Here is a 72,089-nt window from a genome sequence, read left to right on the forward strand (position 1 = left end):
GAAACATGGAGAAGTTCACTGTAAATGAAAAGGTATGTGGCACACTGTAGATTCTATTGGAGGACTTCTCCAAAAGGATTGAAAGAGAAGTTGGGGAAACACGTGTACAACATTCGACACCAATACTCAACTGAGAGAATTAACAGAATCTGGGGAAAGAGGAGATCATTGTGCATATTGACTTTGCAGAGAACTACCTGTGTAAATACACCAGTGAAATCCAGGCAGTTCACTTTGGTGATTCTCACAGCAGGTGACCCTCCACACCTGTATTGGATATTACCACAAATGATACAGTTTCACTTTGCTCACTGAGCTCACTATGCAGCATGACCCCTCGGTTATCTGGGCCCATCTCTTAAAAACACTGGCCTACTTCCTTGAGCTCTGCACATCGGTTACTGCTGTAGACTTTGTGAGTGATGGGCCTACAACCCAGTATAGGTCTGAAATGTTTAACAATGGTTGTTGTTCAAAATGTTTGCAATAAAATATTGTTTTCATATGTTTTTTTTTACATAGATTTCATTTCCATCACACCTTGTCATTTCCATCACACCTTGTCATTTCCATCACACCTTGTCATTTCCATCACACCTTGTCATTTCCATCACACCTTGTCATTTCCATCACACCTTGTCATTTCCATCACACCTTGTCATTTCCATCACACCTTGTCATTTCCATCACACCTTGTCATTTCCATCACACCTTGTCATTTCCATCACACCTTGTCATTTCCATCACACCTTGTCATTTCCACCTCACCTTGTCATTTCCACCACACCTTGTCATTTCCACCTCACCTTGTCATTTCCATCACAACCCATATTTTGAGGTAAATTAGTATATTATGTATAATTTACCTACATTTATTTGTTTTAGATATGGAAATCATATGGTTGTTATCATAATCTCACAAAAAGGTTGGATGGAAATATATTGTTTTTCATGATAAATAAATGTTTTCAGCTGTCACCAAGGCAGGTTTATACATTCAGGCATCATGTTGAATTATTAATACTAGGAAAACCTTATAAATAATTTTAAATAATATTCAATACAAGTTCATGTACAAGTGTATAAGAAATCCGTTATAAATCAATTGTATGATATTTCATTTTCAACTAAAATTGATGTTTAATAACGTGATGGAATTTACATTTGTGTACGGCTGTCTGGGAAAATTTACAAAACATATAAATTCCTGAATAGTACGATCGCAGCCATTATCAGATAAAGTTTCTAGACAAGTACAATACTGGTAAAATGGTATTTGAATAAGTTTTAATTTCTGAAAGTTTGCACGGCCAAAGTGCCCGAAGTTGCATAATCACCCAGATATTACAGTTGCTGTCCTATCAGAATCACCAACCTGTCACACACTGAAGGCCTATAAGTTTGACACTGCGCAAACATGTCTATAAAATATATAAAGGCTGTTAAGATATTGTTTCAAGAAATGAGTGTATATATTTGGCCTGGCGAAGAGGTTTTAGGCGCTGACTGAATGTAAGCTGATAATTATGAGGTTTAATTATGAGGTTTTTACTCTGCTGGTCTCAGGAAGAAATTAAGAGTCTCACTGTACGATACTGATTCAAGACAGAGTACAAATGTATCCGACACCAAGACACTCAATATGTGGTCTCGGTCTCGACTACTACAACACTGGGGCCAGGGCCCCTAGGCACATACCCTGTGTAGCCGGTCGGTAATTTGGTGATGATTAGGCCTTCTACACGTTTTAGATAGCTGGCTAGAATACCTTACCTAGCAAAGCAAAAAAATGTTAGCTGACTTGGGCTAATTGAGTCTGTCAGTGACTGGCATAACAAGTGGATACACTACACTATTTTTCGCTACATATTCGTCGCCAGACCCACTGGCTCCAAGTCATCTATAAGTCTTTGCTAGGTAAAGCTCCGCCTTACCTCACCGGTCACCATAACAACACCCACCCGTAGCACGCGCTCCAGCAGGTATATTTCACTGGTCATCCCCAAAGCCAACACCTCCTTTGGCTGCCTTTCCTTCCAGTTCTCTGCTGCCAGTGACTGGAACGAATTGCAAAAATCGCTGAAGTTGGAGACTTATATCTCCCTCACTAACTTTAAGCATCAGCTGTCAGAGCACCTTCTGATCGCTGCAACTGTACACAGCCCATCTGTAAATAGCCCATCCAACTACCTACCTCATCCCCATATTGTTTTTATTTTGTTTTTTGCTCTTTTGCACACCAGTATTTCTACTTGCACATCATCATCTGCACATCTATCACTCCAGTGTTAATTTGCTCAATTGTAATTACTTCGCTACTATGGCCTATTTATTGCCTTACCTCCTTACTCCATTTGCACACATTGTATATAGACGTTTTCTATTGTGTTATTGACTGTACTTTTGTTTATTCCATGTGTAACTCTGTGTTGTTGTTTGTGTCACACTGCTTTACTTTATCTTGGCCAGGTCACAGTTGTAAATGAGAACTTGTTCTTAACTGGCCTACCTGGTGAAATAAAGAATGTAATAAAAATGAAATAAAAAAATGTATAAATAAAAAACTAACACCTCACCATCAAAGCTCACACAAGCTGAGCCTCACACACTTTAACATCACAGGGAATCTTTAACATAACAGGGAATCTTTAACACCACAGGGAATCTTACTGCATATGACACATACTGGTCTACTATAGACCTAAATTGATACCTATTGGTCCACTATAGACCTTAACTGTGAGGCACCTCTTTTTTGAGGAAGAACAAGTACTGTACAACAGAAAGAAGGCAGCTAGACAGGCTGGGAGGTTTCACCACCTGCTGGCCAGCACCAGTACTGCAAGGTGGCTCAGACACTGGGAACACACAGGTAAACCTTAAACATCAAGTCACTTGGTTTCCATGACACTGGCCAATGATGTGAGAGCATTAAGATATCAAGCATAGAATAAGAATGACTACAATACTACAAGATATTCCCTTTCAATGGTCTATGATTCAGATTTTATGGGATCGCGCACGTGCTGGAAACACTTCCAGTTCAGAGGTCGGAGCAGCTGATTGGTCAGCCCTTTATTTGGCAATCAACGGTGACCTCAGACTGATCCCAATTCACACCCTATTCCCCAGCCTGCACACAACGTTAACCCCTAACCCCTATGTGGCTCTGGTAGTGCACTATATGGAGAAATAGGGTGTAATTTGAGACACAACCCTCGTAAAAGGTCATCTTCAAGCACGGTTCTAGTCAATTCCATTTCAATTCCAGTCAAATTAAAACAATCATTGATCAATGTGTAATAAACCCCTGACAATGAGGTGGAACTGGTTAAGGAGGAGCTTGAGGCTATACTGTATACTCTCACATGACATGACCTTCCGGGTCGACAAGCAGCTTGTGAATGCATGTAAGCCAAACTATCTATTCACCCTTCACTAAAACGTAAAGGTGGTCCTTAGAGGCTGTCAGGTACAGCAAGCACCTGCCTTCCTGCACACACTATCTCTCTGTCCTAACAAATCTGCCCATGCAGGCAAACACGCTTTCTCTCTCTTCACAAATCTGACAACACACACCTTCTTAAGACATACTGTACCTTTCTTAAATCTATGTTTTGGACATCAAGAATGCAGCACATAATGTGATGGACATTAAAATGTAATATTGAAAGTGCAAACGTGCCATCTTGTGCTATGACATTATTAACACCTGGTTGGAATCCCCCCATTTCACTTCAGCAATGGTTTAGTCCGGCATCCCCTCGATTGGGTCTTCTTTGTATAGTCCACCCATCCAACAATCCAAACACTCTATTAAATGATGTGTTAACAAAATAATGTTTCAACCATGTAGTCTTGGTGATATCTTCCAGATTCATACCATCAATTTGATAAATGTTGGGTGAAAAATCTGTACAAAACCATTATGTTCCAGTACCTCCCAGCTCAGATATACAGTGGGGAGAACAAGTATTTGATACACTGGCGATTTTGCAGGTTTTCCTACTTACAAAGCATGTAGAGGTCTGTAATTGTTATCATAGGTACACTTCAACTGTGAGAGACAGAATCTAAAACATAAATCCAGAAAATCACATTGTATGATTTTTAAGTAATTAATTTGCATTTTATTGCATGACATAAGTATTTGATACATCAGAAAAGCAGAACTTAATTTTTGGTACAGAAACCTTTGTTTCCAATTACAGAGATCATATGTTTCCTGTAGTTCTTGATGAGGTTTGCACACACTGCAGCAGGGATTTTGGCCCACTCCTCCATACAGACCTTCTCCAGATCCTTCAGGTTTCGGGGCTGTCGCTGGGCAATACAGACTTTCAGCTCCCTCCAAAGATTCTCTATTGGGTTCAGGTCTGGAGACTGGCTAGGCCACTCCAGGACCTTGAGATGCTTCTTACGGAGCCACTCCTTAGTTGCCCTGGCTGTGTGTTTCGGGTCGTTGTCATGCTGGAAGACCCAGCCACAACCCATCTTCAATGCTCTTACTGAGGGAAGGAGGTTGCTGGCCAAGATCTCGCGATACATGGCCCCATCCATCCTCCCCTCAATACGGTGCAGTCGTCCTGTCCCCTTTGCAGAAAAGCATCCCCAAAGAATGATGTTTCCACCTCCATGCTTCACGGTTGGGATGGTATTCTTGGGGTTGTACTCATCCTTCTTCTTCCTCCAAACACGGCGAGTGGAGTTTAGACCAAAAAGCTCTATTTTTGTCTCATCAGACCACATGACCTTCTCCCATTCCTCCTCTGGATCATCCAGATGGTCATTGGCAAACTTCAGACGGGCCTGGACATGCGCTGGCTTGAGCAGGGGGACCTTGTGTGCACTGCAGGATTTTAATCCATGACGACGTAGTGTGTTACTAATGGTTTTCTTTGAGACTGTGGTCCCAGCTCTCTTCAGGTCATTGACCAGGTCCTGCCGTGTAGTTCTGGGCTGATCCCTCACCTTCCTCATGATCATTGATGCCCCACGAGGTGAGATCTTGCATGGAGCCCCAGACCGAGGGTGATTGACCGTCATCTTGAACTTCTTCCATTTTCTAATATTTGCGCCAACAGTTGTTGCCTTCTCACCAAGCTGCTTGCCTATTGTCCTGTAGCCCATCCCAGCCTTGTGCAGGTCTACAATTTTATCCCTGATGTCCTTACACAGCTTTCTGGTCTTGGCCATTATGGAGAGGTTGGAGTCTGTTTGATTGAGTGTGTGGACAGGTGTCTTTTATACAGGTAACAAGTTCAAACAGGTGCAGTTAATACAGGTAATGAGTGGAGAACAGGAGGGCTTCTTAAAGAAAAACTAACAGGTCTGTGAGAGCCGGAATTCTTACTGGTTGGTAGGTGATCAAATACTTATGTCACGCAATAAAATGCAAATTAATTACTTAAAAATCATACAATGTGATTTTCGGGATTTTTGTTTTAGATTCCGTCTCTCACAGTTGAAGTGTACCTATGATAAAAATTACAGACCTCTACATGCTTTGTAAGTAGGAAAACCTGCAAAATCGGCAGTGTATCAAATACTTGTTCTCCCCACTGTAGTCTTCTCCCAGTTCAGGTCCTTCCTCAGGCCTGGTCCATGAAACACTCAGCTTTTGGCACAGTTAGTCTCCACTCTGTAGTGTAAAGATGGATTACTATTCCTACTATTCCATGTGATGCTGAGATATATTAACTGTCCTGGGTGAACACTCAGGGTCACAGTGTGTGTGGTTCTTCCGTGCAACTGCATGCATGGTTGTGTGTGTGCGTGTGTAACTTACTGATGATAAAAGACTATGGCAATGAGTGAAAGGAGTGCATTTCCATGGTTATGCTGTGGGGCCATTTCTATAGCTACAGGTATGCATTGGGATGCTGTTTCCATGGTGACAAACAAAAGTGTGGCGTTGCTTAAGGCATCATATTAGATGGCTGGTTTCTTCTCCTGAGACAATACATTTAGTTTATGAAATCTAGTCACATAGAAGACAGCTGTAATCAGGTGCAGAAATCTGGTTGGCTCACCTGACAGCCTTGTTCTCCAACAGAGACCAAGGGTCAGGGGTTAAAGGTGCCTGAGCAGAATGTACATTCACATTTTAGATCTTATCGAGGGCTACTTACAGTAGTGAATGGATAAAAAAAATATTTTTAACTTTTTCTCATACTGGTCCCACGTGGGAATCAAACCCACAACCCTGGCGTTGCAGGCACCATGCGCTACCCACTGAGCCACTCAGGACATACCAAATGTCATGAAGCCAAAGATTAATGTTGACCAGACCAGAAACCTACCAAACTTCAGGGTGTCATTCTCTAGGTCACGTTGGCGTGTTGTTCGTTGCCTAGGAGACAGTTCTGAGACTCACTGAGAGGACTGGGACGTCTTCAGTACTGGGAATTAAATAATAGATTTACTAACATCTGATTGATTATGCATTACTGAACATATTTAGATAATAATATTTGACGTTACACTAGATAAAACAGTTTAAATCTCTCACGTTTTAGTTTATTCATCTACATCTGATAACCGTTTGTTGGTGCTGTCACATTGATTGATCTTCTGATCGACTGATCAGTTTTGATGACCTTTTATTGGCCTCTGGCTGCAGGGGGATTGTGGGCTGTTCTGGGTCAATATTGCCCGGCCGTGCTGGGAATATCAGTCCATCTCCTTGACTGTAATACACCACACAGCACACCATTCACAACACACCACACCACACACCACCACCACACAGCACAGTACCACACCACACAGCACACCATTCACAACACATCACACACCACCACATCACACACCACACAGCACACCATTCACAACACATCACACAGTACCACACCATTCACAACACATCACATCACACCACATCCCACACCACACAGTACCACACCAGATCCAACATCACACCACAGTACCACACCACACAGTACCACACCACATCCCACACCACACAGTACCACATCCCACAGTACCACACCAGATCCAACATCATACCACATCCCACACCACACAGTACCACACCACAGTACCACACCACACAGTACCACACCCCACAGTACCACACCACAGTACCACACCACAGTACCACACCACACAGTACCACACCACAGTACCACACCACACAGTACCACATCCCACAGTACCACACCAGATCCAACATCATACCACATCCCACACCACACAGTACCATACCACACAGTACCACACCACAGTACCACACCACACAGTACCACACCACAGTACCACACCACACCACACAGTATCACATCCCACACCACACCACACAGTACCACACCACATCACACCACACCGGCAGAGAGAAGACACTGGTCTAGAGACTGGTTGTTACAAGTAGTGCACATCCATACATCTGATTCAGATTTCATCCTTCCCACCATCTCCTCCCTCCCTCCCTCCAACCTAGTGAAGATGGGTAGCTGCCAGAACTTCTTCCTGTGGAGCTTTGAATGCCTCTGAGGAAGGGGGAGAGAGAGGGAGGGGGAGAGAGAGAGAGAGGGAAGGAGGGGGAGAGAGAGGGAGGGAGTGAGAGAGGGAGGGAGGGAGAGGGGGGAGTGGAGAGGAGGGAGGGATGGAGAGAAGGAGGGTGGTAGGATAGGGGAGAGAGACGTAGGGTAGAGAGAGAGAGCGAGCGAGTGAGAGGGGGAAAGGTTGGAATTTGTTAGATTACTTGTTAGATATTACTGCACGGTCGGAATTAGAAGCACAATCATTTCGCTACACTCGCAATATCATCTGGTAACCATGTGTATGTGAGGGGGTGAAAGAGAGAAAGTGTGTTAATTAACCCTATCAGTCCCGAGACCCCTGCAAAAAATATCAGACTTTTTCTGCATGTCCAGCCCTTATATTTAGCCTCACAATTAAGTATTTTAAAGAAATTATTACCATTCGGACCCCTTAAATTGAATTGAATTAAATTGAAATTGAGAGAGAGAGAGAGAGAGAGAGAGAGAGAGGGTGTAAACGTGTTTTCCATGCCAATAAAGCCCCTTCAGAATTGAAGAGAGAGAGAGAGAGAGAGAGAGAGAGAGAGAGAGAGAGAGAGAGAGAGAGAGAGAGAGAGAGAGAGAGAGAGAGAGAGAGAGAGAGAGAGAGAGTCAAAAACGAAGTTGAGTTATGACCTTACTTCATCTGAACATTAGAAGAGTTTGGAGTACACTTACACGTCATTGTAGATGTTTCAGGGCAGTTATCTAAAGGAAAGGTACCTCTTTGGAGGGGTTGGCAGGACTGGTTAAGATGGTGTTCCAGTAGGACCACACAAACATGATGAAGGACAGGTGGAAGAACACTATGTAGATGACTGCAAGAGCCACACACAGTGACAGTCAGAGACACATTGCAGAAAACAGTCAAAACATTCAGGACAAGTCTACGAAGGGTTGCATTTTGTAGTAGTTTCAAAATGGACTCTGAACTGAGTGAGTGTGTTTATGTGTGCCACAGAGGTTCTCCGCGCTGCAAACGCTGACTCTCTCCTTTGTTCTTATCCTCCTAGATCTATCCGCTGCCTTGGACATTGTGAACCATCAGATCCTCACCTCGACCCTCTCAGGGGCATCTCAGGCTCTGCACGCTTCTAGGACCTCTCCTCTTCTCTCTATACACCAAGTCACTAAGCTCCGTCATATCCTCACACGGTCTCTAATATCATCAACATATGACTAGGACGATAAAAACCACAGATATCCAAGCTAAGCCCTGTTGACAGCATCGCAGTATGTGGGTGGGCGCCATCTTTACTCTCCCATCTGAAGGGTTTCCACTAGATAGCACCAGTGCTTAATTTGTACACCCAGGTTAACACTCAAGACGAAGAAGGAAAAAAAGATAGAAACTACAGCCAAAGTCTTCAGAACAGCCTTAGAAGGAGGTTAAACATCACAGCCACATGGCCGCTCATGGCTTTGAACAAGAAGTTCACTCTCAGGAGTTAAATGGACTTGACATGGGGAGAGTAATTGTGGTTGGTTTTGAAAACTAAGGCAGGACATTTTTCCCTTTAACTTGTAATCTTAATATGTGCTTCATATTACCACATAGGCAGGCCTATATATTCTCAAATGTGTGTTCTGCTGTAGCCCACATTGATGTGTTTCATTTGAAGTTATATTCCGATATTGCGCAAAAAGTTTTACTGCTACATCGATGTCTTGAAAATTATATGATATCCGGGTCTTGTAAACCCCACAGCGGGTGTTCTGCAGTGTTTTCTAAACATTTTGTTGTACATTGATGTCTAGAAAATTAGGCTATATGAAATTCGGACTTGTGCAAGCCCCGCTATACTCAAGTATGTAGGCATACTGCAGTGACGTCTAAAATACATTGAATTAATTAGCACCTTGGAGAGTGCTGTCCTTTCAACACCATAGATAGTAGGCTACTTAGCTGCTACGTTGTTTTGGACACTTTTTCCTCAATGTGTTCCGGTACCTCTGAGCCCCCACCCACCCCATCGCGCGCTCACTGTGTTCCGGGCCCTCCCGATTTACAAATTAAGTACTACTATATCGTAAAAATGTATGAAATATTTTTTTGGGGCGGGGTCTCAATTTATGGTTAGCAGTGATGTTAAAGTTAGGTTTAAAATCACATTTTAAAGAGATAAATAGTAGAAATGGTTGGGGATTATAACTTCGTAGCTGTGGTATCTAGTGACGACCCCACCCCATGGGGGAGTTTGCGTGACGTCCCCGACCACACTTCCCTGTGCATTTCCCTTCGTCTCCCGGTAGAGTGTGCAAGTGTCCCACACTTATATATATAGTATATCTGTAAGGTTTACACGTGTTGTATTCGGCGCTAGTATATCTGGGGTGTATTCATTACGCCGATTCTGTTGCAAAATGTTCTGTCTGTTGCGAAACCGATTACTTGCAACGGTAGGTCCCTTTCTGTTTCGCACTGTTCTCTGTTTGCTTCCTTCTGGTTGTTAACGGTAATGAATATGCCCTGGCCCGAAAAAAAAAGTAGAAGCTTTGGAGTTCCAACTGTTTTGCATGCTTTTGTTAATCTCTTGATTTCTAGTTTCGATTTTGGATGTCTTTGTAAATGTAACCTTAATCAGGTTCCTAGACATATTCTACTAATCTAGGCGTCTCTTTAATTAGGATTGTATATTATATTGGTCTTAGACCTGGACCTACAGTACCTGCGTGTTTTATTAGCCTTCAGTCGGCTCGGACTATTCTTTCCAAATCACTACTGATTGGTGTGTCCGCCAGGAGGCAGCACGTCCGTTTACTAGGGTAACATATAACCTTTGGCAGGACTGAAAGCAAACTGAAAGGAATATCCTCCACACACAGGAACTGCAGATTTCGACTAATCTATTTTCAAAATCCGAGGCATAGCATGTTTTCCCATCGACATTTTGTTCTTAAAGATAAATCATATTTTGTATAAAGTGAACAAGATTTTTTACTTAAAAAAAAAAAAATCGATTAGAAAGTTCTCGATTAGAAATGGATGTTGAGAAGTATTTTCTACGCATTGGGTATGAGGGACCAGCTTTGCCAACGCCGACCTTGGACGCGCTCCAGCGTGTACACCGCTGTCATCTGAGGACTGTCCCGTTCGAGAATCTCACCATCCACAGCGGGGGGCGCGTACGACTCGACCTCCCGCACCTCTATGACAAAATCGTTAACCACCGCCGGGGAGGGTTCTGCTTCGAGAATAACGGTCTGTTCTCCTGGCTTCTGTCGGAAATGGGATTCGAGGTCACCATCCTAGCGGGCCAAGTGAGAAACGCCATCACAGGGTGGTACGGCCCGCCGTTTGACCACTTCATCTCCATGGTGACGCTCGAGGGGCATCGGTGGCTGTGTGACGTGGCATTTGGTGGATCAGGGTTCGAGTTCCCCATGTCCTTAGAGACGGAAGAAGCTCAGAAGCAGGGCCACAGAGTGTACAGGATCAGACAAGCGGGAGAGATGCACTTTCTGGAGTGGCAAGATGAAGAGAGAGAAACTGGGCTCTGGACTGAGCTATACAAGTTCACTCTGGACACAAGACACAGAGGAGACTTCATAGAGATGTGTGACTACCATCAGAGCTCCCCAAGCTCCATCTTCTTCTGTAAGTCTCTCTGCTCCATCCTGAAGCCTACCGGGAGGCTCACCTACATGGGCCACAAACTCATCACCACCCAGTTTCCCTCAGATGAAGCTGGGACTGTGACTAAAACCACCAGAGAGCTGACTGATGAAGAGATACCTGACATACTAAAGGAGGAGTTTGGAATCATGCTGGAATCTCAACTTGTCCCAAAGGATGAAACTATCACACCACCCCTCAACATTTTTTAAAATGTTATTTTCTTCTTCTTCATGATAAACAACAAGACAGAAACAAATTGTCAGTTTGATTTAATAAATTAATATACATACACTTAAGATGTACAATGGTCATTTCATTAATCCAAATCTGTCCAATTTCAGACAAGTCCGCATCCAAAGTATTTACATATGTACAATCCTCAGGCTGCACTTAACACTTAGCAAGGCATGAACATGAAAGGGAGAGGGGGAGAGGGGGGAGAGAGAGAGAGCGAGGGAGAGAGAGAGAGCGAGGGAGAGAGAGAGAGCGAGGGAGAGAGAGAGAGCGAGGGAGAGAGAGAGAGCGAGGGGGAGAGAGAGAGCGAGGGGGAGAGAGAGAGCGAGGGGGAGAGAGAGAGCGAGGGGGAGAGAGAGCGAGGGGGAGAGAGAGAACACGAGATGGGTGGTTTCCAAAAGCAAACTTGACTACTCTGGGGTAGAGTTAGGGGGCGGGACAGAGCTGGCTCCCCTAGCCTTGCGTTCGTAGTTGACAAGCCGCTGGCCAACCAGGTACCTGCAGGAAGGCAAAGAGGGCACGGGAGTTAAAAAACAGTCACATGTCAATCACAATACTAGAGCATTTACCTGGTTTGTGTGTGAGCTGCATATCAAGACCTTGAATAGTTTAAATCAGGTGTGGAAGTGCTGGGCCGGAACAAAAGCCTGCATATCCTGAAACTCCCTGGGACCAGGGTTGTACTATCCCTATACAAGGAGCTGTGAAGGAACAGGCCAGGGATGGAGATACGGGTGGGTGTTTACTTGTCGTTCTTGATGTGTTCGTAAAGACGTTTGAACTGTCGTATCTGGAAGGAGAGGATGCCGATGATGGACACCACCATCAGGAGGAATGGGTAGATCCTCCTCTGTATCAGAATCTGCATCTCTGGAGTCACACCTGACACACCTGACAGACCTGCCACACCAGGAGGGGTACAGATCTGTTAGTAGAGTTATATCTGGAGTCACACCAAGAGGGGTACAGATCTGTTAGTAGAGTTATATCTGGAGTCACACCAGGAGGGGTACAGATCTATTAGTAGAGTTATATCTGGAGTCACACCAGGAGGGGTACAGATCTATTAGTAGAGTTATATCTGGAGTCACACCAGGAGGGGTACAGATCTGTTAGTAGAGTTATATCTGAAGTCACACCAGGAGGGGTACAGATCTATTAGTAGAGTTATATCTGGAGTCACACCAGGAGGGGTACAGATCTAGTAGTAGTTATATCTGAAGTCACACCAGGAGGGGTACAGATCTATTAGTAGAGTTATATCTGGAGTCACACCAGGAGGGGTACAGATCTATTAGTAGAGTTATATCTGGAGTCACACCAGGAGGGGTACAGATCTATTAGTAGAGTTATATCTGAAGTCACACCAGGAGGGGTACAGATCTATTAGTAGAGTTATATCTGGAGTCACACCAGGAGGGGTACAGATCTATTAGTAGGGTTATATCTGGAGTCACACCAGGAGGGGTACAGATCTAGTAGTAGTTATATCTGAAGTCACACCAGGAGGGGTACAGATCTATTAGTAGGGTTATATCTGGAGTCACACCAGGAGGGGTACAGATCTAGTAGTAGTTATATCTGAAGTCACACCAGGAGGGGTACAGATCTATTAGTAGGGTTATATCTGGAGTCACACCAGGAGGGGTACAGATCTATTAGTAGAGTTAGAGCTGAACACTTCATACTCACCCACAAGTGTGCATGCAAACACTTCCCATGAACATGCACGCAAACAAACAAACACGTGCACACACACACACACACACTGCACAGACACACTGTTGACTGACCTACGGCAGGTAGGACCCCGGCTGCTATGACGTAGGGGACACACACACACTGCACAGACACACTGTTGACTGACCTACGGCAGGTAGGACCCCGGCTGCTATGACGTAGGGGACACACACACACTGCACAGACACACTGTTGACTGACCTACGGCAGGTAGGACCCCGGCTGCTATGACGTAGGGGACACACACACACTGCACAGACACACTGTTGACTGACCTACGGCAGGTAGGACCCCGGCTGCTATGACGTAGGGGACACACAGGGACAGCAGCAGCACTGAGATGACAGGGGCAGCCAGCTTACAGATGATGAAATGGAGGTCGATGTTCCTGATGCCGTTAGCATACACCTGACAGGAGGAGAGGTGGCAATGTTACCCCTCGCCGGTCACTTTACACAGGGTCAAAATCTAATGTTCAAGTAGGGGGAAAAGTTATGTCACAAGCGCCGAATACAACAGGTGTAGACCTTACCGTGAAATGCTTACTTACAAGCCCTTAACCAACAGTGCAGTTCAAGAAAGAGTTAGGAAAATATTTACCAAATAAACTAAAGTGAAAAAAATTATAAGAAACAGAAGAAAATGACACAATAACGAGGTTATATACAGGGGGCACCGGTACCGAGTCAGTGTGCAGGGGACAGGTTAGTCAAGCTAAAGTAAAGTGACTATGCATAGATAATAAACAGCGAGTAGCAGCAGTGTAAAAACAAATGTAAATAGTCCAGTGGCCATTTGATGAATTGTTCAGCAGTCTTATGGCTTGGGGGTAGAAGCTGTTAAGCCTTTTGGACCTAGACTTGGCGCTCCTGTACCGCTTGCCGTGCGGTAACAGAGAGAACAGTCTATGACTTGGGTAACTGGAGTCTTTGACAATTGTTTGGGCCTTCCTCTGACATCGCCTGGTGTATAGGTCCTGGATGTCAGGAAGCTTGGCCCCAGTGATGTACTAGGCCCTACGCACTACCCTCTATAGTGCCTTGCGGTCGGAGGCTGAGCAGTTCAATTAGTCACAACGGAAAGAGTTGGTCAAACTTCGTGTGAGATTGAACATTGTATAAGGGATAATGACGTGGTGTAGGGTAACACACCTGCTCTATGACAGTCTTCAGCCACCACTGGGGACCCATGAGGGTGATGGCAGCGATGATTTTGGCATGGAGCACCCCCAGAGCCCAGTCCTACACACAAGATACCATATAAAACAACAGTGACCTTTACTATTACACACACGATACCATATAAAACAACAGTGACCTTTACTATTACACACAAGATACCATATAAAACAACAGTGACCTTTACTATTACACACAAGATACCATATAAAACAACAGTGACCTTTACTATTACACACAAGATACCATATAAAACAACAGTGACCTTTACTATTACACACAAGATACCATATAAAACAACAGTGACCTTTACTATTACACACAAGATACCATATAAAACAACAGTGACCTTTACTATTACACACAAGATACCATATAAAACAACAGTGACCTTTACTATTACACACAAGATACCATATAAAACAACAGTGACCTTTACTATTACACACAAGATACCATATAAAACAACAGTGACCTTTACTATTACACACAAGATATCATATAAAACAACAGTGACCTTTACTATTACACACAAGATATCATATAAAACAACAGTGACCTTTACTATTACACACAAGATACCATATAAAACAACAGTGACCTTTACTATTACACACAAGATACCATATAAAACAACAGTGACCTTTACTATTACACACAAGATACCATATAAAACAACAGTGACCTTTACTATTACACACAAGATACCATATAAAACAACAGTGACCTTTACTATTACACACACACAGTACCTGCCAGGGGTAGAAGAGAGGCGTCTGGTCCAGAGGAACGCGTAGGGGAGCAACGATGACCAGTTCAAACAGCAGGCCCAGCAGTAGAGGGATAACACCAGCCACCAGCAACGCTACTACCAGGGTCTTCAGAATCTACACACACACACAGACACACACACACGACATTAAAGGTAAGACATGATTGGATGTTGAAATATAAGTGATAATGACATGAAGATCTTGACCCTGGACATACAGCCCCCTCCATAACTAGTACAGCCCCCTCCATAACTAGTACAGCCCCCTCCATAACTAGTACAGCCACCTCCATAACTAGTACAGCCCCCTCCATAACTAGTACAGCCCCCTCCATAACTAGTACAGCCCCCTCCATAACTAGTACAGCCCCCTCCATAACTAGTACAGCCCCCTCCATAACTAGTACAGCCCCCTCCATAACTAGTACAGCCCCCTCCATAACTAGTACAGCCCCCTCCATAACTAGTACAGCCCCCTCCATAACTAGTACAGCCCCCTCCATAACTAGTACAGCCCCCTCCATAACTAGTACAGCCCCCTCCATAACTAGTACAGCCACCTCCATAACTAGTACAGCCCCCTCCATAACTAGTACAGCCCCCTCCATAACTAGTACAGCCCCCTCCATAACTAGTACAGCCCCCTCCATAACTAGTACAGCCCCCTCCATAACTAGTACAGCCCCCTCCATAACTAGTACAGCCACCTCCATAACTAGTACAGCCACCTCCATAACTAGTACAGCCCCCTCCATAACTAGTACAGCCACCTCCATAACTAGTACAGCCCCCTCCATAACTAGTACAGCCCCCTCCATAACTAGTACAGCCCCCTCCATAACTAGTACAGCCCCCTCCATAACTAGTACAGCCTACTACAGTCCATCTTCCTCTATACACACTTGCAGAAAAGTGGATTTGGTCATTATTAGGATCCCAATTAGCCGCTGCAAAAGCATCAGCGATCCACATGAAACATGACATGCTACATAGTACAGAATATAGTTAAGGACTGGAACACAAATCTAAAAACGTCTATATATCAGTATATACACACAATATCTAGCTGTAATACATACAGCACTACAGTGCAAATTACAATACAAGATACATAAAATGGCTGTGTCTCTTCACAGTCCCCTTTGTGCAATAAGGTGTTCTTTTATCTGTTTTTTGAAACTGGTTGTATTGCTAGCTTGAGTTACCCGGGGTGGCAGAGAGTTCCATGTAGTCATGGCTCTATTTAATACTGTGTGTTGCCCAGCCTCTATTCTGGACCTGGGGACTGTGAAGAAACCTCTGGTTGCATGTCTTGTGTGGTACCGATGAGGGTCCGAACTGTGTGCCAACTGCTTGAACAGACAGTCGGGTACCTTCAACACATCAACACCTCACACCAAGACCAACAGTGATGCAGTCAATCTCTCCTCCACTCTGAGCTGACACTTCCCCTCCGTGTACATCTAAGTGCTGCTTTGTTCTGGAACAACTGCAATTTACCCATGTCCTTCTTTGCCGCACATGACCCCACAGCTAGGCAGTAGTCCAGGTGTGACAAAACTTAGACCTTTTGGACATGTCTGGTCGACAGATGTCAAGGCAGAGCAACACCCTATCATGGACAGACCTCTTCCCATTTTAGTAACCATTGAGTCGATATGTTTTGACCACGACAGCTTGCTATCTAGGGTTACACCTAGCAGTCGTCTCCTCAACATGCTCAATAGCCACATTATTCAATAATAGGTGTCAACAAGGTTCAGCGTTGAGCGAGTGATTTGTCTCCAAAATTATGCTTTTAGTTGATATTTAGCCTATTGCTAGTTACCCATTCTAAAACTGACTGGCGCTCTCACATTTATGTTACTGTTGAGTCGTCAGCGTACATCGACACACAGGCTTCATTCAAGGCCGGCTGCCACACTTAACTGAATTTGCACGAGAGGCTTCCATTAAGGAAAACCCTCTGGGGCTACTCTTACCATGAGGCTCCACTCCTGGACTTTGACCATGATGATGGTGCGTCCCTGGGGCATCCAGGCCAACAGCACGGTGGCACCGCGGATGGACAGCCAGCACACGTACAGACCACACGCTGCTGTATACAGCTCATGGATCTTCGAGCTGCCTGTCCAGAATGACATCAGCCAACGGCCCGCAAACACTTCAACACACACATTAAAAACAGAACCATGGCTTTTAGTGTCCTTTCGTAACATTCAGGTTAGTCAGGTGAGGTTCCTGAAGAAGTACTCCAGTATTGAGATCAAATAAGTTCCCTTATTTCCGCGCAGTTCAATTAGATTTTAAACAATACTAAGAAGGTGTGTCGATAGATGAGAGGTCAGTGTTGGGGAAGCTACTGTGAAAATATAGTTTACCAAGCTACCAATTACTGAACACTGGAAGAAGGTAAGCTACCCTTAAGAAAAATATAGTTTACTGAACTAAATGTGAGAGTTCAGTGACCAGGAAGACGATGCAACAGCACCTTCAGGGGATAGGTACTCAGTGTAAAACCAATTAGTACACACCTGGGCCCACTAATTGCTTTGTGTCTTCCTCTATATAGGTGTGCCAGGAGAGGAGCTGGGGAGGATTGGGAGTAGAGACGGGGACCTGTGAGAACGTCAGTGTTTCCTTCCTCAGAGAGAGCTTCTGTGACTGGGCACCTGTCTCTCTGTTAACCAAGGCAGGCTATAGGTAGAGAGGAGTGTTCCTCCGGTAACTGTTCTGTGTAGACGACAGTCTAAGACAGGTAGAGAGGAGTGTTCCTCCGGTAACTGTTATGTGTAGACGACAGTCTAAGACAGGTAGAGAGGAGTGTTCCTCCGGTAACTGTTATGTGTAGACGACAGTCTAAGACAGGTAGAGAGGAGTGTTCCTCCGGTAACTGTTATGTGTAGACGACAGTCTAAGACAGGTAGAGAGGAGTGTTCCTCCGGTAACTGTTATGTGTAGACGACAGTCTAAGACAGGTAGAGAGGAGTGTTCCTCCGGTAACTGTTATGTGTAGACGACAGTCTAAGACAGGTAGAGAGGAGTGTTCCTCCGGTAACTGTTATGTGTAGACGACAGTCTAAGACAGGTAGAGAGGAGTGTTCCTCCGGTAACTGTTATGTGTAGACGACAGTCTAAGACAGGTAGAGAGGAGTGTTCCTCCGGTAACTGTTATGTGTAGACGACAGTCTAAGACAGGTAGAGAGGAGTGTTCCTCCGGTAACTGTTATGTGTAGACGACAGTCTAAGACAGGTAGAGAGGAGTGTTCCTCCGGTAACTGTTATGTGTAGACGACAGTCTAAGACAGGTAGAGAGGAGTGTTCCTCCGGTAACTGTTATGTGTAGACGACAGTCTAAGACAGGTAGAGAGGAGTGTTCCTCCGGTAACTGTTATGTGTAGACGACAGTCTAAGACAGGTAGAGAGGAGTGTTCCTCCGGTAACTGTTATGTGTAGACGACAGTCTAAGACAGGTAGAGAGGAGTGTTCCTCCGGTAACTGTTATGTGTAGACGACAGTCTAAGACAGGTAGAGAGGAGTGTTCCTCCGGTAACTGTTATGTGTAGACGACAGTCTAAGACAGGTAGAGAGGAGTGTTCCTCCGGTAACTGTTATGTGTAGACGACAGTCTAAGACAGGTAGAGAGGAGTGTTCCTCCGGTAACTGTTATGTGTAGACGACAGTCTAAGACAGGTAGAGAGGAGTGTTGTTTTGCGTTCCCTTTTTGGCCACGGCCTTTTGGTCAACGGCTTAGTTTATGTGTTTTGTTACGCTGGTGTTTCAGCGTTGGACGTTACCCTGTACTGGAGTTATTTTGTTGGGAGAAAGAAGACCCGTTTAGTAAACCATACAAAAGAAATCGATCCACAACTACTGCCTCTGGTCTGTTCATGTTATACCTCCACCGGTGTTAGGGTGCTTCGGATAAGCTGATCCGTTCACATAAAGTTCATTTGAAAACAAACTACTTTGTGATAAATTATCATATCACTACGGAGACAGATGTTAACAGAATGTGTAATTTAGCCTATTAAACAAAAAAATAAATTAAAATTCAAGTGAGAATTAGGCCAGTCAAATGCCGAAAAAGAAAAGGACATTCATTTTACCCATATTTTATTTTTGCAATTTTTTGTATTTACTTGTGTGTAGTTCCAGTAGTTAGCTAAATGTAAAAAAAAAAAGTTATTAATTACTGAAAACACTACCAAGATTTCCGTGGAGGCTGGTGGGAGGAGCTATAGGAGGACGGGGTCATTGTAAAGGCTGGAATGGAATAAATGGAACAGAGTCAAACATGTGGCTTCCATATCTTTGCTGTTTGATACCATTCCATTTATTCCATTCCAGCCTTTACAATGACCCCGTCCTCCTATAGCTCCTCCCACCAGCCTCCACTGCAAGATTTGAATGTAGTTCAACTTCCCACTGAGCTACTGCAAAATATAGTTCAATTACTCGTTCAACTACATGTTGTTCACGAATCCCCCAACAATGACTTAAGGTTGATGTCTCACCTGGTAACGTCAGACACACCAGACTGGAAACCAGCAGGGTGATACACATGAACCCTATCAGCAAGACGATCTACAGACAGGAGAGAGAGACAGTGAGTGTGTGTCAGTGAGTGTGTAGTGTAACTGACCCTGAAAGGGAAGCGTAGGGGTCGGTGGTAGTGTGTAGTGTAACTGACCCTGAAAGGGAAGCGTAGGGGTCGGTGGTAGTGTGTAGTGTAACTGACCCTGAAAGGGAAGCGTAGGGGTCGGTGGTAGTGTGTAGTGTAACTGACCCTGAAGGGGAAGCGTAGGGGTCGGTGGTAGTGTGTAGTGTAACTGACCCTGAAGGGGAAGCGTAGGGGTCGGTGGTAGTGTGTAGTGTAACTGACCCTGAAAGGGAAGCGTAGGGGTCGGTGGTAGTGTGTAGTGTAACTGACCCTGAAAGGGAAGCGTAGGGGTCGGTGGTAGTGTGTAGTGTAACTGACCCTGAAGGGGAAGCGTAGGGGTCGGTGGTAGTGTGTAGTGTAACTGACCCTGAAAGGGAAGCGTAGGGGTCGGTGGTAGTGTGTAGTGTAACTGACCCTGAAAGGGAAGCGTAGGGGCCGGTGGTAGTGTAGTGAACTGACCCTGAAGGGGAAGCGTAGGGGTCGGTGGTAGTGTGTAGTGTAACTGACCCTGAAAGGGAAGCGTAGGGGTCGGTGGTAGTGTGTAGTGTAACTGACCCTGAAAGGGAAGCGTAGGGGTCGGTGGTAGTGTGTAGTGTAACTGACCCTGAAAGGGAAGCGTAGGGGTCGGTGGTAGTGTGTAGTGTAACTGACCCTGAAAGGGAAGCGTAGGGGTCGGTGGTAGTGTGTAGTGTAACTGACCCTGAAAGGGAAGCGTAGGGGTCGGTGGTAGTGTGTAGTGTAACTGACCCTGAAAGGGAAGCGTAGGGGCCGGTGGTAGTGTGTAGTGTAACTGACCCTGAAGGGGAAGCGTAGGGGTCGGTGGTAGTGTGTAGTGTAACTGACCCTGAAAGGGAAGCGTAGGGGTCGGTGGTAGTGTGTATTGTAACTGACCCTGAAAGGGAAGCGTAGGGGTCGGTGGTAGTGTGTAGTGTAACTGACCCTGAAAGGGAAGCGTAGGGGCCGGTGGTAGTGTGTAGTGTAACTGACCCTGAAGGGGAAGCGTAGGGGGCGGTGGTAGTGTGTAGTGTAACTGACCCTGAAGGGGAAGCGTAGGGGTCGGTGGTAGGGTTGGAAACCTATAGGTCCTCCCTGCTGTAGTATGGCCTGATGGGCTGCATGAAGCCCCTCCCCCACAGCAGGGGCGGGGTTAGCGTTGTTGTTGTTATGGTGACCGGGAGCAGGGTTGTTGTTGACAGGCTGGTTACCATCATTGTCTTCCTGTTCTCCGAGCAGGTAAGAGTGGAGGTCTCTGAAAGGGGGGAGAGGAGGTGAAAAGACGAAGGTAGAGAAAGTGAGCTAACAAATATATACTTCATGTTACGGGTCTGTAGCTACAATGAAAGAACACTTTGGGAGTGTGTGTATAGGTATAGTGTATAAGTGTAGTGTTTAGTGTGTATAGGTGTAGTGTATAGTGTAGTGTGTATAGGTGTAGTGTATAGGTGTAGTGTTTAGTGTGTATAGGTGTAGTGTATAGTGTAGTGTGTATAGGTGTAGTGTATAGGTGTAGTGTTTAGTGTGTATAGGTGTAGTGTATAGGTGTAGTGTATAGTGTGTATAGGTGTAGTGTATAGGTGTAGTGTATAGGTGTAGTGTATAGTGTGTATAGGTGTAGTGTATAGTGTGTATAGGTGTAGTGTATAGGTGTAGTGTATAGGTGTAGTGTATAGGTGTAGTGTATAGGTGTAGTGTATAGTGTGTATAGGTGTAGTGTATAGGTATAGTGTATAGTGTGTATAGGTGTAGTGTATAGTGTGTATAGGTGTAGTGTATAGTGTGTATAGGTGTAGTGTATAGTGTAGTGTGTATAGGTGTAGTGTATAGGTGTAGTGTTTAGTGTGTATAGGTGTAGTGTATAGGTGTAGTGTATAGTGTGTATAGGTGTAGTGTATAGGTGTAGTGTATAGGTGTAGTGTATAGTGTGTATAGGTGTAGTGTATAGTGTGTATAGGTGTAGTGTATAGGTGTAGTGTATAGGTGTAGTGTATAGGTGTAGTGTATAGTGTGTATAGGTGTAGTGTATAGGTGTAGTGTATAGTGTGTATAGGTGTAGTGTATAGTGTGTATAGGTGTAGTGTATAGGTGTAGTGTATAGTGTGTATAGGTGTAGTGTATAGGTGTAGTGTATAGTGTGTATAGGTGTAGTGTATAGTGTGTATAGGTGTAGTGTATAGTGTGTATAGGTGTAGTGTATAGTGTGTAGTGTATAGCGTGTATAGGTGTAGTGTATAGGTGTAGTGTATAGGTGTAGTGTATAGGTGTAGTGTATAGGTGTAGTGTATAGTGTGTATAGGTGTAGTGTATAGGTATAGTGTATAGTGTGTATAGGTGTAGTGTATAGTGTGTATAGGTGTAGTGTATAGTGTGTATAGGTGTAGTGTATAGTGTAGTGTGTATAGGTGTAGTGTATAGGTGTAGTGTTTAGTGTGTATAGGTGTAGTGTATAGGTGTAGTGTATAGTGTGTATAGGTGTAGTGTATAGGTGTAGTGTATAGTGTGTATAGGTGTAGTGTATAGTGTGTATAGGTGTAGTGTATAGGTGTAGTGTATAGGTGTAGTGTATAGGTGTAGTGTATAGTGTGTATAGGTGTAGTGTATAGGTGTAGTGTATAGTGTGTATAGGTGTAGTGTATAGTGTGTATAGGTGTAGTGTATAGGTGTAGTGTATAGTGTGTATAGGTGTAGTGTATAGGTGTAGTGTATAGTGTGTATAGGTGTAGTGTATAGTGTGTATAGGTGTAGTGTATAGTGTGTATAGGTGTAGTGTATAGTGTGTAGTGTATAGCGTGTATAGTGTGTAGTGTGTATAGGTGTAGTGTGTAGTGTGTATAAGTGTAGTGTATAGTGTGTATAGGTGTAGTGTATAGTGTGTATAGGTGTAGTGTATAGTGTGTATAGGTGTAGTGTATAGTGTGTATAGGTGTAGTGTATAGTGTGTATAGTGTGTATAGGTGTAGTGTATAGTGTGTATAGGTGTAGTGTATAGTGTGTATAGGTGTAGTGTATAGTGTGTATAGGTGTAGTGTATAGGTGTAGTGTATAGTGAGTATAGGTGCAGCATATAGTGTGTATAGGTGTAGCGTATAGTGTGTATAGGTGTAGCGTATAGTGTGTATAGGTGTAGTGTGTATAGTTGTAGCGTATAGTGTGTATAGGTGCAGCGTATAGTGTGTATAGGTGTAGCGTATAGCGTGTATAGGTGTAGTGTATAGCGTGTATAGGTGTAGTGTATAGTGTGTATAGGTGTAGTGTATAGTGTGTAGTGTATAGGGGTAGTGTATAGCGTGTAGTGTGTATGGTGTAGTGTATAGTGTGTATAGGTGTAGTGTATAGGTGTAGTGTATAGGTGTAGTGTATAGGTGTAGTGTATAGTGTGTATAGGTGTAGTGTATAGTGTGTATAGGTGTAGTGTATAGTGTGTATAGGTGTAGTGTATAGGTGTAGTGTATAGGTGTAGTGTATAGGTGTAGTGTTTAGTGTAGTGTGTATAGGTGTAGTGTATAGGTATAGTGTATAAGTGTAGTGTATAGGTGTAGTGTGTATAGTTGTAGTGTGTAGTGTATAGGTGTAGTGTATAGTGTGTATAGGTGTAGTGTATAGTGTGTATAGGTGTAGTGTATAGTGTGTATAGGTGTAGTGTATAGGTGTAGTGTATAGTGTGTATAGGTGTAGGGTGTAGTGTGTATAGGTGTAGTGTATAGTGTGTATAGGTGTAGTGTATAGTGTGTATAGGTGTAGTGTATAGTGTGTATAGGTGTAGTGTATAGTGTGTATAGGTGTAGTGTATAGTGTGTATAGGTGTAGTGTATATAGGTGTAGTGTATAGGTGTAGCGTATAGTGTGTATAGGTGTAGTGTATAGTGTGTATAGGTGTAGTGTATAGGTGTAGTGTATAGTGTGTAGTGTATAGTGTGTATAGGTGTAGTGTATAGTGTGTATAGGTGTAGCGTGTATAGGTGTAGTGTATAGTGTGTATAGGTGTAGCGTATAGTGTGTATAGGTGTAGTGTTTAGTGTGTATAGGTGTAGTGTATAGTGTGTATAGGTGTAGCGTGTAGTGTGTATAGGTGTAGTGTATAGTGTGTATAGGTGTAGCGTATAGTGTGTATAGGTGTAGCGTGTAGTGTGTATAGGTGTAGTGTTTAGTGTGTATAGGTGTAGTGTATAGTGTGTATAGGTGTAGCGTATAGTGTGTAGTGTGTATAGGTGTAGCGTGTAGTGTGTATAGGTGTAGTGTATAGTGTGTATAGGTGTAGTGTATAGTGTGTATAGGTGTAGCGTATAGTGTGTAGTGTGTATAGGTGTAGCGTGTAGTGTGTATAGGTGTAGTGTATAGTGTGTATAGGTGTAGCGTATAGTGTGTAGTGTGTATAGGTGTAGCGTGTATAGGTGTAGTGTATAGTGTGTATAGGTGTAGCGTGTAGTGTGTATAGGTGTAGTGTATAGGTGTATAGGTGTAGTGTATAGTGTGTATAGGTGTAGCGTGTATAGGTGTAGTGTGGATAGACCCACAATAGGTATCCAGCGCTGACGGTCCAGGCCCTGACCAGACCTTTGAGCCACTGGCGTGTGTGACCTTGTTCCAGGAGAGCTGGCAGAACCACCTGCAGTAGCAACAGCTCCAGAGACAACTCACTGACTGGAGCATCACTGGAGGAGAGGAGAGAGGATAGAGGGGGAGGAGAGAGGAGGGGGGAGAGGATAGAGGGGGAGGATAGAGGAGGGGGGAGAGAGGTGGGTGAAGGTACATCACTTACCGGGCATTCATCTATATCTAGGTATTTTGATGCTGGGCTGGAACAAAAACCTGCACACACAGCAGCTCTCCAGGACCAGGGTTGGTGACCATTGCTGGCCACAGTTGAGCCATGTGAGTGTTCCTGTAAAGCTTGACATGGTAAGGGAGGAAGGAGTGTACCTGTCAAGCGTGACGTTGTAGGACAGAAAGGAGTGTCCCTGTAAAGCGTGACGTTGTAGGACAGGAAGGAGTGTCCCTGTAAAGCGTGACATTGTAGGACAGGAAGGAGTGTACCTGTCAAGCGTGACGTTGTAGGACAGGAAGGAGTGTACCTGTGAAGCGTGACATTGTAGGGTAGGAAGGAGTGTCCCTGTAAAGCGTGACGTTGTAGGACAGGAAGGAGTGTACCTGTAAAGCATGACATTGTAGGACAGGAAGGAGTGTACCTGTAAAGCATGACGCTATAGGACAGGAAGAAGTGTACCTGTAAAGCATGACGTTGAAGGACAGGAAGGAGTGTCCCTGTAAAGCGTGAAGTTGTAGGACAGGAAGGAGTCTACCTGTAAAGCGTGACGTTGTAGGGCAAGAAGGAGTGTACCTGTAAAGCGTGACGTGGTAGGGGAGGAAGGAGTTTCCCTGTAAAGGGAGAACAGGAAGGAGTTTCCCTGTAAAGGGAGAACAGGAAGGAGTGTACCTGTAAAGCGTGACGTTGTAGGGCAGGAAGGAGTGTACCTGTAAAGCATGACGTTGTTGGGGAGAAAGGAGTGTACCTGTAAAGCATGACGTTGTAGGGGAGAAAGGAGTGTACCTGTAAAGCATGACGTTGTAGGACAGGAAGGAGTGTACCTGTAAAGCATGACGTTGTAGGGGAGGAAGGAGTGTACCTGTAAAGCGTGACGTTGTAGGGGAGGAAGGAGTGTACCTGTAAAGCATGACGTTGTAGGGGAGAAAGGAGTGTACCTGTAAAGCATGACGTTTTAGGGGAGAAAGGAGTGTACCTGTAAAGCATGACGTTGTAGGGCAGGAAGGCAGGGAGGAGGAGCTTGATCATCCTGATGGGCAGCCACAACATCAGGAGAACGATAGAGCCAAACACCACCTAGGAGAGGACATACATCATACACCTTTAATGATCAGCACACAATCAAAGCAGAACCATAGCTGTATGTGACTACTTTTTACCAACAAATCTGTCTGTAGATGGACGGACCACAGACAGGGTGAACCTGCGGAGGCAGCATTTTTATTTACTGGACAATTAAGACATTTACAGGACCCGTATGCATTGTTTGCGTATGAGGGCGTCCACCCACGGTTCTCAGAATGACAGAAATCACATTTAGTTCATGGTAATTCATCTTAACAGAACATGCCAGTCGGATGCAACGGCGTGCGTCATTCTTACCGAATTCTGATGAGCAATTTGAAGATGTTAGAATATATAGTTGGTGTATCCATAAGGCTCGGGGAAGCTTTCCTTAAAGTCCATTTCATTAAATTGCCAAAATTATAGAGCCCAATTAGCTTATTCCTGTCTATACATAAAAAAATTTTTTTTTTAAATAGCCTACTACACCAAACAGCATGTTTTGGACACAGAATATCATGAACTTGTATAATATGTAGATTGTTTTAAATCGCATAGCCCACAGTCGGAAGAGCCTGCAAATTAGGCAGAGCGTGTGGTAAATACCAAAAAGATGTGTGATGAGTTTTGACTGTCAGTGAAAAGCAGATAGACCCAGCCAGGCATATCGTAATATTTAAAAATAAAATTGCAGAAAAACAGTTTACAGCAATAGCCAATTGTTTTCTAAAGAGAAGACTCCAATCTGTCTTTTAGTTATCAAAATGATCAACTTAATTGAGCAAAAAGCAGTCTATCCTATTGGCACCAGCGGAGCACATGGGCCATCACCCCAGTGACTGTGCATATTCACTGTCTTATCATTGGGTCACTGCCACTTGTGTTTGTTTTACGACAATCATTTCCTCCTCCAGGTTAGATGGGACGTCATATTGTGTCTCTCCTTCTCGTAGGCCTAATATATGGATCAGACAACGCTGTCTTTATTGATCTGTTTCTCAGTGTCAGCAGAGTAGGCTTCTCTGTCATTTGTCATATTAAAAAATATTCGGCTAATGTCTCCATTCATATAAAGTGTAGCAGAATTGCATAAAATGTGTTTATTAAAAAGGCCAACATTTTCTTATACAAAAGAAGATATGTAGCCTCGGCCCCACTAAGTCACTACACCCTGCATTCAGCTGTATTTTTGCACACAGTGATTGAGTTATATTATTAGCCTAAATTATGACTATCCAATCTACTCATCACATTATGAATAGTAGAATATCTTACACAAGTCTGCAAATGGAGGATGCATGAAATGGTTTATTATAAAGGTGCATTTTTATGGTGAAACTTCGCTTCCCCAAACTTGAAACCCACATGCTGCATATGTTAGAATAACTGCCCACATTTACTTTTTCCTCGTCCAACAAGTAACGAACAGCAAAATTACTAGCCTATGTCAATCTACTATCCACCATAGTAGAAAAGTTGACCTATTATATTGGTCAGCCTTTCGTTCTGTGCGAGAAAGAAATAACCTGTCCAAAACAGACTGTGGGACAGTTGTGGGACGATAGATCCATAATTCATCCAACCAGTAGTCCTAGGCCACACCCCAAAACGTAAAGAAGCTCATGCAACAGATCAGAACGTTTAGCATAAAATGTTGATAAGCTATTATTTCTTCACATTATAAGCGTGGCAATGCACACAAGGCAGTAAGCTATGCACGAATGTTCGCTCCATAATGCAATTAGAGGAAAACACATTTTGAGCAGTTTCATGTGGCGGCAGGTAGCCTAGTGGTTAGAAATGTACAAAGAGGAGATCTAAAGATGCAACAACTAGCATTGGTTGCTAATATGACTAGGATTGTGCCTTTGGCTACTGGACAATGAAAATCAATAGAACATGAGAGAAACAAGAGCGTCTGCTAAATGACTTAAATGTAATGTAAATGTAATGTAAATGAAACAGACTACTGGTTTCAATTGCCTGCACGTTTGGATTGATTTTGGCTCAGCTACTTTGAGCAAGGTAAGACATGCCTCATAATATGTAGTAAAACGCTCAGGTTTCAAACAACTAAGTACGTTTTCAAAATGCATATGGCCTCCAGCTCATTGTAAAGTGGTGTGACGCACTGAAGCCTGTTAAATTGCCTTTGTACTTGAATGGCGAATGGGAAGTGCATTTTAATTACCAGTTCAGAAATACAAATAGCAGCTCTAATCTTGGCCATTGTTTTTTTAATTTTTTTTTATTTTACATGCGATTGCTTGGTATTTCAATCATGGAATAGGCTTTTCGGCCAAAAGTCGGCAATTACCGGCCAACGGAAACCCTGCTGCCGGAGGTGTCTGGAGATGTACAGTGGATTTGGACCCCTTCACTTTTTCCACATTTTGTTACATTACAGCATTTTTCAAAAATGGGTTAAATAAAATAAAAATCCTCAATCTACATACAATACCCAATAGAAATCTTTGCAAATGTATAAAAACTAAAAAACATTTTACGTAAGTATTGTGAGCTCTGGTGCATCCTGTTTCCATTGAGCATCCTTGAGATGTTTCTACAACTTTTTTGGAGTCTGCCTGTGGTAAATTAAATTGATTGGACATGATTTGGAAAGGCATACATCTGTCTATATAATGTCCCACAGTTGACAATGCATGTCAGAGCAAAAACCAAGCCATGAGGTCGAAGGAATTGTTTGTGGAGCTCCGAGACAGGATTGTGTTGAGGCACAGATCTGGGGAAGGGTACCAAAACATTTCTGCAGCATTGAAGGTCCCCAAGAACTCAGTGGCCTCCATCATTCATTTAATGGAAGAAGTTTGGAACCACCAAGACACTTCCTAGAGCTGGTCGCCCAGCCAAACTGAGCAATCGGGGGAGAAGGGTCTTGGTCAGGGAGGTGACCAAGAATCCAATCGTCAAGCTGACAGAGCTCTAGAGTTCCTCTGTGGAGATGAGAGAATCTTCCAGAAGGACAACCATCTCTGCAGCACTCCACCAATTATGGAAAAGTGTCCAGACGGAAGGAAGTCACTCCTCAGTAAAAGGCACATGACAGGCCGCTTGGAGTTCGCCAAAAGGACTCTCAGACAATGAGAAACAAGATGCACGGTGGAGGCAGCATCATGCTGTAGGGATGTTTTTCAGAGGCAGAGACTGGGAGACTATTCAGGATCAAGGGAAAGTACAGAGAGATCCTTGTTAAAAACCTGCTCCAGAGCGCTCAGACTGGGGCGAAGGTTTACCTTCCAACAGGACAACGACACTAAGCACACAGCCAAGACAACGCAGGAGTGACTTCAGGACAAGACTTTGAATGTCCTTGAGTTGCCCAGCCAGGGCCCGGACTTGAACCCGATTGAACATCTCTGGAGACCTGAAAATAGCTGTGCAGCGACGCTCCTCATCCAACCTAACAGAGCTTGAGAGGATCTGCAGAGGAAAATGGGAGAACCTCCCCAAATACAGGTGTGCAAAGCTTGTAGCGTCATACCCAAGAAGACTCGAGGATGTGATCGCTGCCAAAGGTGCTTCAACAAAGTACTGAGTAAAGGGTCTGAATACTTATGTAAATGTGATATTGTAGTTGAAAAAATAATAATATGAACTAAATGTTCTCTACCTGTTTTTGCTTCGTCATTATGGGGTATTGTCTGTAGATAAAATTTTATTTATTTAATCCATTTTAGAATAAGGCTGTAACGTAACAAAATGTGGAAAAAGTCAAGGGGTCTGAATACTTTCCGAATGCACTATATGTACCACAAACAGGATGAACCTGCGGAGGAGTCTGTAGATGTACGTACCACAGACAGGATGAACCTGCGGAGGTGTCTGTAGATGTACGTACCACAGACAGGATGAACCTGCGGATGTGTCTGTAGATGTACGTACCACAGACAGGATGAACCTGCGGAGGTGTCTGTAGATGTACGTACCACAGACAGGATGAACCTGCGGAGGTGTCTGTAGATGTACGTACCACAGACAGGATGAACCTGCGGAGGTGTCTGTAGATAGGTAGGTGGATCATCTCCTGGACTGGGTTGAAGTCTGGATCGTTCAGGTTTCTCAGAAACCACAGGACCCCAGGCCTCAGCACCTGATCCAACACAGCACCACACTATAGTCAGGAATTAATCAACAGTACACGACAACAAACCAGTCAATAGCTATGTTTCCATCCAATTGGTAACAGATTTAAGTGGGACTAATAACAAGATAAACAATGTAGGGCATACGGGATCTGTGAAATGTGTATAGGTGCGGAGCTTTTGTGAAATAGCACAGTTACAAGTGGAAATAAAATTGGATGGACAACAGAAATAGAGGAAGGACTAAGAACAAATAAGAGAGAACTATTGTAAAGTGGACTGTGTCTGTAAGATGGGTATAAGATGTATAAATTGAAGGTAAAAGCAGAAGTGTTTATTAGTTTACTCCAATTGGGGGATCGGTGGTAGGGTGCGGGGAATAATAATAAAGGTATATTCTTTAAAAAAGTATGTATGTCTATATACAGTGGGGAGAACAAGTATTTGATACACTGCCGATTTTGCCGATTTTCCTACTTACAAAGCATGTAGAGGTCTGTAATTTTTATCATAGGTACACTTCAACTGTGAGAGACGGAATCTAAAACAAAAATCCAGAAAATCACATTGTATGATTTTTAAGTAATTCATTTGCATTTTATTGCATGACATAAGTATTTGATACATCAGAAAAGCAGAACTTAATATTTGGTACAGAATCCTTTGTTTGCAATTACAGAGATCATACGTTTCCTGTAGTTCTTGACCAGGTTTGCACACACTGCAGCAGGGATTTTGGCCCACTCCTCCATACAGACCTTCTCCAGATCCTTCAGGTTTCGGGGCTGTCGCTGGGCAATACGGACTTTCAGCTCCCTCCAAAGATTTTCTATTGGGTTCAGGTCTGGAGACTGGCTAGGCCACTCCAGGACCTTGAGATACTTCTTACGGAGCCACTCCTTAGTTGCCCTGGCTGTGTGTTTCGGGTCGTTGTCATGCTGGAAGACCCAGCCACGACCCATCATCAATGCTCTTACTGAGGGAAGGAGGTTGTTGGCTAAGATCTCGCAATACATGGCCCCATCCATCCTCCCCTCAATACGGTGCAGTCGTCCTGTCCCCTTTGCAGAAAAGCATCCCCAAAGAATGATGTTTCCACCTCCATGCTTCACGGTTGGGATGGTGTTCTTGGGGTTGTACTCATCCTTCTTCTTCCTCCAAACACGGCGAGTGGAGTTTAGACCAAAAAGCTCTATTTTTGAATCATCAGACCACATGACCTTCTCCCATTCCTCCTCTGGATCATCCAGATGGTCATTGGCAAACTTCAGACGGGCCTGGACATGCGCCTGCTTTAGCAGGGGGACCTTGTGTGCGCTGCAGGATTTTAATCCATGACGGCGTAGTGTGTTACTAATGGTTTTCTTTGAGACTGTGGTCCCAGCTCTCTTCAGGTCATTGACCAGGTCCTGCCGTGTAGTTCTGGGCTGATCTCTCACCTTCCTCATGATCATTGATGCCCCACGAGGTGAGATCTTGCATGGAGCCCCAGACCGAGGGTGATTGACCATCATCTTGAACTTCTTCTATTTTCTTCTATTTTCTAATAATTGCGCCAACAGTTGTTGCCTTCTCACCAAGCTGCTTGCCTATTGTCCTGTAGCCCATCCCAGCCTTGTGCAGGTCTACAATTTTATCCCTGATGTCCTTACACAGCTCTCTGGTCTTGGCCATTGTGGAGAGGTTGGAGTCTGTTTGATTGAGTGTGTGGACAGGTGTCTTTTATACAGGTAACGAGTTCAAACAGGTGCAGTTAATACAGGTAATGAGTGGAGAACAGGAGGGCTTCTTAAAGAAAAACTAACAGGTCTGTGAGAGCCGGAATTCTTACTGGTTGGTAGGTGATCAAATACTTATGTCATGCAATAAAATGCAAATGAATTACTTAAAAATCATACAATGTGATTTTCTGGATTTTTGTTTTAGATTCCGTCTCTCACAGTTGAAGTGTACCTATGATAAAAATTACAGACCTCTACATGCTTTGTAAGTAGGAAAACCTGCAAAATCGGCAGTGTATCAAATACTTGTTCTCCCCACTGTAGGTATGTGTATGTATATATGTGTATATGTATGCATGCGTGTATGGATATATATATTTACCCCAAAAAATATGGGGGATTGGAAATGATGCAGACAATTACATTGGAAGCAACATTCTTTCCGCAAGATTAAGCTGATCCAACCCCCCCCAAAAAAAAAATATAATAATAATAATAATAATTATGAAAATAAAAAAACAGATTTAAGTGAATATTCTAAAACCCTCATAAAGAAAGTATGCACATTTTCCGGATAATAAGCAGTGCGTGATGACCTAGTGCACTGCACATGAGTTACTTTTTGCATACATTTTCATGTACCGAATAAAAGCCTGAAGTTTAATGTGTTTCCATCGCATTTCACACAAAACTGTTGCGTTAAATAGCGAAGGTTTGTGGCACGTGCGCTCTAGCCAACAGCTCACAGATACTGTGCAGGTAGGCTAGTGAAGCATCAATCATCACGTCACCAGAATAAGACACTCAGTATTTATTGTAAAGGAGCATCATTGCTCATCGCTGTGCACTTTCACCACATTGGTAAGTTCATCATAACATTTTACCTGTAAACGAATAAACTGCATGCTTTCCCGAGTCGTAGTGGGAGGACCACACAACATACACTACATGGTCAATAATATGTGGACACTTCATCAAACATCTCATTCCAAAAATATGGGCATTAATATGGAGTTGGTCCCCCCCTTTCCTGCTACAACAGCCTCCACACTTCTGGGAAGGCTTTACATTAGATGTTGGAACATTGCTGCGGGAATTTGCTTCCATTCAGCCACAAGAGCATTAGAGAGGTCGGGCACTGATGTTGGGCGATTAGGCCTGGCTCGTAGTCGGCATTCCAATTCATCCCAAAGGTGTTCGATGGGGTTGAGGTCAGAGCTCTGTGCAGGCCAGTCAAGTTCCTCCACACTCTCGACAAACCATTTCTGTATGGACCTTGCTTTGTGCACGGTTGCATTGTCATGCTGAAACAGGAAAGGGCCTTCCCCAAACTGTTGCCATAAAGTTGGAAGCACAGAATCATCTAGAATGTCATTGTATGCTGTAGCGTTAAGATTTCCCCTCACTGGAACTAAGGGGCCCGAACCATGAAAAACAGCCCCAGACCATTAACTTTACAGTTGGCACTATGCATTGGGAAGGTAGAATTCTCCTGGCATCTGCCAAACCCAGATTCAGCCGTCAGACTGCCAGATGGTGAAGTGTGATTCATCACTCCAGAGAACGTGTTTCCACTGCTCCAGAGTCCAATGGCGGCAAGCTTTACACCACTCCAGCCGACGCTTGGCATTGCGCATGGGGATCATAGGCTTGTGTGCAGCTGTTTGGCCATGGAAACCCATTTCATGAAGCTCCCGACGAACTGTTCTTGTGCTATCGTTGCTTCCAGAGGCAGTTTGGAACTCGGTAGTGAGTGTTGCAACCGAGGACAGATGATTCTTACATTCAGCACTCGGCGGTCCCGTTCTGTGAGCTTGTGTGGCCTACCACTTCGCGGCTGAGCCGTTGTTGCTCCTAGATGTTTCCACTTCACAATAACAGAACTTACAGTTGACCGGGGCAGCTCTAGTAAGGCAGAAATGTTACTAGCACCTACAACGGTGCCACGTTGAAGGTCACTGAGCTCTTCAGTAAGGCCATTCTACTGCCAATATTTGTCTATGGAGATTGCATGGTGGTGCGCTCGATTTTATACACCTGTCAGCAACGGATGTGGCTGAAACAGCCGAATTCACTCATTTGAAGGGGTGTCCACATACTTTTTGTGTGTGTATATACAGTATATAAAGACTAACATGTAAATAATCAAGTTCCTCCCCGGTATATCCAGAGAGATAACTTCCTTGCAATTGCTTGAATAAACTCAACTGAAAAAAAAAATGAGCACTGCTTGATCCTTGGAACAAGTTTTCACTTTACATCTTCCGTTTATATTTTTGTTCAGTGGAACGTTTTTAAAAAATTCAACAGCAAATACCTTCCTTCTTTAAAGAACAACTAACCTACTAGCTAAAGAACACACACACACACACACCGATGGACAAATACACGGATGATTTTGGCCATGTATTGTATTATCACGTGACTCCATGTCTATTTCAATATGATGGTTATTTTATCAATATTTGTCGAATAAAGCAGTTAACGCCATTTCTCACATCATTAATTTGACAGACACAAAAAGATCCCACCACATCGAACAAACAAATTGTCTGTCGACATTTATGAAATTGTACCGACATTTCCTGTTTCCATCAACTCGGTCCCGTCTTTTCTAATGCATCTGTTAATTCACCCGCATGAATTGGCTGTACGGAAACCTGGTTATAGAACATGTCCCAAATTACACCTCAGAGTGCACTACATTAACTCTACATCCCAAATGGCACCCTATTCCCTATATAGTGCACTACTTTTGACCAGGATCCATAGGTCTCTGGTTAAAAGTAGTGCACTATAAAGGGAATAGGGTGCCATTTGTGTCTTAACCCTAAATGTGATCCCTGTCCCCTACCTCTCTCAGTAGGAGGATGAAGGATGCGAAATAGAAGACGTAGACCATTCCCACCAGCCAGTGCAGGAACATGGTGGTGCCTGGAGCAGACTTAAAACTCAGCTCTCTGTCCTTCAGAGACGCATCAAACATCTCCTGCAGAACGGATGGAAGAAGAGGTGGGAACGGTTAAAGAAAAGAAAGGGGTATGGTGGGGGGAAATGGAGAGCAAGGTCGGAAGAGAAGAGGGGGAGAGAGAGAAAGAGGGATAGAAATAAACATCTGTACGTACTAAAGAGCAGATGTCGAGCCACCAGCCACAGATGAGGGGGAAAACTCCTATCTCCACGACAACAAGCAGTGAGACCTGGAACACAAACCACGTTAAACACCATGGACAGACACATGACCTCAGGGACTATGAAGACCCAGGAGAAACTCAGGCAATTCCCCAAATCATGCATTGATGTCAATGGGAGATTTACATTTCTTTAAATTTGACCTTCCGTCATTCATTTAGATTTCATTTTATAGTCAAGTCGTTCTTCGGGTTTACAGTAATATGAAAAGCCTAGATTTAAAACCGAAATGTTACCTTGACAACGATGTAGCAGACCCCTAGTAGACGGCGGGACCGCTGGAACCTGACCAGAGCAGCGAACCCCTGAGAGACACAAGTTAAGGACAAACACACACTTTTGTACACAAAAACAGTGGAAAGGTCTCCATGGAAACACTGCATGGTCACAGGAAGGGATCCCGGTCAGTAGGTGGAAGGATACGTGACAGAGGATGAGCGTCATGGCCAGCAGGATGTACCCTACGATGGTTGTGATCAGACCCTCGAATTGGGAGGCTTGGACCTAGAGGACAAGACAAGAGCATTCAACCATACTTGCTTTGTTGGTGAGGCCAACTTTGTTGAACGCATAAAGTAAACAGTCTTGACTATATCGATTAAATAATGCAATCATCTTTGTAAATACAATATTACTGTATAACATTATGTTTTGCACAGAGTCAGGAGTGGTGTATTAGAGACTGGTTCTTACATATTCCTCAAAGCCAAGGCCCATGACAGAGAAGTGGCCAATGTGGTATGGACAGAACGCTGGAAGAGAACAGTGCTGCATCAAACCTCACAGCCTTCTACTGAGCCCTACCACCATACCTGGCTAGTTCATTTTAAGAAGGGTACTACTTTATGGGGAGTTAGTGTTCATTTGTGTACTCACCGAAGACCAGGATGAAGAGAGTGTTCAGAGACACAACCCAGAACACATGCTCCTGGAAGACGAGACACAAAGCAAAACGTCACTACTTCCTAGTGCTACTACTTATAGAACAGACAACCGCTTCATTGCAATACTATGCCGTACTCGGCGTGCAAATACTACGCCGTACAAATACTGTGTGTTAATACTACTCCATTCTGTGTGTTAATACTACTCCATTCTGTGTGTTAATACTACTCCATTCTGTGTGTTAATACTACTCCATTCTGTGTGTTAATACTACTCCATTCTGTGTGTTAATACTACTCCATTCTGTGTGTTAATACTACTCCATTCTGTGTGTTAATACTACTCCATTCTGTGTGTTAATACTACTCCATTCTGTGTGTTAATACTACTCCATACTAGGTGTGTAAATAAATACGTACTAAGAACACCAAGGAGCCATCGAGTCCAAGCATCTGAGAGGTAAAGAGAGAGACATTAAGAGGTGATGATATAATCATGGACAGTGTGGTGTCACGTGTTTGATTCAGGACAGATGTGTTGGAGAAACGAAACCAGTTTTACCCTCTCCCACGTGAGCTCCTCTGCTGCTCTGTCCCATTCTAGAGCATTCCAGTTCATATCATCTACAGACGGAGAAGGAGAAAGAGGGAGAGAGAGAGAGAGACAGAGGGAGAGAGAGAGATGTAGAGATAGAAAGATAGTGAGAAAGAAATAAGTGGTAGAGAGAGAAAGAGAGATGTAGAGAAAGAAAGATAGTAAGAGAGGAGAAATAAGAGGGAGAGACAGATCTCATACTATATAACTTTTAGTATTGCTTTTGCCATATGTTAGTCATCTGATGAGTGCTGGCCCGAGTCTCATACCCTGAGCCCCGTTGTTGGCATCCACATCTTCGGCAGCCGCCCCCTCCTCTTCCTCGTTGTCTAGTTCTGGCTCCTCCCCCTGTTCTGGGGGGCCGTCCGGGGGCTCTGGCTCTGCCTCGTGAGCTGGGGGGTTGGCAGGGGCAGGGGGTTCATCAGCTGCTCCTTGACCGGCAGCCTGCAGGGGAGCAATGTGGATGGAGGGGCTGTAAATGTGTGTATGTGTGTGTGTATGTGTGTGTGAGATGAACGTGTGTGTGTGTGTGTTACCTCGTTGGGCTGTTGTCCGGCTGCATTGGGCTGGGGCTGCTGGTGGTGCTCCAGCCACAGGGGAGGACCTCCATGGACTATCTGCTCCCTGAGCCACACCAGACTGATGAACGCACACAGTGTACACGTCACCACGAAACAGCCCTGCAGACAGTCTGCCAGCAGGTTATCTCTACAGGGAGAGGGGATGTGAAAATGTCAAAGATCTACAAAAAAGCACTCACACATCTTGTTGCATGTGCGTGGGAAACTGGGAATAAAGCAATAACATCTGTAAGCTCTGACCAAGGCCAAGCGGCCGACACGTAAGCTTGAATAAACAATGACATGATCTGATACAGGAAGGAGGTGAGGAGGTAGTCTGATTGGCGAAGGAGGAGGATATGACGTCATGACTCACGTGGAGAGCATGTCCAAAGGCAGCGTCAGGAGCGAGGTCACGGAGCCGGTAAACAGACACTTGTAGATTCGACCTGAAGAGAGAGAGAGACAGAGAGGAGATATGGGCATCATCTCACCAAGGGAGAACATGCTGAAGAAAGAGGTAGGCCTTCATGAAGGAAGATCTTGGTTAGGACTGAGGACAAATGTGTTTAGGCAGGGGCAGTAACTGTATGCTTAATGCTGGTATTGTAATCCACCCTATCCTAATAGCGTAGACAGTGGACACACAAACCAACACACCAGTAGGATTAACAAAACTGGGAAAATCCCAAAATCCCACTTCTGATCCTATTAAAAACCATGGACACAGTGCTAGCGTACAGGTTCTTATGTGAGGGGTACTGTACTTAAGAGTAAAGTGTTGACACATTAGTGTGTGTGTGTGTATCAGTCTACTCACATGCAGTGAGGGGGACCACCCCCAGCCATGCGAAGGCCACCAGTGTGTAGTGAAACCAGTATCGTATGGCCGTGCCCACACTGGTCAGCAGGCCAGCACAGATGTCCTGGATGGGCAGCCGGGGGGGCATGTCTGGGGAGTAGACTGGAGCAGAGCAGATAGAGGGATGAGACAATCATTTATAAATAACAGAGCAAAAATAAAGGTTGAGACGTTTTGAAGAACCCTTTTGGGTTCCAGGTAGAACCCTTTTGCGTTTAAAGAACCATTTTGGGTTCCAGGTAGAACCCTTTTTTCTAAGAGTGTATTCAATGACAGAGCATCCCAGTCTGAAGTCAACCTCTTGCAAAACAGCACATTTCTGAGACTGACAGGTCAATGCCACGGACGGGTACTTACTTGGTGTGAAAGCAAATCTGTGCTTGCATAATTCACAGTACTCCTTCCTGCTGTGCTTCAGCCACTGGACCAAACTGTAAACAACAACAATAACAACACAGGTAAGAGCGGTGAATGTTAGGTGAGGAACTAACGATAGTGAGAGAACAACCCACACTGAACACCCTAAAAGACTCTTTCATACCACACAGCAGTCTACTCATTCAGAAGTTTAACACTTCGTAATGCTTTCTTTAATATGCAGTACAACGCTTGCTACTGGAGCCCTGAGCTGTCTAGCATTGGTGATTATGTGGTCCTAGTTTGCAATATATTAAGAATTAGATATTTCTGTCTCACACACACCTGGTGAATGAGAACTGGTCCACACAGAGGTTCCTAAAACACTGATTTGAATCCTCATGATAGTGTTATTACTGCCAGTTAGGACTATATGTTAATAACACCAAGACAACCCAAGTTACATATTGTTTTATTATTTAAATAGGCAAGTCAGCTAAGAACAAATTCTTATTTACAATGACGGCCTACCCCTGCCAAACCCAAACCTAGACGACGCTTGGCCAATTGTGCGCCGCCATATGGGACTCCCAATCATGGACAGTTATGATACAGCCTGGAATCGAACCAGGATCTGTAGTGACGCCTTTAGCACTAAGATGCAGTGCCTTAGGCCACTGGGCCACTCGGGAGCCCCAAGTTCCATGTAACTAACTAGGCCGAGGTTACATGGTTATCTTCCTGTACATTTGAATGAATCGTGTGTGAACCAACAGGGCCCTCTGGAGATCACTGACATTATGCCAGAGCAGACGGTACCAGAAATGGAATGATGACACAGTGCTCCAATGCACTTCTGTACCTGGCTCAGCAGACCACAAATGTGTAACCACGCCTGAAGTAAATGTGTAACCATGCCTGAAGTAACTGTGTAACCACACCTGTAGTAACTGTGTAACCACACCTGAAGTAAACCACATTATAGTAGTTCAATAGTGTTCCGACTGCTTCTTATCACAAGCACAGTAAATGACAGATCAGAAACTTTCACTGTCTTTTATCCTTTATTGTTTTTCCTTTGTTAGATCCACATGGCAGAGAAAACAGCTGCGATAGCATCGACATAAGTGGGATGATCACTTGGGACACACGTCAACATAATCGCCTCAGGGCAGTCTTAGGCAATAGCGAGGCCCTATGCTGTGTCTATATATCAACATTACTTCCTCCTACTGACTCAAATGTGATTCTCCTATGGCCATTATATCAGAGGAGTGAGTAGGTTTCTCTATGGCTAGTACTGGGAGCTGGTGTGGGGGGCTAGGCTATAGTTCCACTATAAATACTAGTAACGTATATAATACAGTATAGGTTAAAAAAACAAACCAGTATATAGTTGACTCCTGATAATAAGTGCACTTAAGTGGTAAAACAATCTTGAGGTCGCAATTCAATGACAATCTTTGTAATTGTTCCTGATGACTGCGCGTTCCCAAGCCGTGTCAATCATTCATCGGGACAGGAGTTGACAGTGATTGAGTCAGACAGAGAGAGAGAGAGAGAGAGAGACACTCACCATTCCTGGTGGATGAACTTGATGCTGCCAGTGCAGACACAGGGGTGGTACAACGGTTTGTCTGGGGTCCCCTCTGAACGACACACGCGACATATATCCCCTACACAGAGAATATGTTTGTCCATTGGTTCAGAGAGACAGACAAGACGACACACACACCGCCTACACATAGGAAGTACAGCCTTCTGTAGTAGCAATCAATTTGAAGCTACCTAATGGATTGTTCCAGTGCTTAATCAAACAATATTGTAGTTAGCCTCACACTGACAAGATACATGGCAACATCAGCAATGAGCGCAGACATCAGCTAATAAATAGCTAGCTTGCTATGGGGTTAGCTACGTTTCATTGATTACCTTGCTACTGTAGTTAGCTACATAACGTTAGCTCCAGTTAGCTTAACGAACTAACATGCCAGTGCTAGCAGCCGCATCAATATCTGTACTGGGGAAATGTGCTCGATTATATAACTAACTAGCACCGGTCTAGCTAGCTAGCTACTTGTAGCCCATCGATGATCGATTGCTTCTAGCCAGGCCCTAACTGGTGTCACTGTGTGGGTGTCAGTGGACGAAAAATGTGCTAAAAACTTACGTTGGAAAGATAACGTTAGTTAAGAGACCACCTTTGCCTTGGAGACTGCGTACAGAGTAACTAACTAGTTTCACTAAGCTAACTTAGTTAGCCAACGTTAGTGGACTGTAAAATTACATTTACCTTCGTCTGCAATGTCCATCTTCATAGATGAGGCTCTGCCCCTCTTTTGGAGTTATACAGTAACGTTAGTTTGCTATCGCACACCCATCCACAACGTGAATGGCACTGTTATTAGCCGATTTGGATCAGACTATCCTTGAAGTCAGATACATTGACTATCGTAAAATGGTGTCCACTTTGAACACCAGAATCCCTCCTGTTTCGTGACACGCTCGGACTATGTATGTTGGACCGGTAGCGATTGTCAAACCGAGATCGCTAGCAGACCTCTTCCTTGCAAATTCAACACGATGGAGGCGACGAATAAGAAATTGACCCGACACAAGTGACACCTTGCGACAGTGTGCGCCGTTTTCCGTCAGCGGTCACAGCATCCGGAATCTGCGTCACATGGTACCATTTTGTGGTTTCTGGCCCGTGTAGATAGTGACATCCTGCGGTATTTAGCCGGTACTACATCATACCGATATATCTGTGACTGAATCCCATTTCTTTAAATTGATGTCTGATCCACCGCTTTACCCCGTTATGTTATTTACAATTAATCTCGGAATGTAATTGGAAACTGCACGCAGCTGACTTTACAACAAATGCTCACATTACCAAAGCCAGGTCAAGTATTGTTAATATCTTTAACGCAAATGGCATCAGTGGTGCTGTGGCTTAGTTGGTTAAAGCGCCTGTCTAGTAAACAGGAGATCCTGAGTTCGAATCTCAGCAGTGCCTTTTTGAGACGGTAGGTTTGTACAGTTCGAAATTGTCCCAGTTAAAATTCGACTAAAGCGAATAGAATGATTGTTACACGTTTACATTTTCTACACTCAAAAAGCAGATTATAAAATGATCCATTTTGGTGGGTTTGGACTTCGGACTGGGAACGGCGCTCACGCTATTGAAGAGGGCGTTCCTTGCAGTCAGCCATTCCATAATTCTTTTCACTTTTCCACTGCGGAAGAAAACTTAACTCTAACGAGAAGGGGGAAATATATTTTTTTTTTAGAGTCAGTGTGCAGGTTAGTTGAGGTGTACAGGTTAGTTGAGGTACTTTCTACATGTAGGTAGGGGTGAAGTGACTATGCATAGATAATAAACCGCGAGTAGCAGCAGTCTACAAAACAAATGGAGGGGTGGTCAATGTAAATAGTCCGGTGGCCATTTGATTAGTTGTTCAGCTTTCCTATGGCTTGGAGGTGGAAGCTGTTAATTAAGGAGCCTTTTGGTTCTAGACTTGGCGCTCCGGTACCGCTTGCCGTGCGGTAGCAGAGAAAACAGTCTATGACTTGGGTGACTGGAGTCTGACGATTTTATGGGCTTTCCATTGTATGTGGAAATAACTGAGACTTGTAGGCTATAATGTTGCCCTCTAGAGCAGAGTCAGCATGACGCACTCCGTAATGAGTGGGAACACTTTAATTACCCACTTATGTCAAAGGATTCCGTATCCCTGTATCGATTAATAAAATCCATGTGTTTCAGTGTACCAGTATGCGTGTCTCTATACATGTTTGTATGGTTATGTGTGCGATTCTCAATGTTATCTCTTTCCAGATGGCCAATGAGGCGAAGCCGTGTCCATGTGACATGGGATACATGATGGAGTATGGAGGTGTTGGCCAGGAGGTCCAGATAGAACACATCAAGGCCTACCTGGTCAAGCCTCCCTCTGATTCAGACAAGGCTGTCATCATCATCCAGGACATCTATGGCTGGAAGCTACCCAACACCAGATACATGGCTGACATGCTGGCCTCCAATGGATACATGTACGTAACAATGCATACTTAACAATGTTGTTACTTACCATGTACTGTAATTCGCCAGTAAATGCCAGGTATAAGTATTACCAGTATTGTCATGCTGGCTGTCTATCTCCCCCCAGTGCAGTGTGCCCTGACTTCTACGTTGGAAAGGAGCCATGGAGTCCATCACATGATTGGTCTACCTTTCAGCAGTGGCTGGAGGACAAGAAGCCCACCAATATCAACAAGTAATGCAAACATTCCCATTGGCCAGAGAGTAGTCTCAGAAAGCCAGACTCCACTCCATTGGCCAAAGAGTAGTCTCAGAGAGCCAGACTCCACTCCATTATGCCAGAGAGTTGTCGCAGAAAGCCAGACTCCACTCCATTGGCCAGAAAGTAGTCTCAGAGAGCAAGTCGTCACTCCATAATCTCACATCTGTATACAGTATTCATCTCTATCAGCACACATCCACTGTTGGCCAGCAGAGGGTACCATCACAAAGCCAGACTCGTTAGTCTTATATTCTGTCAATAGAATATAACTTTATTAGAAAATAACTTTATCCCTCTGTTAACTTACAACTGAAATGTGTCTGCCCTGTGCTCCCCTAGTAACCCAACCCCTTCCTCCCCTCTCCCCCTGCTGTCTGTCTGTCCGTCCAGGGAGGTGGACGCAGTACTGAGGTTTCTGAAGAGCCAGTGTGGGGCACAGCGTATTGGGGCAGTGGGCTTCTGCTGGGGGGGGGTGGCCACCCACTACCTGGCTCTGCAGTACCCTGAGGTCAGGGCAGGGGTATCTGTCTATGGTAAGGGTAGGGGTCAGAGGCCTGTCCAATCAGAATACAGTAATAACCATGAGGTAGAGTGTCTACCAACGGTCGCAATCTAGGCTGATTACATTGAAGATGCTTGCGGGATCTCGTAAGGTCTAGCTAACCACATCATATGGTCCCGTGTAGCTGGGTTGGCAGAGCATGGCGCTTGTACCGCAGTGCGAAAAAGGTATGAAAATGTATGCACTACTCACTACTGTAAGTCACTCTGGATAAGAGTATCTGCTAAAGGACAAAAATGTTTAAAAAAATATGATTTAGCAGCCTGATTCCCGACTGCACATTCGATAATATGAAACACAACCATTGGTTGATGCAGTGCAACAGCTGCAATGCAGTCGGTCTGGAACACAACCATTGGTTGATGCAGTGCAACAGCTGCAATGCAGTCGGTCTGGAACGCAACCATTGGTTGATGCAGTGCAGCAGCTGCAATGCAGTCGGTCTGGAACGCAACCATTGTGCTTGCCTAGTAATGCTAATGCTATTCTGTTTGGATGTGACTGCATGTCTGCAGGAATCATCAGAGAGAGGGAGGACAGGTATGAACTGAAGAGCCCAACACTGTTTATCTTCGGAGAGAAGGATGATGTCATCCCACTGGACCAGGTCTGGTATTATTACAGTACTACATTGTTAAAGAAAAAAAGTCAATGTAGATCATAAATATATTGAAAACTATATTGAGCACCATTTATTGCAAACCAGAGTGATCTCTTGAGTGAAATGAACCGTCATCATCAGCATCTCTGTCAGTTACTGGCCTTATACCACAATTTAGTGTCATCCAATCAAATGCTTTGAGTTGTGTTTCAACCATCCTATCACCATTTCATTCATTCCCTGTTGTTTCCTTCCAGGTGAGTGTCCTGGAGAAGAACCTGCAGGAGAAGTGTACAGGTGTAGACTACCATGTGAAGGTCTTCCCAGGTCAGACTCATGGCTTTGTTCACCGGAAGAGAGAGGACATCAACACCACAGACCAGCCCTGCATCCAGGAGGCCAGGACAGACATGCTCAACTGGTTACAGAAATACATGTAGAATATCTACAGTGCAGTTGTCTATCATCTGCCGTCCATGGTAGAGTGAACGGAAAGGAGAAAAACACAAATCCAATTTCACTACACCACTAACCTTATTAAAAAGTAATAGCTTATAGAATTGATCATCAGCTCTGAGGTCATTTCCACACATGTCCTTTATGAATAGCAGCCTATCTGGTGATTATCATGTCCTTGATTTATCATGATCACATTCAAGCTGACGGGGTGTTTTAATGTTTTAATGTGGAATCTGCAGTTGCCATATTTGTAGTAGACCTTAGTTTTGTACCTTTTTCTTGCAGTACATTGTATACATCATATCTTCCTTGTATACATCATCTCTTCCTTGTATACATTCTGTACATTTTGCATACATTATCTGTTCATTTTGTGTATCCATTGTACACATTACCTCTTCATTGTATACATTATCAAACCAGGCATTACTTAACTGCAAAGTGTAATTGTCATTATAAAAATGCAAGTATATTTTATTTCTGATTTGATGTTTGTGTATAATATCATGTAATACCCAATGATATCAATAAAGATATTTTGCTTCATGTTAATGTATCATTGTAATCTCATGTGCACATCTTATCCTGGATTCAGACTCTCCAGCCACAGCTGTTGTATAGGTGTTTACTTTGGCTGACCACAAACAACACAGTCTGAGCAGGAAGGGAGAGACCTTCAACTAAGGCACAGGTTCACTTCTCCCACGGTCTGAGAGAACATCAGATAGTAACCTGCTATGACAATCTTTGGCACTTGATGTTTTTCATTTTTTCTGTCAGAAACATGTTCAATTTCCATCTAATTAGGGCTGACCCCATTTAGTCGACTGGATGATTGTTTGGTCGGTAGGCTGTTGGTTGACCGCTAATTTTTTAGTAGGGCAGTTGCAAAAAAACAAACAAAATAATGATGGCACGTCTTGATTGATGGCACACCAGTAGTACATTTACCATTAATTCCCATAATTTCTAATCTACCAGTGGAGGCTCCTCAGAGGAGGAAGGGGAGGACCATCCTGCTCAGTGAATTTCATTAAAATTAAAATTGTAAAACATTAAAGTTATTTTTAGATGAAACTATACTAAATATAATCACATCACCAAACAATTGATTAAAACACTATTTTGCAAAGGTCTACAGTAGCCTCAATAACACTCTGTAGGGTAGCACCATGGTGTAGCCAGAGGACAGCTAGCTTCCCGTCCTCCTCTGGGTACATTGACTTCAATACAAAACCTAGGAGGTTCATGGTTCTCACCCCCTTCCATAGACTTACACAGTCATTATGACAACATCCGGAGGACGTCCTCCAGTCTATCAGAGCTCTTGCAGCATGAACTGACATGTATAAGCTATAGCTAGCTGGCACTGCAGTTTATAAAATGTGGTGAGTAGTTGAGAGAAAATAGTTGAACCGTTTTAACCAAATACATTTCTTCCAAAATGAAGGAGAAGCAAGAGAGTGTCTTTAAAAAAAAAACGGAGTTTCACTTACTTAGCTAGCAAATGCAGCTAGCTAGATTAGCCAACTGAAACACCCTTCTCAAACAGAGGGATGCTACAGCGGCTTGCGAAAGTATTCACCCCTTTGGCATTTTTCCTATTTTGTTGCTTTACAACCTGGAATTAAAATATTTTTTTGGGGGGGGTTGTATCATTTGATTTACACAACATGCCTACCACTTTGAAGATGCAAAATATTTTTTATTTAGAAACAAACAAGAAAGAATACAAAACATTCAACTTGAGCGTGCGTAACTATTCACCCCCCCAAAGTCAATACTTTGTAGAGCCACCTTTTGCAGCAATGACAGCTGCAAGTCTTGGGGAATGTCTCTATAAACTTGGCACATCTAGCCACTGGGATTTTTGCCCATTCTTCAAGACAAAACTGCTCCAGCTCCTTCAAGTTGGATGGTTTCCACTGGTGTACAGCAATATTTAAGTCATACCACAGATTCTCAATTGGATTGAGGTCTGGCCTTTGACTAGGCCATTCCAAGACATTTAAATGTTTTCCCTTAAACCAATGATTACACCCTATATCAGCTAGATGCAGTCAATAGTGTGCAAGGCGGTATTGAATGTCACTGTCCATGTGTCACTGTCTGCTGCCTCAAATTTGTCTCTCGACCTGTGTGCACTTACGTTATAAAATTTCAATTCGTCGTCTAGGTTGTAGCAACCTCATGATGGGTACAGGGAAAATTAGAGTATCATGTAGTAGCCTAAACCTATCGATGTTAATATTTTTTTTCATGAGTATGGCCTTATTTCTATTACAGCATATTGGATGACTCTCATTCATATTCCATTCACCCAGTTCAATGTGTCTTCATCTTAAACGGCACTGACCGCTGCTGTAATCTACAATGTTTGTTTGGTTGACGTAATTTCTGTAATGCATTCAATACATTATTAGTAGTATTTTACAGTTCTCATTGTCAGAGTGGACAAGTTGTTTTCAGAGCACACAATCTAGTCTATACTTGTGAGAAAAAAGTTTTAGTTTTTTTCATTCCGTGTACGAGTTGTCAATTTATTCATTGTGTTTTGTTTGGAGAGCTCCTGTCAATGTTGAGTAAGAACGCACACCTGATTATGCACTGAAGTAGGCCTAGGCTACTTGGCCAGTGTGCAAATGTAGGCTTATAAATGTGCCCATTTGGGGATCTGATAGTATTTCTGATTGTCTTAACTCGCCACTAATGAGCTGTGGAGCTTCTCAAAGTAATTTTTTCTTCACCTCAAACAGCAAGTAAACAAAGTCTATTTTTACATCTATTGAGAATGAAAATAGTTCCTCAATGTAGCCTATTTGAAAAATCTTTCCAGCTCTCTCCCTTTTGATAACCACTTAGCATGAACGGGGAAAAAAATGTCATGCTCTGATCTACAGTTGAAGTCAGAAGTTTACATACACTTAGGTTGGAGTCATTAAAACTTGTTTTTCAACCATTCCACAAATTTCTTGTTAACAAACTATAGTTTTGGCAAGTCGGTTAGGACATCTACTTTGTGCATGACACAAGTCATTTTTCCAACAATTGTTTACAGACAGATTATATCCCTTATAATTCACTGTATCACAATTCCAGTGAGTCAGAAGTTTACATACACTAAGTTGACTGTGCCTTTAAACAGCTTGAAAATTCCAGAAAATGATGTCATGGCTTTAGAAGCTTCTGATAGGCTAATTGATGTCAATGGGAGGTGTACCTGTTGATGTACTTCAAGGCCTACCTTCAAACTCTGTGCCTCTTTGCTTGACATCAAGGGAAAATCTAAAGAAATCAGCCAAGAATTGTAGACCTCCACAAGTCTGGTTCATCCTTGGGAGCAATTTCCAAACGCCTGAAGGAACCACGTTCATCTGTAAAAACAATAGTATGCAAGTATAAACACCATGGGACCACACAGCCGTCATACCGCTCAGGAAGGAGACGCGTTCTGTCTCCTAGAGATGAACGTACTTTGGTGTGAAAAGTGCAAATCAATCCCAGAACAGCAGCAAAGGACCTTGTGAAGGTGCTGGAGGAAGCAGGTACAGAAGTATCTATATCCACAGTAAAACGAGTCCTACATCGACATAACCTGAAAGGCCGCTCAGCAAGGAAGAAGCCACTGCTCCAAAACCGCCATAAAAAAGACAGACTACAGTTTGCAACTGCACATGGAGACAAAGATCATACTTTTTGGAGAAATGTCCTCTAGTCTGATAAAACAAAAATAGAACTGTTTGTCCATAATGACCATCGTTATGTTTGGAGGGAAAAGGGGGAGGCTTGCAAGCCGAAGAACACCGTCCCAACCATGAATCACGGGGGTGGCAGCATCATGTTGTGGGGGTGCTTTGCTGCAGGATGGACTGGTGCACTTCACAAAATAGATGGCATCATGAGGGAGAAAAATGATGTGGATATATTGAAGCAACATCTCTAGACATCAGTCAGGAAGTTAAAGCTTGGTCGCAAATGGGTCTTCCAAATGGACAATGACCCCAAGCATACTTCCAAAGTTGTGGCAAAATGGCTTAAGGACAACAAAGTCAAGGTATTGGAGTGGCCATCACAAAGCCCTGACCTCAATCCTATATAAAATTTGTGGGCAGAACTGAAAAAGCGTGTGGGAGCAAGGAGGCCTACAAACCTGACTCAGTTACACCAGCTGTCAGGAGGAATGGGCTAAAATTCACCCAACTTATTGTGGGAAGCTTGTGGAAGGCTACCCGAAACATTTGACCCAAGTTAAACAATTTAAAGGCAATGCTACCAAATACTAATTGAGGGCATGCAAACTTCTGACCCACTGGGAATGTGATGAAAGAAATAAACGCTGAAATAAATCACTCATTCTCTCTACAATTATTCAGACATTTCACATTCTTAAAATAAAGTGGTGATCCTAACTGACCTAAGACAGGGAATTTTTACTATGATTAAATATCAGAAATTGTGAAAAACTGAGTTTAATACACGTTGCTCTATCTAGTAATTCTAGTCGATTTGCGATGGTCGGTGCAATTGTAAACTGTGATTTCTACCTGAAATATGCACTTTTTTCTAACAAAAACTATCCTATACCATGAATATGTTATCAGACTGTCATCTGAAGAGGTTTTTTCTTGGTTAGTGGATATCAATATCTTAGTTGAGCCGAATTGGTGATAGCACCTGAAGGAGTAAGAAACTGATGGAGTTAGAATAGTGGTGTATTTTGCTAACGTGTTTAGCTAATAGATTTACATATTTTGTCTTCCCTGTAAAACATTTTAAAAATCTGAAATGGTGGCTTTATTCACAAGATCTGTATCTTTCATCTGGTGTCTTGGACTTGTGATTTAATGATATTTAGATGCTACTATCTACTTCTGAAGCTATGCTATCTATGCTAATCAGTGTGTGGGGGGTGGGGGGTGATCCCGGATCCGGGGTTGAGGTTCTAGAAAGGTTAAATGTATTTGGCTAAGGTGTATGTAAACTTCAGACTTCAACTGTAGGTCATAAAATAGGCCCACCTGATTACTTCTTATCCCTTGCACAAATAGCCTACAGCTGTGTCTATCCGGAGCGCACTGGAGCAGGAAACATGCAAGTTTGAGTAGTGCAACCTTCAGGCTGAACAAAGTTGATACGTTTTAAGTTCCTTGCAGACAAGCCATGCATAGACAACGTGATTTATTTTTTAAATAAGGATGTTTTCTACCTGCAGGCTACAATGTTTTTATTTGTTGGCTTTCTGTAGGCAATTTTTTTACATACAGTAGTTGGCAATGGAAGTTACTTTTAGATTTTGCACAATTTTCATTTTGGTTTAGATATCATTTTGAGATACGTAGATTTTATTATAAAACACATGAAACTGTTCCACGAAAATGTGCATCTAAAAATCATAACTGGCATGCAGATTGATAGAACTGGTCATTTAAATTGGCATTCCAAATGGAAAAGGTTGCTAACTCCTGGTGGAGCCTATTACTGGCAACTTCGGGAGCTTAATGGCAGAATCTCCAAAGGCCATCAGAAGGTGGTGGTTCGGGAAGAGTTTATTTTCTTCTGGTTAGGCTATCTTGATCTCTGCCTCCCTCGAGTCATTTGTATCTTCATAATTTAAAATCACAGTGTGCTTAAAGCATCAGACAAGCTCAGTAGCCAACATATAATTGTTTTTATTTTTAAAAACATGTTTTAAAATTTCGATCAGTCGATTGGTCGAAAGAACAGAAGACTCTTGGTCACCAAGATTTCAAGCTCACTACGCTCTGAGTGTACAGTATATACTGTAGAGAAGGGACTGAGCCTCATCGGCTACGTCATTTCTGAAGAGGTTCCATTTCAGAATGAGGGGTGCTGAAACTGTGCCGGTGTTGCTGTTCTGTCTGTCTGGGGCATGGGCTCAGGGAGAGAGTGGAGGGGTCCGAGAGAATGACATCACTCAATAGGGTCACAGTGGAGGAGACCACCACCCCTGACATCTGGACAGAGCTGAAGAAGCCGAGAGACATGGTGGTGGAACAGTGAGTAGAGCTGGCTGTCACTGAACTGCAGCTCCAGAAGAACAAGGTGGAGACAGAACGCATGTTATGTTAACACCAGAACAATATATTCTTAGCTATATTCTATATTTTAAAACACAGCCAGTGAGAGTGAGGTGAAGGAGCTGGAAAGAGAGAACAGTATTTACTGTGTGATCACCCTCTAGTTGTTCTGTGTTGAGCTAAAACGAAGAGTCAGGAAGTTAGGGCTTCCTCCATGTGCAAATCTACTTCTCACAACCTTAAGGCATTACAAAGGCTTAATGTCGGTCGGTCATTGACTTCCTATTTACATTCAGATGCTAGCATTAAACAACAGTAACTATAACAGCTGCATGCTGATAAAGGTTGAGAGTATAGCACACTGCTAGGTCTTATCCAATCAGTTGTAACCAGGGGTAACTCCTGCACTGTCTGCTAGCTGGAGGCATAAGGGGAGTAGGGTGCAAAATAATGTCCTTGGCATTATTCCAGAACTTTCACTGGGACTCATAAAAATGACATCCTTTCTGAAGAGTTGTCATTTCACAATGAAGGTTGCTGCAGCTCCATAGAAACAAGGTATTTGAGTTTTGTTTGGGGTTGTTAAGGCTGTGAATCTCTTCCTGTGATTTCAGCCCTGGATGGTAGAGTGACAGCTGGTTAGACTGGGGAAACAGGTAATGTCTCCAAGAAACATTATCCTAAGCTTAAGGTTCAGTTTAATCTAAAGCTTTCTGTAACTACTGTGTTGGAGGTCAGATTGAGTGCCAGTGAGAAGGACGTGGAGGTTCTGAAGAGAGAAACTGCAGGTAACACAGACATGACTTACTGGGCACAGACGTCAGTTCAACGTCTAGTTTAAATTGACATTTGGTTGAGTTTTCAACTAAACATGACTTCAACACGATTACTCTTTTCAAATTCCATTCCGTTTTCCACGTTGATTCACCGTCATCACATTGATTTTTGGGGTTGAAATGACGTGGAAACAACGTTGATTCTACCAGTGTTTGCCCAGTGGGGAACTAGTCAAATTGGTTTTATGAACACTGCTAATGTAACTTTCTAAATGCACAGCATTAATATGCCGTCTTGTGTTTTTCTGTGTTTACAGACACAATGGCCTCCTCGGTTGGTTCGACTGACTCAGGATCCATCAATACACTAATCACACTGACCTACAGCAGAATAATCACAACTAACGTTACTAATCAACAAACACTGAATCCAGCTACAGTCCAGCATCATGAACAGTGTCTATGAGTGAGACTCATAGACACTGTCTATCTCTTCCTGCTTCTCCTCTGATGCAGGTATCTTCACAGCACCAGTGGGAGGAGTCTACTACTTCAGATTCACTGCCAGTCCACAATGGATTGGTATACAACTTTACCAAAAATGACCTGTATGTTACCTATAATAGGGAACACAATACCGGCGAAGTTGATGTGTACATATCTAATTGTCTCTAGAGCTGAAGCAGGGGATGTGGTCTACATTAGTCTCCACCAAGACATGAGTCAAGATGCCACAGCACCTTCAGTGGGTTCCTGCTCTTCCCTAATTGAGGGCAGCACCATTTCTTTTTTTTTATATCTAGGCAAGTCAGTTAAGAACAAATGCATATTTACAATGACGGCCTACCGGGGAACAGTGGGTTAACTGCCTTGTTCAGGGGCCGAATGACAGATTTTTACATTGTCAGCTCGGGGATTCGATCCAGCAAACTTTTGATTACTGGCCCAACGCTCTAACCACTAGGCTACCTGCCGCCCCACCATGCTATGATGATCTCCGCTTTCTGATGTGAGCAGTTCTGGTGTTAAAGAACCCCGATCTCTTTAACCAATAAACTGCATTCTAAAAATACCAGACCTTCTTTTGTACTTCATATTTCTCCTGATTTGGATTTGTAAATGCACATCCTTGTGTGGACAGTCCCCATTCATACATGGGTCATTCATTCAACCAATTGGGTGCCTTTTGAGTAGTGTAACTTTGTAAAAAAATAAATAATAATAATTAAAACACGTTTGATTTTAACTTACTTTAACATTGTGATAAAGAGCACATGTTCAACTTAAACACATTTTCATTAAGAGTTATTGGTTGTTTAGCAACAAAACCAAGGCTTGGGAAACTATTGGGCGAAACAGACAGGGTTGACTTAGAATGTTTCCTGAAAACGTAAATACATTTGCACTATGAGCACTTGCCTCTCAAATAAATTCTTAGTTGTTGGTTTGCAAGCTAGCGAATTTTAGCCATATTCGCATTAGCATGAAATCCATCAAAACAAGACATGGTATCATTAACAAGATGAATCGAGCTTAAACAAGCCACTTACGATTACTCACATGGCAGTTTCTCCTCATTCTTGCTAGCAATGGCCATCCAGAAACACAACAGGCTGACTTCTGCCCCATGGAAGCACGTACATCGTTTTGGGGACGTTGTCAGCTAACCCATCTATTAAAGTGCCAAATAAAGTCACAGGGTTGACTGGGTTATATCCATCCCCTTGTGACAGGGGGATGGACGTTTGTTGTGTACAACAGGGAAGGGCAATTGAAAGTAACCTTCACAGAAATAGTAATTATTCAAACATTTCTAGATTGTCCATCTATGGGTAACAGGATTGACACGTTACGTTTGATCCGCTAGGTTTTTCACAACAAAACAACATGGCCAGAGTAGAACCAGCTCATCTGCTTCTAGACTATGTTTTGACAGATGTTACGTGTTCCTTTTGATATTCTTTTTTTTACGGAATAATTTCACAACACAATGAGTGTTCAGTTCACCTAACACAGTTGACCTTAAAATTAGGTACAGATGTAAATGAATCACATGAAATAAATATGAATCTTCAGAATGACAGCCAATTTGTCCACAAGAGGGAGTCCCTGTCCATGAATAACCTCCCTCCAGTCACTTCTCAACAATTCATAGTCACTTCTCAACAATTCATAGTCACTTCTCAACAATTCATAGTCACTTCTCAACAATTCATAGTCACTTCTCAATTATGGTCTTTATTTGTATATCCAAAACAAACAAATCAACAAAATGGCCTGCAGCCAGCATGTCAGTCTCACCATCAAAACTAGTGCTCTTGTTAGGTTAATAAATAAATAAATACACAAATATATATGGAAAACACTAAATGTAGAGTTCATACAGCTAGTAGGCTTTCATTATAAACAGCATTGGACTGTACCACTAGGATCGGACTGTACCACTAGGATTGGGCTGTACTATGTAGCATTTAGGCCCGGTTTCATTATTAGAGAATATCTGACCAACTTTGATTTTGGGCTGAACTATCCCTCTAAGCATCCTTTACTGAAAATGGATGAATAACTCGTTTGATAGAACACAGACAAAGACATCACTCATTATACCTGGTGCAGTGAGTGAGACATCAGGACACGACCATGGGACAGCACACACATACTGATCAGCCACACACTGTGGAGGGGACATCAGTTAGCAGCGTAGGCCACATAAGAAACAACCTGTTGGAGACTAGCAAAACAATGCAGTGAAATTAACGGCCACGTTTCAGCGTCAGTGTCTCCAATTATCAGATCATGGCGATATATATATATATGATGTTTTAGTTTCCAACAGCCTACATTGCCAGGTCTCTGGTAAAATGGATTCTCAATCTCAGGATATATCCTGGTTAAATGAAGGTTCAATCATTTAGAGAGTAAAAGGGGGTTGTTGTTCCTGTAAGGATGTCCACATGATTGACAGGGGGCACAGGCCAATAGCATCAGGGCAGAGAATAAAGAGCAGGAGTCAGTGTCCAACCACTGTTCATTGTTTCTGAGCGACAGTCCTGTGTTAAGGATGGTAACCATAGTGAATCCCCAAGGGTGGTTAGGGAAGTTCCACTTCCTCTGTTGAAACCTCTTCGGCCATGTACAAATCACCTTAATTGGCTACCTTTCCTCATTTCCTTTCCTTTAGGAAGGACCACTGAAGGGTCAATGGACTAGGTAGGATACTATCATATTGCTTTCATCAGCCACACCATATTAATCCAACTCCGTTGCTTCCCATGAGTTTCGTTCCTTCCCCTATACAAACTTCAGGGAGAAAGAGGAGAATCGGAATGGGCTCGTTTTAATTTCAGCTTCTGTTGTTTAGAAGGAAAGGAGGCAAGGAAAGGAAGCTTTTTAAGACTGTTGGGAGGAGGACCAGCACAGAGGACTCAGTGTGCTGTGACTGCCTAGGTAACGTACAACAACTCATGTTATTGGCTCAGGGCAGAGTTCTGAGAGCGGGTTGGGAAGCTCTACTGGCCGGTAGTAGGTAGAAGGCCTACAGTTCACAGATCAGTAGTTTGGAAAAATAGCAGCGGTTTTGGTCCAGTTCTGGATCGTCTGCTAGCTCCCCTACTCTTTACCTCCCTCTTCTGGTTGGGATGAAGACTCCGACAGGGTCTTGCTCTTTTCAGCATCCTCTCTTTCACCTGAGAGAGGAGAGAGCAGAAGGGCTGTTGAGTCTGTGTGTGTGTGCGTGCGCATGTCTACGTGTGTGCCGGTGTGAATATGTGTGTGTGTCCAATGCTTTGACCTGATTTGTTGATGTTGAGCTGTGCCAGGTCCTGTGATAGGTCGCTGGGTCCCTGAGCCTCAGGGGATTGTGGGATATCGTGTACGGCGTTCCGTCGGCCGGTCCGCCGCGAAGCGATGAAGTCTTCATACGTCGCCTCCACATCAGTCATAGCTGACACACCTCAACATAGCAGGGCCTGGGAGACAGGGGAACACACAGTATAAATACACACACACCCTCTCAGTGTGTGTGTGTGTGTGTGTGTTCACTTTAAAATGGAAGCCAAACAAAAAACATTGATTTAAAAGTTTAATGACTACTTTGAACAATTTACACAGATAGTAAGAATATATTTCAAAAAACATTTCCTGCAGATGCAAAGTTAGGTAACAGAATTAAAGTAAAAATCTGTTTTATTCTGTTACCAAACTTTGTATCTGCATAGTTTTTCCTGTAAATGTGTTTTTGTACAATTTTCAGTGGACATTTTTAAAGTTGTCCTTGTGCATAGCCATCTGCTGAGGGGAGCCAGACAGTGGTGTGTATTCATAGATGCCAAGGGAAACCAAGCTTCCCCCCAAAAATTGACCAAGAAAACAAAAATATATACAAAATAATGAATGTATCATACATCTCTCTGTGTTTTATAAATGTCCTTCAATTCGCAAGAGGCTGAATATATCTCACCAGAGAAAGCAGCCAAGTGAACGAAACAACGCCCCTCTGTCTGTATGTGGGGCAGTATTGAATGCAAGGGAAGCCAGTGAGCAGTTGGCCTCCCTTGATTAAAAAAAAATATTTTAAAAAAATGTATAAAATAATAGCCAATCAGCGTTGAGCGAAACAGTGAGCTCAGCTGTGAATGGTCTTGGCACACCCAAAAAATAATTGTCAAGGGAAGCCAGTTTGGTTTTGGCTTCACACCAATCACATCACAGTAAAAAACCAAACATCATTGACAGAAAAAACTTGAATTGTTGCATCTCGTTGTGTTGTTGTCCTCCGGTGGCTAGCTAAAAATCATCCCTTTCCTAAATTAGCCATGAATGGAGTTAGGGATTTGGACTTGAGGTTTTACTTAATACTCCATACTGGCCAATGATTATAATGGCGATTCTGATCCAACCATAAATTCACACATTGTGCCCCTGGCCTGAGAGGATGGAAGTTCAACATGTAGCTAGATGTAGTAGGCTAATGTTAACTAGCTGGCCTGGCACATCGTTGCCCATGGAAGGAAGTTAGGCTAGCGAGCAAGCATTTTAGCCAGGTAGCCTAGGACAACAAAAACTAAAAGTGAGTCAGACTGTTCAAGCAACATGAGAGGAGGATGGCATTGGCATTTCTCGACAAGTAGGGTGAGTCAACATGTTTTTTCTATTTGCACGCACACAGAAATCAGTACCACGGACAGACAGCATATTTAGCTTACGTTGAATGGAATTAAAAGGACCAAAATGGAAGTAAGAGTACCACAATGGAAGTAAGTCCCAGACTTTGTGTGTTATCCTCCATGATTTTACTGAAGTGCATCTTTTACTTGTCACTGTATTAGACTAAGCATAGGTGATTAGATGTTGAAATGTTGACATTGAATCAATAGTTGTGTAGTAGTCCAAAAAGGTCGGAAACATTAACTTGCTTGGCCATGCTGTAGGTTATATAACTGTTTGTTACATGCTATATGCTTTGTGGACTTCACCGGACAGAGGTTGCTCTCCGGTTTTGTGATGAAACAAAAAGGTGTGGTTGAATTTGTTCTGCCACTGTGTCTTCTTACTTTGCTCGGCTTTAGGCCTATATATCACGTATGAACTATGAACTAACAGGTTATAGAGAACACAAAGCAAATATCACAACACATAGGTTGTAAGATGGCTTTCTACTCTGGTTGGCTTCCCCAGTGATTTTACCCACACAACACTGCTGGAGCCAGAGGAAAAGCCTCACGGGTCTTTTGGTTAGCACCCAGAAAACCCAGTCCCTACAAACACACTCAGTCAGTGACATCACCATCATCACCTTCCCTTATGAACAGTTCTACATGTTGCAGCTCTTCCTGCCAGAGCTGGTGTGACTGAGTCAGGTTGGTAGGCCTCCTTGCTCGCAACACACATTTTCAGTTCTGCCCACAAATTTTCAATGGGATTGAGGTCAGGGCCTTGTGATGGCCACTCCAATACCTTGCCTTTTTGTCCTTAAGCCATTTTGCCACAACTTTAGAAGTATGCTTGGAAGACCCATTTGCGACCAAGCTTTAACTTCCTGACTGATGTCTTGAGATGTTGCTTCAATATATCCACCATTTTCCTCCCTCATGATGCCATCTATTTTGTGAAGTGCAACAGTCCCTCCTGCAGCAAAGCACCCCCACAACATGGTGCTGCTATCCCCGTGCTTCATGGTTGGGATGGTGTTCTTAGGCTTGCAAGCTTCCCCCTTTTTCCTCCAAACAATACGATGGTCATTATGGCCAAACAGTTCTATTTTTGTTTCATCAGACCAGAGGACATTTCTCCAAAAAGTACGATCTTTGTCCCCATGTGCAGTTGCAAACTGTAGTCCGCCTTTTTTAATGGCGGTTTTGGAGCAGTGGCTTCTTCCTTGCTGAGCGGCCTTTCAGGTTGTCGATATAGGACTCGTTTTACTGTGGATATAGATACTTTTGTACCTGTTTCCTCCAGCATCTTCACAAGGTCCTTTGCTGTTGTTCTGGGATTGAGTTGCACTTTTCGCACCAAAGTACATTCATCTCTAGGAGACAGAACGTGTCTCCTTCCTCAGCGATATGACTGCTGCGTGGTCCCATGGTGTTTATACTTGCATACTATTGTTTGTACAGATGAACGTGGTACCTTCAGGCGTTTGGAAATTGCTCCCAAGGATGAAACAGACTTGCAGAGGTGCACAATTCTTTTCTGAGATCTTGGCTGATTTATTTAGATTTTCCCATGATGTCAAGCAAAGAGGCACTGAGTTTGAAGGTAGGCCTTGAAATACATCCACAGGTACACCTCCAATTGACTCAAATGATGTCAATTAGCCTATCAGAAGCTTCTAAAGCCATGACATCATTTTCTGGAATTTTCTAAGCTGCTTAAAAAGGCACAGTCAACTTAGTGTATGTAAACTTCTGACACTGGAATTGTGATACAGTGAATAAGTGAAATAATCTAACTGTAAACAATTGGTGGAAAAATTACTTGTGTCGTGCACAAAGTAGATGTCCTAACCAACTTGCCAAAACTATAGTTTGTTAACAAGAAATTTGTGGAGTGCTTGAAAAGCAATTCTTACCCAAATGAAGGACACACTTTAGTATTAGTATGCATTGGCCGAAATCCAAATTCTTCTTCCAAAAAAAAATTAAGAAAGAGTAAACAGCTTTTGGACTCACCCCACACTGGTCATACACTGGGGTTCTTTTGGATTGGTTGTTTTGCCAACAATCCTACAGGGCCTTTTTGTCAGACATAATCGAGAATACGGTTAAAAAGGCAGGAAATAAACAGTTGTTACTGAACAAAACAGAGTATTTGAGTGTTTACAGTATAGACAACTCGTTTAAATGTCCACGTGATCCACATCAATATCCTTATCTTTGTGTCAGAAGCACAAAATCAGGAATTGGAGGGGAACTGAGAGGAACGACTGATTTACCTATTACTCGAACTAGGCTTGCTGGCTCATCGCTGGTGTGGCGAACACACTTGTGGAGTGAAATATCAGTCTCATACTGTACATTTCTTAGCTGTGAGATTTAAATGTGGCGTGTAGGCTACAGGGCTGGTTGTAGTGGTGGGACTGATGACAGCCTGGTACAGTTTGTACCAAATCAGCCCTCATATATCCCTCTGAAATATTCATGTTTTACATAATTTACACACACAAGAAGCTAAGATCAGCATAAACTTGTTAAGATGGCACCGAAAGACATGGCAGCTCTACTTCCAGCTCCTAAGTAACTTTGCAGTATTTTTTTTTTTTTGTGTGTCATTTCTTACATTATTTGCCCAGAATTTTTTTGGGGTGTAATTACATAGTTGCCAGCATTATAACCAGAAATACGACTTTCCCAAATTGGATCCTTGGTTCGTACCCCCAAGGTAATTGAAATCCCTGAGGCTGCTCCAAGACACCGCCGTTGGAGAAGAGGTATTCAGAGTGGACTTCTAGTCCAGTAGGTATGCAAACCATCCACCACTTCCGAATACATTTCTCACTAATGTTTGGTCCTTCGACAATAAAGTAGACAAACTCAGGGCGAGGATCTCCTTCCAGAGAGACATCAGGGACTCCGGATGTACTGTCCCGTCCATACAGCCAGCTGGGTTCTCAGTACATCAGGCAGACAGGAATAAAGAACTCTCCGGGAAGAAGAAAGGCGCAAGTGTATGTTTCATGATTAACTACTCATGGAGTGATGATGTACAGGAACTCAAGTCCTTTTGTTCACCCGACCTAGAATACCTCACAATCAAATGCCGACCGTATTAGAATTGTCTTCAGTTAGTCACAGGCGCGCATCTTCCCCCTCAAGCCGATACCCCGACGGCCCGCAATTAACTACACTGGACTTTGCATGGCCGATTAATTAGGGCCGATTTCAAGCGTTCATAAATCGATAATCGGCATTTTTGGACGCCAATTATGGCTGATTACATTGCAATCCACGAGGAGACTGCATGGCATGCTGACCACCTGTTACGAGAGCGCAGCAAGGAGCCAAGGTAAGATGCTAGCTAGCATTAAACTTATCTTATAAAAAACAATCAATCTTAACATAATCACAAGTTAACTACACATGGTTGATAATATTACTAGTTTAACTAGCTTGTCCTGCGTTGCATATAATCAATGTGGTGCCGGTTATTTTATCATCGAATCACAGCCTACTTCGCCAAACGGGTGATGATTTAACAAAAGCGCATCCGTGAAAAAAGCACTATTGTTGCACCAATGTACCTAACCATAAACATCAATGCCTTTCTTAAAATCAATACACAAGTATATATTTTTTTAACCCTGCAAATTTAGTTCAAAGAAATGTATGTTAGCAGGCAATATTAACTAGGGAAATTGTGTCACTTCTCTTGCGTTCAGTGCAAGCAGAGTCAGGGTATATGCAGCAGTTTGGGCCGCCTGGCTCGTAGCGAATTGCATGAAGACCATTTCTTCCTAACAAAGACCGTAATTAATTGGCCCGAATTTTACATAATTCTGACATAATATTGAAGGTTGTGCAATGTAACAGCAATATTTAGACTTAGGGTTGCCACCCGTTCAATAAAATACGTAACGGTTCCGTATTTCACAGAAAGAATAAACGTTTTGTTTTTCGAAATGATAGTTTCCGGATTTGACCATAGTAATGACCAAAGGCCTGTATTTCTGTATTATAATTAAGTCTATGATGTGATATTTGATAGAGCAGTCTGACAGAGCGGTGGTAGACAGCAGCAGGCTCAATAGCATTCATTCAAACAGCACTTTCCTGCGTTTGCCAGCAGCACTTCGCAATGCTTGAAGCACAGCTCTGTTTATGACTTCAAGCCTATCAACTCCCAAGATTAGGCTGGCAATACTAAAGTGCCTATAAGAACATCCAATAGTCAAAAGGTATATGAAATACAAACGTATAGAGAGAAATAGTCCTTATAATTCCTATAATAACTACAACCTAAAACTTCTGAACTGGGAATATTGAAGACTCATGTTAAAAGGAACCACCAGCATTCATATGTTCTCATGTTCTGAGCAAGGAACTTAAACGTTAGCTTTTTTACATGGCACATATTGCACTTTTACTTTCTTCTCCAACACTTTGTTTTTGCATTATTTAAACCAAATGTTTCATTATTTATTTGAGACTAAATAGACTTGATTTATGTATTATATTAAGTTAAAATAAAAAAGTGTTCATTCAGTATTGTTGTAATTGTCATTATTACAAATAAATACTTTTTCAAAAACAAATATTTCGGCCGATTAATCGGTATCTGCTTTTTTTGGTCCTCCAATAAAATCGGTATCAGCGTTGAAAAATCATAATCGGTCTACCTCTAATCCTGAGGCTGCATTTATTGTAGCTGGGGACTTTAACAAAGCAAATGAGGAAAACGCTACCGAAATTCTATCAACACATTGCCTGTAGTACTCGTGCTTCAAAATCTCTTGACCATTGTTACTCTCCTTTCCGGGATGGCTACAAGGCCCTCCATTCGGCAAATCAGATCACAACTGCATTCTGCTCCTCCCTTCCTATAGGCAAAAACTCAAACAGGAAATACCGTGCCAAGTTCTATTCAACGCTCGTCTGACCCAACGTCAGTACAGAGAAAGAGTCGCCGCAATTCAACGGCTCAGACACGAGACGTATGTGGCAGGGTCTACAGGCAATCACGGACTACAAATAGAAAACCAGCCACGTCACAGACACCGACGTCTTGCTCCCGGACAAGCTAAACACCTTCGGCTGCTTTGAGGATAACACAGTGCTAGCGAAGTGGGCCGCTTCAGAGGACTGTGGGCTCTCATTCTCCGTGGTCGACACGAGTAAGACATGTAAGCGTGTTAACCCTCGCAAGGCTGCCGGCCCAGACTGCATCCCTAGCCGCAACCTCAGAGCATGTGCAGACCAGCTGGCTGGAGTGTTTAAAAACATATTAAATCTCTCACTATCCCAGTCTGCTGTCCCCACTTGCTTCAAGATGTCCACCATTGTTCCTGTACCCAAGAAAGCTAACTGAACTAAATACCTATAGCTCCATTGCACTCATGTCTGTCATAATGTAGTGCTTTGAGAGGCTAGTTAAGGATCATATCACCTCCACCTTACCCGACACCCCTCAATTTGCATACCGACCCAATAGATCCACAGACGATGCCAATGCCATCGCAATGCACACTGCCTTATCCCATCTGGAGAAGAGGAATACCTATGTAAGAACGCTGTTCATTGACTACAGCTCAGACTTCAACACCATAGTACCCTCCAAGCTAATCATTAAGCTCGGGCCCTGGGTCTGAACCCCGCCCTGTGCAACTGGGTCCTGGACTTCCTGAGGGGCTACCCCCCAAGTGGTGAAGGTATGAAACAACACCACTACACTGATCCTCAACACAGGGGCCCCACAAGGGTGCATGCTCAGCCCCTTCCTGTACTCCCTGTTCACCCATGACTGAGTGGCCATGCACGCCTCCAACTCAATTATCAAGATAGCAGGCGACACAAAAGTAGTTGGTCTGATTACCAACAATAACGAGACAGCCTACAGGGAGGTGGTGAGGGCCCTGTTGTAGTGGAGAAGGTGAAAACTTCAAGGTCCTCTGCGTACACATCACTGGCAATCTGAAATGGTCCACCCACACAGATAGACTAGTGAAGGTGGCGCAACAGCGCCTCTTCAACTTCAGGAGGCTGAAGAAATTCCCGAAGGTCCTCACAAACAGATGCACCATTGAGAGCATCCTGTCAGGCTGTATCACCGCCTGGTAAGGCAACTACACCGCCCACAACCGCAGGGCTCTCCAGAGTGTGGTGCAGTCTGCCCAAAGCATCACCGGGGGCACCCGGTCTGCCCTCCAGGATACCTACAGCACCCGATGTCACAGGAAGGCCAAAAAGATCAACAGCCTGAGCCACTACCTGTTCACACTGCTACCATCCAGAAGGCGAGGTCATTACTGATGCATCAAAGAGGCGATAGCGTCCCACCTGGCCAACATCCAGTGAAATTGCAGAGCACGAAATTCAAACTACAGTATTATAAATATTTAACTTTCATAAAATCACAAGTGTAATACATCAAAAGAAAGCTTAACTTCTTGTTAATCCAGCCGCTGTGTCAGATTTCAAAAAAGGCTTTACGGCGAAAACAAACCATGCAATTATCTGAGGACAGCACCCCACATACAAAACATATTTCAATCAGGCAGGTGCAACACGAAAGTCAGAAATAGTGATATAAAAAATGCCTTACCTTTGATGATCTTCTGTTGGCACTCCAAAAGATGCCAGTTACATCACAAATGGTCCTTTTGTTCGATAATGTCCTTCTTTATATCCATAAAAACTCAGTTTAGCTGGCGCGCTTCAGTCAATAATCCACCCAGTTTCCCTCCATCAAAATGCATACAAAATGAATCCCAAACGTTACTAATAAACTTTTCCAAACAAGTCAAACAACGTTTATATTCAAACCTTAGGTACCCTAATACATAAATAAACAATCAAATTTAAGACGGAGAATTGTTATTGTCTTTACCAGAGAAAAATACCAAAGAACGCGCTCGCTCTTCCACACGCTTGGAAACACTACAGCCAAAATGGGAGCCACCTAGAAAAACTACAAATTCTGGCAAATTTTTCCCCAAACTAGCCTGAAACTCTTTCTAAAAGACTTGACATCTAGTGGAAGCCCTAGGAACTGCAATCTGGGAGGACTTGGCCTTATAATAAAAGTGATAGCCATTGAAAATAGGGGTAGGCTGATTTCTTTTTTTTGTTGGGATGGTTCGTCCTCGGGGTTTCGCCTGCCATATCAGTTCTGTTGTACTCACAGACATAATTTTAACAGTTTTAGAAATGGTAGAGTGTTTCCTATCCAAATCTACCAATTATATGCATATCCTAGCTTTTGGGCCTGAGTAACATGCAGTTTACTTTGGGCACGCTTTTCATCCGTACGTCAAAATACTGCCCCCTACCCAAGAAAGGTTAATAATGTTTACATACTGTTTTACTAATTTCATATGTATATATTGTATTCTAGTCACTGACATACTATTCAACTATTGCTTTATATACACACACACACAATGCTTTCGGGAAGTATTCAGACCCCTTGTATTTTTCCACATTTTGTTAGATTGCAGCCTTATTCTAAAATGGATTACAAAAAATGTCCTCAATCTACACACAATACCCCGTAATGACAAAGCAAAAACAGGTTTAGAATTTTTCTAAATTTATTACAAATAAAAAAACGGAATTATTACATAAGCATTCAGACCCTTTACTCAGTACTTTGTTGAAGCACCTTCGGCAGCGATTACAGCCTCAAGTCTTCTTGGGTATGACACTACAAGCAGGCACACCTGTATTTGGGGAGTTTCTCCCATTCTTCTCTGCAGATCCTCTCAAGCTATGTCAGATTGCAAAAACAGCCATTAACTTCTTATGGCTGCAGGGGCAGTATTGGGTAGTTTGGATGAAAGGTGCCCAGAGTAAACAGCCTGCTCCTCAGTCCCAGTTACTAATATATGCATATTATTATTAGTATTGGACAGAAAACACTCTGAAGTTTCTAAAACTGTTTGAATTACGTCTGTGAGTATAAACAGAACTCATATGGCAGGCAAAAACCTAAGAAAAAATCCAAACAGGAAGTGAGAATTCTGAGGCTGGTCGATGTTAAACTCATCGCCTATTCAATTCCCTGTAATATATGGATCTGTTTGCACTTCCTACGCCTTCCACTAGATGTCAACAGTCGGTAGAACGTTGAATGAAGTTTATACTGTGTTGTGGGGCCGGATGAGAGGGGAATGAGTCAGTGGTCTGGCAGATTGCCAGTTCCTGGCATTCCTCATGATATCGCCTTGCGTTCCATAACTTCTACAGACAGAAGGAATGCTCCGTTTGGAACGTTATTGGATATATATGATAACAACATCCTGAAGATTGATTCTCTACTTACTTTGACCAGTTTATTCGACTTGTAATATAACTTTTTGAAGTTTTCGTCCGACGTTTGCCTGCATCTGCGCGAGCGTTTGGACACGTGTACTACACATGTTAGCAAAAGTAGCTACTTGGACATAAGTAATGGACATTATCGAACAAAACAACGATTTATTGTGGAACTAGGATTCCTGGGAGTGCATTCTGATGAAGATGATCAAAGGTAAGGGAATATTTATGATGTAATTTCGTATTTCTGTTGACTCCAACATGGCGGAGAAATGTTGTTAAATCTGAGCGCCGTCTCAGATTATTGCATGGTGTGCTTTTTACGTAAAGTTTTTTTGAAATCTGACACAGCGGTTGCATTAAGAACAAGTGTATCTTTAATTCTATGTAAAACATGTATCTTTCATCAAAGTTTATGATGGGTATTTCTGTTATTTGACGTGGCTCTCTGCAATTTCTCCGGATATTTTGGAGGCATTTCTGAACATGGCGCCAATGTAAACCGAGATTTGTGGATATAAATATGCACATTATCGAACAAAACATAAATGCATTGTGTAACATGATGTCCTATGAGTGTCATCTGATGAAGATCATCAAAGATTAGTGATGAATTTTATCTCTATTTCTGCTTTTTGTGACTACTATCTTTTGCTGGAAAAATGGCTGTGCTTATTGTGGTTTGGTGTGACCTAACAATCGTTTGTAGTGCTTTAGCTGAAAAGCATATTTGAAATCGGACACTTTGGTGGGATTAACAACAAGATTACCTTTAAAATGGTATAAGACACATGTATGTCTGAGGAATTTTAATTATGAAATTTCTGTTATTTTGAATTTGGCGCCCTGCACTTCGACTGGCTGTTGTCATATCATCCCGTTACCGGGATTGCAGCCATATAAGGACATTCAGAGACTTATCCCGAAGCCACTCCTGTGATGTCTTGGCTGTGTGCTTACATGCTGACCACACCACTCGCAAAATAAATGTACACAATCAATCATTGCACCCACGCTGCTTGCGCGCATCAACAAGCGTCTGCGTAGCCAGGCACCAAATTAGAACTTGGTTCTATTTGTGACGCTTGATGAGCTGCAAGTCCCACCTCTCCCATCTCCTCATTGGTTTTTAGGGGCAAATACCCACATGGGTGATTGAAAGATGAACTGAGGTCCACACTCCTGTCCAGTTGGTAGTGGTAATGCACCTTAAAGTTGGTTGCCAAACGCCTTATAAAGTCAAAAGAAGAAGCCTGAAGGAGGAGAGATGACTAGAAACAAAGTCGGTTTATCCTTTTATCTGTGGATTAATTGTCAGCGTAGAAACCTTGTGCATTTCAGGTAAAAGAACCACCAAATGTTTATATCGCAGGACAAATTAGCTAGCAACAGCAAGCAAGCTATCTAAATTACCATAAATGTTTAATGCTTTTTGAGCTGTCCCCAAATTAATATAGTTGGTTCAGAGTTTGTTCTGATATTTCAACCTGCGTGTCCTGATCGAGTCTGGTGTGAGTGGACAAAATCAACACGCGCGTGCGGTCTGGTCAGCATGTTATGGTCGCTGTCCTGTTGGAAGGTGAACCTTCGCCATAGTCTGAGGTCCTGAGAGCTATGGAGCAGGTTTTCATCAAAGATCTCTGTACTTTGCTCCATATTTGCCTCGATCCTAACTAGTCTCCTAGTCCCTGCCGCTGAAAAAAATCCCCACAGCATGATTCTGCCACCACCATTCTTCACTGGATGGTGCCAGATTTCCTCCAGACATAATGCTTGGCATTCATGCCAAAGAGTTCAATCTTGGTTTCATAAGACCAAAGACTCTTGTTTCTCATGGTCTGAGGTGCCTTTTGGCAAACTCCAAGCTACCTGTCATGTGTCTGGCCAATCTACCATAAAGTCCTGATTGGTGGAATGCTGCAGAGATGGTTGTCCATCTGGAAGGTTCTCCCATCTCCACAGAGAAACTCTGGAGCTCTGTCAGAGTAACTATCGAGTTCTTGGTCACCTCCCGGACAAAGGCCCTTCTCCCTTGATTGCTCTGTTTGGCCCTGCGACCAGCTCTAGGGAGTGTCTTAGTGGTTCCAAACTTCTTCCATATAGGAATGATGGAGGCCACTGTGCCTTTTGCGACCTTCAATGCTGCAGAAATGTTTTAGTACCCTTCCCCAGATCTGTGCCTCGACACAATCCTGTCTCGACGATCTACGGACAATTCCTTCGACGTCATGGCTTGGTTTTTGCTCTGACAACTGTGTGCCCTTATATAGACAGGTGTGTGCCTTTCCAAATCATGCCCAATCAATTGAATTTACCAATCAAGTTGTAGAAACATATCAAGGATGATCAATGGAAACAGGATGTACCGGAGTCTGAATACTTATTTTCATAAGGTCTTTTGGTTTTTAAAATGTTAATAAATTAGCAAAATTTTCTAAAAACCTGTTTTCACTCTGACATTATGGGGTATTGTGTGTAGATTGCTGAGGATTTGTATTTATTTAATCCATTTTAGAATAAGGCTGTGACGTAACTACATGTGGAAAAAGTCAAGGGTTCTGAATACTTTCCAAAGGCACTGTATACTATTCTATCCTTCTATCCTCTGTCTTCTACAGATACACTAAATATTCTACCCACATACTGTCCATAATGTCTATCACACACACACACACACACACACACACACACACGACTCGTTTCAGGAAACTAGGTGTGTATGTCGCAAGTCACAACTTTACAGGAGAGGCATTTGAACATTTTATTTTTATCTAAATGCGTTTTTTTTTGGCAGAAATGCCTTCTGGAACATTTGAACTTTCATGTGCCTTAATAACAAACTTGTATGCCATCTGTAAATATGAATAATGTTGTTAAATTACAAGCCTAGTTGGTTTAGCCACAGAAAAAGACAGGACCTTTTCCGCTAGTCATGATGGCCTGAGATAATGAATGGGCTGGACATGCCAAGAGATGACTTTCGGATTGGTCACCCACATAGCATCTTATGTCTTTTTGAACTGGTCAGTAGGTGTAGATAATCCTTTCTACTGCAGTTTTTCAAAAGATATAACGTTAGCCATGGAGAACTGCAAATGTGTTATCGAGAGCATTAGCAACATAGGTGCCCTGAATTTATCAGGTGCTATCGACAAAGGTCAGTGGAAAAAAAAGTTATGATGGACTACTTTCAGGAGGACGATCGTAGCATGCTGACTCTCTCCGAAAGAAAACGTAGAGTCTTCTGATGACAGTGATGGAGAGGAAACGGCGATCAACAGTGTTGTTGTCACGGAAGAAGTTGACAAGAGTTTTGAAATCAGGGGAATGTCTGCCAGAAGCAGAGTATGATAAGGAGATTAATACAATTCTGGCATTTGATTGCAAATGCAGAGGGAGTCGAAAAGAGAACACAGAAGGCTGTTGTATAAAACACCTGTCTCCGGATTACATCTTCAAACTTAGGGCAACCATGGCATCTGTGAGGAGAAAGATCTGATGATTCTCATGGCATTGCACACGGTCAGTGTGAACCAGAGTGACTTGACACAACGCGGACCAAGCAAGCTGTACAAACAAAATGGAAATGACACAGGACGTGTCTTATTTAATGAAAGGGGTTACAGTCTGCCGTGAAGCGTTCATCCATGTTTACGGGTAAGAGTCTAAGCTACAGTTTCAGATATATGTTTCTAATTTGTCCAAGCTGTTTTCATTGCAAGTTAATGCTTACTGTTAAGCTAGCTAGCTATCTGACGTTAGGTGACTGGCTCACTAGCTAACATTAGCATTAAGTGTGTGATCTGTGTAGCAATATTATCTCATAAATCGATGTGCATTGCTAGTTATAGCCTAATGTTAGAAAGCTAACATTGGACCTATTTGGTTAACTTTAGCTAGCTACGACAATCTGTTTTTATTGCTAGTACTCTATGGATTAGGTTTATGGTTCCTTGTTTAGCTAGGTAGCTACATGATTACATGACCCATCAAGTTAGCCAGGTGTGTCTGACAGTGATTACGGCCATAAATTGTATAATAATGCTAAAATGTGTGTCTGGAATGTCTTTCAGCATCAGTAGAGCACGCCTGACTCTCCTCCACCAGTCATGCAAGGAGAACGGTCTACTGCCTCCCATCAAAAAGAGAGCTGGCCCAAGCAAGCACAGGTTACACCTGAAGCATGAGGACTTGCAGAAAGTTGTGAACTTCAACTACGCAGAGAATAATGCAATATTATTACCAGGACACAAACACTTTGGTGGAAAGCTGCTGCCATCTCATGTGACAAAAGCAGCGGTGTGGTGTCTCTACAAGGAATCGATGACAACACTTGGTATGTAAAGCATAAACACGGTTTGATTATTTAATTTACCACTACTTTTATTGATCTCACATTATTCCTGTATTTTCCAGAGGTACGTGTAGTCGGGTTGTCAAATCCTCCACAGAGTTCAAGTAACAGACATCTCAACATCAACTGTTCAGGGGAGACTGTGTGAATCAGGCCCTCATGGTCGTAATGGTGCAAAGAAACCACTACTAAAAGACACCAATAAGAAGAAGAGACTTGCTTGGGCCAAGAAACACAAGCAATGGACATTAGACCGGTGGAAATCTGTCCTTTGGTCTGATGAATCCAAATTTGAGATTTATGGTTCGGACCACCGTGTCTTTGTGAGACGCAGAGTAGGTGAATGGATGGATGATCTCTGCATGTGTGGTTCCCACCGTGAAGCATGGAGGAGGAGGTGTGATGGTGCTTTGCTGGTGACACGGTCTGTAATTTATTTAGCAATCAAGGCACACTTAACCATCATGGCGACCACAGCATTCTGTAGCGATACGCCATCCCATCTGGTTTGCACTTAGTGGGACTATCATTTGTTTTTCAACAGGACAATGACCCAACACACCTCCAGGCTGTGTAAGGGCTATTTGACCAAGGAGAGTGATGGAGTGCTGCATCAGATGACCTGGCCTCCACAATCCCCCGACCTCAACCCAATTGAAATGGTTTGGGAGAGTGAAGGAAAAACAGCCAACAAGCACTCAGCATGGTTAAGAGAATGCCAAAAGTGTGCAACGCTGTCATCTATCCAACGGGTGGCTATTTTGAAGAATATAAAATGTATTTCGATTTTTTAAACACTTTTTTGGTTACGACATGATTCCATATGTTTATTTCATAGTTTTGATGTCTTCACTATTATTCTACAATGCAGAAAATAGTTTTAAAAATATATTTTTTTAAATAACCTTGAATGAGTCCAAACTTTTGACTGGTACTGCATGCATTATATATATATATATACACAGTAAAATCAGAAGTTTACATACACCTTAACCAAATACATTTAAACTCAGTTTTTCACAATTCCTGACATTTAATCCTAGTAAAAATTCCCTGTTTTAGGTCAGGTAGGATCACCACTTTATTTTAAGAATGTGAAATGTCAGAATAATAGTAGAGAGAACGATTGATAATATTTCAGCTTTTATTTCTTTCATCACATTCCCAGTGGGTCAGAAGTTTACATACACTCAATTACTATTTGGTAGCATTGCCTTTAAATTGTTTAACTTGGGTCAAATGTTTCGGGTAGCCTTCCACATGCTTCCCACAATAAGTTGGGTGATTTTTGACCAAATCCTTCTGACAGAGCCAGTGTAACTGAGTCAGGTTTGTAGGCCTCCTTGCACGCACACGCTTTTTCAGTTCAGCCCACAAATTTTGAATAGGATTGAGGTCAGGGCTTTATGATGACCACTCCAATACCTTGACTTTGTTGTCCTTAAGCCATTTTGCCACAGCTTTGGAAGTATGCTTGGGGTCATTGTCCATTTGGAAAACCCATTTGCCTGTCTTTCGGGTTATGTCTACTCGTTTTACTGTGGATATAGATACTTTTGTACCTGTTTCCTACAGCATCTTCACAAGGTCCTTTGCTGTTGTTCTGAGATTAATTTGCACTTTTCACACCAAAGTATGTTCATCTCCAGGATTCAGAACGCGTCTCCTTCCTGAGCGGTATGACAGCTGCGTGGTCCCATGGTGTTTATACTTGCGTGCTATTGTTTGTACAGATGAACGTGGTACCTTCAGGCGTTTGGAAATTGCTCCCAAGGATGAACCAGACTTGTGGAGGTCTACAATTTTGAGGTCTTGGCTGATTTCTTTTGATTTTCCCATAATGTCAAGCAAAGAGGCACTGAGTTTAAAGGTAGGCCTTGAAATACATCCACAGGAACACCTCCCATTGACATCAATTAGCCTATCAGAAGCTTCTAAAGCCATGACATAATTTTCTGGAATTTTCCAAGCTGTTTAAAGGCACAGTAAACTTAGTGCATGTAAACTTCTGACCCACTGGAATTGTGATACAGTGAATTATAGGGGAAATAATGTCTGCAAACAATTGTTGGAAAAAATGACTTGTGTCATGCACAAAGTAGATGTCCTAACCGACTTGCCAAAATTATAGTTTGTTAACAAGCAATTTGTGGAGTGGTTGAAAAACAAGTTTTAATGACTCCAACCTAAGTGTATGTAAACTTCCGACTTCAACTGTATATAGTCCGACAGGGCTCGTCTTAATATTTATACATTCATTAATTCCATTATTTTACTTTTAGATGTGTGTGTATTGTTGTGAATCGTTAGATACTACTGCAGTGCTGGAGCTAGGAACACAAGCATTTCGCTACACCCGCAATAACATCTGTATGTGACCAATAAAATTTGACTTGACTATGAGCTTTTTTTGTATACGTGGGTTTTCCCCAGTTACTGACTGACAAATGTGTTATTACCACAACACATGCCATTTGCAAGATGCCAGAGCATGCCTCTGTACTGTGACTTATGTGCCAACCGTCCGTAGGCCAACAGCCATGTGGGTGTGCGTGTGTATGCGCGCAGCATGCCAAAGCATGTCCCTGTGCTGAAGCACGTGCCAACCCTTCCACATTAAGGCCAACAGCCTTCAGACAAACTGCCAATAGCTAAATAATTTAACAATTGAAATGTGTCAAACACAAATCCTTCAATATGTTTATCTTAAAATGGCCATAACTGATGAGCATAAGCTTTTCACCACTTAGTTTTGAATGTGACACAATATGAAGGAACAGATTGGTTCCATCCAGTGAAAGTCTTTAAGGACAAATCTAGCTGGATATAAAATGTAAGGCAGAGCCGGCCCGCTCATTAGATGGCTTGACAAGGGCGGCATTTTCTAAGCTTAACTGGCCAACACGCACCTCCAACAACACATCAACCCTCACATAATTCTTCCCAAATACAATGACAATTTCTCTCAACCAGTGACATATGGGCTTTTTAGGTGAGCGCTGATGCCGCGCTATGATAAGCAGTGCCCACTTTGTCAACGGCAGGGACGCAAAATATTTATCTTGTCCATTCCCAGCGCACCTCTCCAGAATGCTGTTGGAGAGACGGATGGCTGCGGCACTCGACCAACATCCCCCCCCCCCCCACCCCCCAAAAAACAAACAAACATAAACCATGTAGCAGATATGGAATAAAGAGTATGAGGCCTTTTCTGTAGCCTACAGGCTGGAGATAAAATGTATGACAATGTAATGAGATGGAAACTTTATAGGACATATCATGCAGGTTTCTCTGATCAAATAGCCTAACTTAAATGGCGCTCAATCAACAAAAAAAAAAAGGCGCTGACATGTTAACAAATAACATATCCTAAAAACAGGACAGGTCAAAGTAAAACTGACTATATGGAATGGACAATCACATCTGTTGTCCAGGAGTTTTACCCGATTGTCATGATCAGTGGTTTCAAGTTTATATCCGTATATTTTTGACAAGCTGATCAAAGCGAAAAAGAAAATACTTCTGCATTTCCCGCTGTGTAAACACATTGCAAATAGGCTCAGGATAACTCCTGATAACCAGGAGCAATAAAGCCAATGCAACGGCCTGTTTTACAAACGGTGGGCCCACCACATGGATGGACATTCATTCATGTCATTGGGGGTGCGACATGGTAGGCTACACCCCAGTAAGCACGGTACG

At 43.0% G+C, this 72,089-nt stretch overlaps 3 protein-coding genes and 1 non-coding gene across 6 annotated transcripts; 3 read left to right on the forward strand and 1 right to left on the reverse strand.

Annotated features, from left to right (window-relative positions):
* Positions 1 to 10,283: 10,283 nt before the first annotated feature.
* LOC139531531 (arylamine N-acetyltransferase, pineal gland isozyme NAT-10-like) lies at positions 10,284 to 11,435 on the forward strand. Its single transcript, XM_071328042.1, has one exon. The coding sequence runs from the start codon at positions 10,503 to 10,505 to the stop codon at positions 11,346 to 11,348; it is 846 nt and encodes a 281-aa protein (XP_071184143.1). The 5' UTR covers positions 10,284 to 10,502; the 3' UTR covers positions 11,349 to 11,435.
* On the reverse strand, positions 11,392 to 40,374 carry LOC139531530 (E3 ubiquitin-protein ligase MARCHF6-like). The gene is made up of 26 exons (XM_071328041.1): positions 40,118 to 40,374; positions 39,401 to 39,500; positions 37,825 to 37,898; positions 37,426 to 37,569; positions 36,982 to 37,054; positions 36,582 to 36,753; positions 36,315 to 36,489; positions 36,013 to 36,074; positions 35,871 to 35,903; positions 35,443 to 35,494; positions 35,260 to 35,318; positions 34,990 to 35,070; positions 34,803 to 34,871; positions 34,500 to 34,574; positions 34,229 to 34,363; positions 29,542 to 29,661; positions 25,462 to 25,562; positions 24,238 to 24,375; positions 20,762 to 20,975; positions 19,581 to 19,650; positions 17,046 to 17,227; positions 15,044 to 15,178; positions 14,265 to 14,354; positions 13,389 to 13,521; positions 12,120 to 12,273; positions 11,392 to 11,871 (listed from the first exon to the last, which is right to left on the reverse strand). The coding sequence occupies exons 1-26, from the start codon at positions 40,140 to 40,142 to the stop codon at positions 11,784 to 11,786; spliced, it is 2,754 nt and encodes a 917-aa protein (XP_071184142.1). The 5' UTR covers positions 40,143 to 40,374; the 3' UTR covers positions 11,392 to 11,783.
* A 215-nt stretch (positions 40,375 to 40,589) lies between these two features.
* Positions 40,590 to 44,299, forward strand: cmbl (carboxymethylenebutenolidase homolog (Pseudomonas)). 3 transcript variants are annotated; one of them, XM_071328045.1, is made up of 6 exons: positions 40,590 to 40,729; positions 41,666 to 41,880; positions 41,997 to 42,104; positions 42,522 to 42,664; positions 43,209 to 43,300; positions 43,552 to 44,299. In XM_071328045.1, exons 2-6 carry the CDS (start codon positions 41,666 to 41,668, stop codon positions 43,732 to 43,734), a joined length of 741 nt encoding a protein of 246 aa, XP_071184146.1. In that variant the 5' UTR covers positions 40,590 to 40,729; the 3' UTR covers positions 43,735 to 44,299. The 3 variants fall into 3 exon arrangements, with proteins under 3 accessions (XP_071184146.1, XP_071184144.1, XP_071184145.1); XM_071328043.1 differs by lacking the exon at positions 40,590 to 40,729 and adding an exon at positions 40,996 to 41,130; XM_071328044.1 differs by lacking the exon at positions 40,590 to 40,729 and adding an exon at positions 41,021 to 41,148.
* Positions 40,770 to 40,843, forward strand: trnat-agu (transfer RNA threonine (anticodon AGU)). Its single transcript has one exon. It is a non-coding gene; the product is annotated as a tRNA-Thr (tRNA).
* Positions 44,300 to 72,089: the final 27,790 nt, after the last annotated feature.

The sequence above is a fragment of the Salvelinus alpinus genome, chromosome 10, assembly GCF_045679555.1.
Source record: "Salvelinus alpinus chromosome 10, SLU_Salpinus.1, whole genome shotgun sequence".
NCBI classification, from domain to species: domain Eukaryota; kingdom Metazoa; phylum Chordata; class Actinopteri; order Salmoniformes; family Salmonidae; genus Salvelinus; species Salvelinus alpinus.

Coding starts and splice junctions, on each gene's coding strand:
- LOC139531531 (XM_071328042.1), top strand. CDS start 10,503: ATGGATGTTGAGAAGTATTTTCTACGCATTGGGTATGAGGGACCAGCT.
- LOC139531530 (XM_071328041.1), bottom strand. CDS start 40,142: ATGAAGATGGACATTGCAGACGAAG. Junction 13,522..14,264: donor TGAAGACTGTCATAGAGCAG/GTGTGTTACCCT, acceptor TCCTCCTGTCAG/GTGTATGCTAACGGCATCAG. Junction 12,274..13,388: donor CGGGGTCCTACCTGCCGTAG/GTCAGTCAACAG, acceptor CTGGTGTGGCAG/GTCTGTCAGGTGTGTCAGGT.
- cmbl (XM_071328045.1), top strand. CDS start 41,666: ATGGCCAATGAGGCGAAGCCGTGTCCATGTGACATGGGATACATGATG. Junction 41,881..41,996: donor CTGGCCTCCAATGGATACAT/GTACGTAACAAT, acceptor ATCTCCCCCCAG/TGCAGTGTGCCCTGACTTCT. Junction 42,665..43,208: donor GGCAGGGGTATCTGTCTATG/GTAAGGGTAGGG, acceptor GCATGTCTGCAG/GAATCATCAGAGAGAGGGAG.